The sequence below is a fragment of the Cyclopterus lumpus genome, chromosome 3, assembly GCF_009769545.1.
Source record: "Cyclopterus lumpus isolate fCycLum1 chromosome 3, fCycLum1.pri, whole genome shotgun sequence".
NCBI lineage: Eukaryota > Metazoa > Chordata > Actinopteri > Perciformes > Cyclopteridae > Cyclopterus > Cyclopterus lumpus.
The window spans coordinates 24,317,441-24,389,529 of NC_046968.1; the positions used below are offsets into that span (position 1 = coordinate 24,317,441).

The 72,089-nt window shown below is 42.5% G+C and overlaps 2 protein-coding genes across 6 annotated transcripts in view; one reads left to right on the forward strand and one right to left on the reverse strand.

Moving 5' to 3' along the window:
• Positions 1-3,084: 3,084 nt before the first annotated feature.
• Positions 3,085-46,169, reverse strand: glceb (glucuronic acid epimerase b). Of its 3 annotated transcripts, XM_034529390.1 has the most exons (7): positions 46,068-46,124; positions 45,953-45,971; positions 26,593-26,712; positions 17,974-18,503; positions 13,090-13,335; positions 7,456-7,748; positions 3,085-6,959 (listed from the first exon to the last, which is right to left on the reverse strand). In XM_034529390.1, the coding sequence occupies exons 4-7, from the start codon at positions 18,488-18,490 to the stop codon at positions 6,228-6,230; spliced, it is 1,788 nt and encodes a 595-aa protein (XP_034385281.1). In that variant the 5' UTR covers positions 18,491-18,503; positions 26,593-26,712; positions 45,953-45,971; positions 46,068-46,124; the 3' UTR covers positions 3,085-6,227. The 3 variants fall into 3 exon arrangements, with proteins under 3 accessions (XP_034385281.1, XP_034385279.1, XP_034385280.1); XM_034529388.1 differs by having other exon boundaries at positions 45,953-46,169; XM_034529389.1 differs by lacking the exon at positions 45,953-45,971 and having other exon boundaries at positions 46,068-46,146.
• Positions 46,170-67,225: 21,056 nt separating this feature from the next.
• Positions 67,226-72,089, forward strand: part of anp32a (acidic (leucine-rich) nuclear phosphoprotein 32 family, member A) — a 5,893-nt gene continuing 1,029 nt past the window's right edge. Inside the window, exons 1-7 of one of the 3 annotated variants that reach the window (XM_034529395.1) lie at positions 67,226-67,447; positions 70,400-70,549; positions 70,635-70,757; positions 70,857-71,055; positions 71,179-71,294; positions 71,378-71,444; positions 71,840-72,089. The exon at positions 71,840-72,089 is cut by the window's right edge and continues 1,029 nt beyond it. In XM_034529395.1, the coding sequence (XP_034385286.1) occupies positions 67,394-67,447; positions 70,400-70,549; positions 70,635-70,757; positions 70,857-71,055; positions 71,179-71,294; positions 71,378-71,444; positions 71,840-71,910 (780 nt within the window). In that variant the 5' untranslated portion in view covers positions 67,226-67,393 and the 3' untranslated portion in view covers positions 71,911-72,089. The remainder of the gene's footprint in view (positions 67,448-70,399; positions 70,550-70,634; positions 70,758-70,856; positions 71,056-71,178; positions 71,295-71,377; positions 71,445-71,839) is intronic. The other 2 variants (XM_034529397.1, XM_034529398.1) reach the window with 2 other exon arrangements.

Below are 72,089 nucleotides of genomic sequence, written 5' to 3' on the forward strand. Positions count from 1 at the left end.
CATCCGTCTTCACAGGAAGTTAGGTTTAGGCGTCAAAAACAATTGATTTTTGGTGAGTCACGTGACTACTCACTCACAGAGACTCCAGTGATGACATGCCAAAGTTTACTCCGAATTGCATACTTTATCTTATATACTTTTACTAAATACTGCAGCTGTCCTTTGCATTCATATTGGGACATATATTACTTTGTCATAACATGGCACCTTGACCTTTGACCCTCTTGCTCACATTCATGCTGGCTTTAGTGGGACATGTGTGTATATATATATTGGGAGACACACACTATCATGGTAATATGTTGGAACGCATTGGACATGAACAGTGGTCGCCAGGATTAAGGTCCTGTGCGTGTTCATATATGAAGACACTCAAGTGAAGCAGATGTTCGTCTACTTTGATCATAATTACTATAGTTGAGTAAATGTTCAGAGTTGCATCCCATCACTGTATTTATGTGATGATAAATAAGAAAAAACCCAATAAATGCACAATATAAGACTACCCAAGCATACTAATAACCGTCTTATTCTTGCCCTCTCTCTTTCTTGAGTTACCTCAATAAACTCACTCATTTTCTTCACGCGTGCCATTTTTTTTAAAAATCCCACCCTTCTTTTTGTTATCCAACAAAAGCGATGAGTTACGACGCGCTGACTTAGTGTCGTGATCTGTCGTGGCTGCAGAGGGACAGATGTGCGATAGGCTTCACTGAACCAGGCGGGGCCGCGCTGCAGCTGCTCGGAGCGCCGGTGCCTCCCCGGTGTTTTGGTTGATGAGGTGTCGTTTGTGTCTCCAAATGAGGAGCTCCTGTGTGGCAGACGCCCCCCTGATACATTATTAATAGTTGTTAGACTCCAGGCGCTTTTTTTATTGTTTTTTTTTCCTCTTCTTGTCTCTGTTGAATTTCAGATTTTCAAAGCAGCTTCTCCCTCGCTCCAGCTGGAAACACCCCATCTCTCTCTCTCTCTCTCCTCAGCATCTCTGTACCCTTTTCCTATTTGCTTTACCTCCTCATTGTTCTCAATGTCTGACTCTGGCTGCACCGTTGAACACTTTTATTCTCTCTCTCTTTACCATTTCAAACCAGAAGGAGGCCAGCTGCTCATGAATGAGCAAAATACAGCAATTACCAAGTTTTTTTGGGGAAACCGTGGCAGGGAATTCATTTTCTTTTTAGTGGAATGACAGTTTCTCCACCTCTGGGGTTCATTTAGAGGAGAGGCTGAAGCTGGAGCTGATAACGCCGTCTGCTCGATGGCACGAATGAAACCAGATAAAAGAAGTGACGATTGAAGGCAGAGCTGATTTATAAAAGCGGATTGTTTCGCGGCGGGTAGATGCTAATACAAGAGGGAGGAATTCCAAAGGAGTTCTTCCACCTTTTAGAAAATGTGCTGGTTTAGTTTTCTTGCCGAGAGTTAGATGAGAAGAGGAGAAGGGCCGTAGACATGGGAGGGGAACAGAGAGCCTGGCTAACAAGACCCAGCATCTCCAAACCTCACTAATTGACGACAGGTGAGAATTAAAGATGCTGGTATTTGGATTTTTAAAACTTTCGACAGAGCATAGCATAGCATTCCCCCTGCGTCCAGTAAGCTAAGCTAAGCGGCTTGTATTAGCTGTATGCTCATATCCGCATGGTGCACAGTCATGAGAGTCGTATTGATTTTCACATCTCTAGCTTAGTGTCAGAAAGCATGAACTAACTTGCAGGAAAAACAACAACAACAAAAACCAGCATGCAGTCCTCCCAAAATATTAATTTTTTTACGATACATCGGAAAAAAGTCACTCAATAAGATCCAAAAACCTGCTGGGACGTAAATTGCAGGCGCATTGCTTCCGTTTTTCTTTTCACTGGATGCCTCCACATCCATTTGTTCCCTCCATTCCCACTTCCTCCGAGACCCCCCTTCACCCCCTTCCTCCCAAACAAACAAACAAACAAATCCAATAACGCAGGGTTCAACGGAGTGTTAATTTCATCAAGTGGGTCAATTTATGGACACCGTGAAGCCTTTTGGGCCTCGGGACGGCGCGGCGGCGATGATTCGCGGTAATGTCATCGCGGTGCCATCTCAAAAGGCGCCCGAACGGCAGCAGAAGAGGCTGTGAAGAGACGGGGCTTATCGGGTTTACGGAGGGCTAATTACAGGGCTGGGAGACCGCCTCGCTGTCAGGAGGGACCGTAATATCATTAGCGTCGGGGAGAGGAGAGGAACGAGCCGTGTGTGAGGCGAGGTGTGTGTGTGTGTGTGTGTGTGTGTGTGTGTGAGGGGGAAGTTGTGGCTGCGTACTATAAATGCCAGGAGATAATGAAAAATGCAAGCGGGTGGCAGGAGACACAGTCCTTCTCAGGTGCCTGCCGCTTCTCTCCGGATCAGAATAGCCTAATTAGGATAAATTATTAATCGGGATTGTTTTTCCTTCGGCCCAGTTTCAGAGAAGCTCGTTCAGTGTGAAACAAACTTTTTCTCTCCTGCAGTCAGAGCTGCTGAACCGATGAACTTTATTGTGAGAGAACTCGAGAAGAGATAAATATCTAGAACTAGTTCAAAATCAACCTTCTCTGCAAATGCAAAACACTCATATGAACAATGACAAGAGATTAATAGATATAAGTGTATGGATGTTTAGTTGATGGACTAATACCTTTGTATCATGTTTCTTTTCTTCATTTATATATGTGTGTGTATATATATATATATATATATATATATATATATATATATATGTATACACACACATTTATGCAGAGATGATGAAAGGTAAACTATTTGAAATGATATATATATTATATATCATATATAAATTAAATATATATTACAATATTTAATCAAACAATCATCTATCTGACCAACAGCACCAAAAATCACAAAGATGTTTTAGTTTTAGATTACAAAAGACCATGAAAAGCAGCAAATCTTCCAATTGAGAAGCATATTTGGTGTAAAAAATGACTAAAACCAATAATGGATGATCACAATCGTAAGAGATTAATATTTGTTTTGGGGGTGTTTTCATTAAACTGCTGTGCCTCTGTTAAATATCCAAAAAAAAGATATGCGAGCAGAAGTTTTAAGAAAAATGCTTTTATTTTGTACACCTTTTAAAAAGCACATCTTTAAAGCACAAAGATTTACTCTGTATATAAACACCTCTCTTCTGTGGGACTAAAAAATGGTAGCATTGCACATTGTGCTTGAAGTCTGTACATCCGCTCTGGGTCTCCGGTGGCGTTCACGACCCCCCCAGTAAACATTTTATTGCATAAATCACATTTGACCTCAAGTGGTCATTTGTTGGAGAGACAGCAAAAAAAAACAACTAACAAATCAACTAAAATTAAGAAAAAGAAGCCGTGATACCTAAAAATAACATCAGAGCACATTGTCCTGAAAAAAAATAAATGCAACAAAGAAAAATAAAATAAAAAGCGACTACAAACGTCAGTTGTGCTTTTGTCTATCTAGTAAAACATCGTGCTCCTCCGCAAACAAATGACGAATGATGCAAACAAACAAACAAACGGAAAGAAAAACTTTCAAAGAGAATTTACAGCTAGCGGCTCGCAGCTGACTAAATGCTAATCTCTAGTTGCACACTTCCCCTTTCCCATAAGCAAGTTTTACACGTCTCCTCTGCTATAATTCAACCTACATTTCAATAACTAGCATTTCCCAAAAAGGCAGTGTCTCTGTGTGACGTCTCCACGGAGACTGAACATCTTTAAATGCTGAATGGAAATCGCTTCGCACAAAAATAGACAAATTCAAAACGCACTTGAATCGATGACTTTGGTATAAACAAAATAAAAGACGGTTATTCACTCACAGAAAAGTTCCATTCCTGAATGTTTTTTGAACTACACATTTTCTACCTGTCTACATGGCGAAGAATGGAAGAAATGATCAGAAACCAGAAAAAGAAAAGAAAAGAAAAGGTCAGCAAGCGTACAAAAACTGGAATTATCAAAACGTGCATTCATACTTTTCTTCTCTGGTGATATTTGATCTTTTTAAAACTTTAAAAATAGGACATCAATATAATTTCTTCAACCCACAGAATAAACCTCTAGGAAAAAAAACCATCTCAAAATGTCTTGGGGAGGAAAAAAAGACAAAAAAGAGGCATATTTGAAGAATGAAATCGTAATATTTCAAGACAAAAAAAAGTGGTTAAACTAGGACAAAGTCCTTTTTCCTTTGCAAAATATTTTTTCCATTGTCCTCTTAATATTATTACTTTATTTCTTTTAACTCTAAGTCTTCCCAACGCTCGTCCTTTCATCATTCACTCAGGAGGTCGAGTGACAGGTGAGGAAGATGTGCCCGAAGGATTCAACAGTGGCTTTGAAACAAAAACAATTGTTTTCCTATCCAACGCTACATCAAAATGAATAAATGCTTCTTTTGATTGGAGGCTCATCGGCTCACATTACGACAACACGAAAAAAAACAAAAAAAAACGTTTTCATCTCAAAGTTTACATGAATATGACCAAAGAGAAATCCCCCATCAGCACCTCGAGGAGGACAAACAGACCCATAAATAATCTTTACGGCAGATCGATGAAAGCTTCATTGACGCCGAGGGCTCCGCCTTGTTTCCGTAGCGACTGCTGACTCATCCCCCGACTGGCCACCGCGCCGATTAGCCGGTTGAATTGTTAAGCGTATAAACCGGCGTGTTAGCGCAGCGGTGCCTCTGCTGCCCACATAACATCCATCATCACGACTTTTTTTTTTTTTCGGAGGAAGAGCTTTTCAAAAAGAAAGGTCAAAAGTGGGGGCATGAAAATGTAGCTAAAAAAAAAAAAAAGGTGCTGATGTTCACACCAAAGGGGAATGAAAGGGATGTGAAGAGTCCAATGTTTCACAATGACAGGTCAATGTTCGCAATTAAAACAATTAAAAAATAAATGTTAGTTTTCAATGTTACAGCTCGAGTGTGGCGCTTAATGATGACACTGCTGGGCCGTTATTTAGACTCATCAGGGAAAAGAAAAGTTATCCAAGATGTAGTCATTTACATCTGAAGAGGTCATTGTGCATATTGGTAGTCCCGTCTGCACATTGGGAATTACCCGAGTCCATTTCAAGACGCCACGAGGAAGTTTAAATATATTTAACCCAAACTGTTTTTTGAGGAACAAGCGCGACGGCGACTCTCATAAAGTGAAGCAGCGATAACTATTTGTAGCGTGTGTTCTGCAGCCGAACATAAATAATTAAGTTTGTTTGTGACCAACTGAGGGACCTTGGTGACGTCTGGTTTTAAAACATCACATGTAAAAAAAAAAGAATTAAAAAAAAGAGAATAGGTGTTCCAGTGGCTTCCGCATTGACGGGTCAAATTTAGGACAGATTATGAATCATCTCAGGGAACAGGAGCGCTCACGTTGTGGCGGCGTCATACCTGCAGCCCTCCAGGTGACACAAGCTAAAGACGCAGTGAACTCTGACCACATGTACCAGCTATGCACAGTGGAATTATGGGTAGGAACCAAGAAGGTATCCTGGTAGCAGAGCCACTTTTCCTATCTGAACACAAATATGGTGGTTAGAGGTCCACAGATAACCTAATCTGTGACTCAATATTGATGTTAAAAAAGGAAAACCTATTTAAAAAAAGAGTTACGGTCAATAAAAGAATCAATATAATCCCCTCCCAAAATTATTTTTAACTATTTATCTGGTGTTTTTAATGGAAAAGAGATTCAGAACAGAACTGGAAGCATAACACTTTTCCATAAAGTGATGGTACTGAAATTAATGTGTCTCGCCTCGCAGCTCAAACATTGTGTGTTTAAAGAATACATCTCGATTTTAAAACTTCTGACTCTTGTGGGTTCATCTGATAAAAATAACTTTGCGGTGGAAGAAATAAATCCAAAATCCATATTAATAAGATATGTTTGTGTTTTGGCAACATTCTCCTCTTCATAATATATTCATTTTCGTTTATTGGGTTTAATAAACTTTGCAAATCTGGGATGAAGTGGTACAAAAAAATAAATTTGCCGTCTCTAAACACACACACACACAAAAACTAGGTCTGTGCATAATTACAAACACTAGCTCAAGGAAAAACACAGGAGGGGAGAGCGACAGTCAGTGATGCAGAATGAACCTGCAACACACACACACACACACACACACACACACACACTAAACCTTTCAGTCATCCTCTCAGCTGCTTGCGTTGTGTGAGTTACAGTTGGTTCAGTTGTGCTTGGCACGGATCCCTTTTAAGTAGTTTTTCCAGCGCTTGACCACTTCCTTAAAGACGGGAGCGTTGTCAATGGACGCCAGCAGCTGCAGCTGGTTAATGTGCGTGGTGTGATAGTCCCAGCGTGCCAGGTTGGGCGCCGTGGCCAACATGAAGTGACGGAGGTCGTAGATGCTCCCGGACCCCGTGTCGTAGAGCGGCAGCATGGCCTTCAGCGACTCCATGCCGCGGCCGAACAGCTGCCCCGCCTCCCTGCCGAGCTTCTCTCCGGCGGTCTCAGTCAAGTCGTGGAGACCCAGCAGGGAGTAGATGAAGCCGTTGAGCACAAAGGAGCTGGGTGTGGTGGGGTACTCTTCATACCAGTCGTATTTGTTCATGAACACGGCTTTGACCCCGTGCTGCGCCGAAGGCACCTTGTAGGGTCCGACTGCCTTGAGGGCAGCGTTGAGGTAGGCCTGGTCCTTGGTGAGGAGGTAGGCCCTCACCAGGGTGGACATGGCCTGGCCCTGAGCCATGGCCGAGTACCAGCCGGGCTCCAGAGGCCGGAAGCCTTCGCCCAGCTTGCGGGTGACCATGATGGGCCAGCCGCCTCGTTCGTCCTGGTTGCGCATCAGCCAGTCGCTGGCGGCGAAGAAGGCGGCCATGTGGGCAGTGGTGGAGATGGTGACGTTGTCTACGGAGCCGCGCCCGTGAAGGACTAATCGCACCACCCGTCTGGGCATGATCTGAGGAAGGAATCAAACGCACGGGCAGACCAATGGATTGTTATGGCTGGAGTTAGCATTAGAAATGTATTCAATGTCGTTGCGACAAAGTTCTCACGAGGAAATACACATAAAGCTAAACGTTACAAAAATCTATAATTGCATTTAAACTAAATCTAAGATGAATGCAGCAATATGTACGGTGGTATTAGTTCTGTTCATACCACCGACTGATATGTAGCTTTAAGATGGGAAATTATTGATGATTAATTATATACGGTCCGGTTCAGGGATGCAATTAACTATTATTGATTAATCTGCTGATTATTTTTATTTAATGTTTTTGTCTATCATCATTTCTTAAAACGCAAGGTGTTAAAACATTACTTCTTCTTCTTTTCTTTTTTTTTTGCTTGAAAAATCACTTAAACAATAACTTATTTATCAACAATAAATCCACTGAATGTTTCAGCTCTGTACAGTTGAATAGTTTTTAGGTGCATCAAACGGTACCGACCTTTGTGGCCTTCACAGCCTTGGTGTTGGACAGGCCGACGCCCTTCCGGAGGTCGGTGAGCAGGTCTCGGGTCAGCGTGCTCCAGGCGGTTCGGGGCCCGACGCCGTACGTGATCTCGTGGTCTCTGAAGGCGATGAGCTGCGTGTTGGTCACGTAGTGGATCGTGAACGGCGAGCCCTTCTCCGTGGTTTCGAGGACCACGGACACACTGCCGTTGGAGACGAACTTCACGTCCAAGCTGAGGATGAAGTCTTTGGAGTTACCCAGCGGGAGGGACACGCCCTCTGAGGACTCTGTGTGGGGGGGGGGGGGGGGTGGGGGGGGGGGGGGGGGGTGGGGGGGGGGGGGGGGGGGGGGGGGGGGGGGGGGGGGGGGGGGGGGGGGAAACATGTGTGCAATGAACCAAAAAAACCCAAAAAGGAGCAAATAGGTTTTTGGTATATTTTGTTTGTTTTGCATTTCGTCCGACAAACTTCTGACAATTACTGGATGACATTGGACTATTTTTAGCAGAATGACAGGAAGCCTTCCGTCTCCTTTGATGTTTCCATGGAAGCTCGTCTTTTTTTCCCCTTCACGTTCCCCAGATTCACGATGCAGTCACGTTCGCAAACGATCAAACGATCTTCTGTGGTCAAAACCGTGTTTCATTAATACCTGTGTGAAGTGGCTAGCCGTGTGTGTGTGTGAGAGAGAGAGAGAAAGAGCCTCGAACGCAGACCGAGACAAGCTTCTCATGGGATGTGCAGTACAGATGTGTCACTGCACACAGAGCTTAATTGGGAGGACAGGAAGGAGGGAATAGAGGGAGGAAGAGAACAGAGGGGTTAGAAAAAGAGAGGAAGTTCATGAACTGCAGCAACTCCCCCCCCCCCCCCCCCCCCCCCCCCCCATTTTGCATCCCCACAACTCTTCCCTACATTCAGCCAACCGCTCCTCTTGCATTACAGCATCTCTGTGTCTTTTGCCTAGTTACTCGGGCCTGCACGGCTAATAAACAACAAACAAATCTTTTCAAAAGACAGCTCCTGAAAGGATGAAGAGAAGAAAGAGTGCCGGAATCCGGGGAAAAGAAGGATAATGGCAAGACGAGGCGCCTCAAGTGCCCTCAACGCCAGCCTGACGGAGAGAGTGAAAATGAGCCGAGAGCGATAAGACAATTGAGGATCGGATCTCCCACGAGGCGAGCCGAGGAAGCAGGAGGAGACGAGGCCGCCCGAGACACAAAGACAGTCGATCAGGAGGAGAATGGAGGAGCGAGCCAGTCTGGCAGGGGCCTGTGGATGACTACGGCCCTTTAATGCACTCATAAATCCATTACTTAAGGCAATGCAGAGAGTAAGTGGATTTGTACTCTGGCCTCGTGATTACTCTGGCATCAATAAAGGATGGGCGGAGGGAATATAGACGAGGTGCCTCCTCCTCCTCTGCATCGCTCTCTGGCTGTTTAGCAGACGGAGATGACATGCAGCTACAAATATGTCAGCAGAAATACATGTTCGGGGGCGCGTTGTGCATGCGGATACAAGCGACAGTCGGCCCACTTTGGTTATTCATCCACATCCCCCCGGTGACCACGGCGGGAACAACTATTCACACCCCTCGGGAAGTTTTTATGGGCTCATTATTGATTAATCGGCCAATTATATTTCTCGGTTCAACTTTTTGTCCATTAAATGTTGGGAAATAACAACAATATAATAATAATAAACTGTCAACATTGTATTAAAGTAGATCTTTAAATATAAAACACTAAATATATGCATGTTTGCACAAGATTTAGCACCTTACGCTTCAGAGTCGGCGTACATAAATGGTAAATGGACTTTATGGGGCTTTTCTAGTCTTCCGACCACTCAAAGTGTGTCATCATTCAACCATTCACACCCATTCACACACGGATGACAGGTGACGCCACGCAAGGTCCCAGCTGCCCATCAGGACTCTAACTAACCAATCATATCCGTTCACGCCCCGGAGACGGGAGTTATTTTGGGGTTAAGCCCAAGGACACATCGACGCGGGCAAGCGGAGCCGGGTTTCGAACCCCCCGATCCTCCGTTTTGAAGGACCACTAAGCCACATGGTCGGTCTCCGATCAACTTTACATTATTCTTATCAAAACTGCTTTTTTTACTGGTAGTCTCCCATTCCTCGGCTGGTTTCAGATTGCCCAACGCCTAAACACAAGGTTTCCTACTGCTGCTTCACATTAAAACCACCCAACTGGTGAAAAGGGGGGCTTTTATTGTGAAGGAGTCACAGGAACTGCAACATATTGGTCACTACTGTTAGTGACGTCAGCAGTTATTAATGAAAGAAATGGGAGTCAGTGGGTCAGTTTGAATTGTTTGCAAAGGAGTAATGAAACAGTAATAAATCAGTTGTTAATGACCGACATATTTGTTAAAACAACGGTTTGTTTGGCTAAAAAATTATAAAATACTCCAACGTTTGTTTGTTTGTGACAATGCAGCTGTCAAGAAGTGTTGATGTTACCACGGTAACCATGGGAGTAGTCGCACCAACATGGACTGACATTTTAAAGGATTACAAGTATAACAATAAATAAAAATGCAACTTTAACTCCAATGCCAATGGAGACCGTGAAACAATAGAAACTTCCAGAGCAAGGCACCCTTCGGTGCTGGTGGCAGCTGTCACTGCACCGCATCTCCGTTCACAGATCACCTTTGCTAATTCTGGCAGGCTTGTGAAAACCACCACGAGGGGATTGAGGAAAATAAGGGTCTCGGCGGCGGACAGTGTTCGTGCAGGAATGTGCAGATGGTAGACGGTAGGTTATTATCAGGGGACCGACGATTGATCCACTTGTCAGAGGATTTGAGAGGCTGTTCAACACCAGTGTCCTAGATACAGTAAGGAAGGGGGGGGGGGGGAAGACCCAAATAGGGTGAAGGGAGTAGGAGGAGAAAGTGGAGGGAGGCAGAGACGGAAAGAGAAACCGACAGCGGAGGAAGGAAACAAGGAAAAGTTTGGATGACGGAGCAGAAAATAAGGTGTTAGAACGGAGAGAGAGCATAATGGGATTGCAATGTTTAGGAAGCTGAAGCGGGCGTGGGGCGTGGGGAAGATTAATGGAGAGTGAAGGCTGCCGAGGGAGGGCTGAGGGGTGATGATGAAAACATGATGCTGTTGAGGAAAGAGGGAGCCGACGGCGGCGGGTCGAATCTGTAAGGCGAGGTGAGCGGAGAGAAAGTGTAGAGCGGCGAAATGAAAAGAAATTGTTCGTGATGAGAGGGCGAAAGCGGAGGAATTAGGAGGAGGGGGACATTACAGTGAGGGCAGCAGCTCAACAGAGGACACACAGAGAGGGAGGGAGAGAGAGAGAGAGAGAGAGAGTCCTGGAAATATCATCAGGAGATCAAAGGAGAATTAAGATCCTGACTTTCAAAAACTGTCCTCGTGGCCTCTGTAATTTTACAGTTGTGGCATTAAAATGAATCAGTCTGCCCGTTACTTTAAAGAAAATACCCAATTCCATTTTTTCTGGGCCAATATCGCACTTTAAATTGAAATAATTTGACTATGAATTTAGCTACGTCTGTATTTGTCGTCTACGCAGTATTCAATACATCACCAGTTATATCAACGACCTTCTCGTCAGTCTGAAATTAGCTTGAGACAATCAGCCAGATTAATGAAAGAAAAAAGAAAAGAAAAACTCTCTCTCTTGGACTTTTAAAAACAAAGGCCACTCAAAAATGACACAGAGTGGCACTTCTTCTTTCACTAAACTATCTTCGGCCAAGCATAAATGTATAATAAACACCAGCGTGCACAAACTAACCAGGCTGCAGCCAAGATCTTATATTTTTGTTGTTTCATAGAAGTCAAAGTTATTGACAGCAGCTGAGCAAAGAGACAGTTGTCACAAGATTTTACTTTAAATCCATCTTCTGATCTGAAAACGTGGACTCTTTCAAACTGAGTCTGGATCAGTCTCTCGCGCACATACTGCGGACCTGAACACAATTCAGTTTGGAGCATAACGAAAAAGGACAATAGGAGTGAGACGGTTTATCTTTTTCATATTTATAACTTTATAGTTACATTTTTTAGACGCATAAGGGAGGCGATGCACACATACTGTCTGAGTGTCCTATGCGCCTCATGAGCCTCGATACGAAACGGTGCACCAAGGACAGCGGCATCCTTCAGTCAGTTTCATCACAACGAGCCTTCTGGCTGAGCGATGACGGAGAATCAAATAGACGACTTTAAAGAATGTTTTTAAAAAGGTTCTTGCTGCAATATTCAAATCTCTCGAAAATAAATGAAATGTTTTCAATGCCAGAAACCTTCATACTCATATATATATATATATACATATCTTTTTTTGAAATGTCAAACCAATTATTTTAAAACCAACTGAAAGCAGGTCAAGAATACGCAAAAAATATGACCAAAATAAAAATGTATCTTATAATCTTACTGTGTGGCTTCAGTCTAAAGTTTACAGTCTCTATCTTTAAATTATAATTGGGAGCTGAATGCTGCGTGTAGGTTATTTTGTTTGTTTATTGAACTGCATCCAAAGTGGTCCAAAGGCAAAACTTATGTTTTTAATTCATTCTGGCCATGATCAAATTATGGTTATATCAATAAAATTACAGATAAATTAATTCTGACAATGAGAAAGGTAATAATATCAGACACTGCAGAGCGCTCTTAACTGTTAACCAGAGCTATTAGGCAGATTTAATTAAATATAAAACTGATTAATATGATATGCTTAAAGGAATAGTTAGTGATATACTTGATTATTATTATTATTATTATTATTATTATAAGCCGATGTTATCCTATGTAGCCAAAGCTTGATGAAGCGTACTCCTCTGTGCAAAAGACTTCCATTGTCGTCAATAATCAATGAAAAACAGATCAATGTTGCAATGGGTGACATCCATCTTCCTGACAATGAGCGTGCAGCATGTTTTACAGTCACTCTGACACACACACACACACACACACACACACACTGACCTGCTGCTGTACACTCTCAAGACGACCATTAATCTGCAGCCGAAAATAGTCCCGAACGAATGCACTATTTACTCCGTTGGATTAAATCTGCATCAGCCTGGTCGTGCCAGGAAATGATTTAGCCATTTGGAATAGAGAAATTAAATATTTGTGACACGTTTTAAAAGGTTAATATCTTAAGTACTCGACCACCTGCCTGAAGCGATCAACTGTATTGTTCCACTAAAGAGACTCTCGAAAAGGCACTCGCTAACTACCCTTCCATTAAAGCCCATATGGCTCCAACGAGCACGCTGAGCAGACAAAAGACACTTATTCCGTCCTCTGACTAACAAATTAAGGTTAATTGGCTCCAGCTGACAAACAGTTATCATTTCAACCACTGACACTCTGGATAAAAAGGGATAAAAGTCTGCTGTGAGAATAATGTCGACTAAATGCGTCCGCGGCAATTTCCACAATGTCAATGGCGGATCCACCGCCAACCAACACAGACTGCCAGTATTCTCGCACGGTGGCTGTGACTCACGGCCTTGAGGGTGGAGCTGCGTATCGGCCTCCTCCAGCCACAGTCAACAGGAGATAAGCCCCCCCCCCCTCCCCGAGGCCCACGGAGGGCTCGCATACCTGGAGCACTGAACTGCCGCACGGAGGTAGCTCGGGTCTTGTCGTGGACGCGGCTGAGGCCGCAACCCTTCGGCACACCCCAGGGCGCCGTGCTGGCCCGGCTGTCTCTGTCCTCCGCCGTGTCGTAGACCTCCACGTGGGGGGGGCGCTCCGTCAGGTTCTTGCTGTAGTGGCTCAAGCCGTACTGAGCGATCTGGATGGCGTAGAAGTAGCCCTGAGGGCCCCACTGCGTGGACAGCGGCACGCCTGGGAGGTGGGAGGAGAGGAAGATAATGAGCAATTAGTTATTACACGGCGTCTCGAAATGGCTTTTGCATGAGCATCTCGTTTGTGGAAATGTTTTTCTTTTAGGCTCTTTTGCACTCTTTTGTAATAAATGACCTTTTTAGTAAGCAGTTGTCATAACGGCTTCTTTTTTTTTTTTTTTGGTGCAGTGTCAAATTAAGTTCATAAACACGCTTGTGTGAAGAAAACTAGTCTAAAAATGAATTATTGATATCAAACAACATTTTAAAAAGACGGTAATAGGACACGACTGTGGCAATATCAGAGATTCACATCTCTGACACAGAAGGCAAATAAGAAGCTGAATTATTATTTTATTTTTTTCAAACATCACCAGCTATGTAAATGATTGGATAGAGTGGTAGAATACAAGCTAATCTACTGCATTTTACTGGAGGCGAGCTCGCCTGGTGACCTGCCAGAAATAACTCAGGCAGCAGATTCACTCTGATTAACAGCTCACTTATAGACCTTGTGACCGAGAGAACACACATGCAACCCAAACCCCAGAGGAACATCATCACATACTCATGTATGCTGAAACATGCATACACTTTACTTTCCTTACTGCCATGTGTGCCGTTTTCCAAAATAGGGAGATAAAAAAAAACTGTATATCTTTGTTTTTATGACAGAAAAAAACAACTGATTATGGATTTTCATTCCATCTCATGAGAGTGTAATTTAAAGTGGAGGTGAAGAATCACCTCGGCTTAGAGATCACTCAGCTAGGAGCGGTGTGTCTCGTGTTAGTCAATAATACATTTAAATCTAAAATGCAACCTTTCATACATAAAATGCATCTCCAAAGATTGGCAATTTACATTTAAATGGCTGTGCAGGAATATTGGGCACAAAAGTAACCGTAATAGTCAGTTCTTAACTAGCAATATGTTCATCAATTATACAGTAGCAGTTCAAACGCAATGACTTTACAATATGTCTGCTAATCTGCCACCTTTGGTCTTCCCATTGTTGAAATATGAAGTCGCTATCCACCAAAAAAAAAACTCTGACCACCGCTGATCCCATTATTTTCATGGACTTCATGTGCATTACACTGAAGTCTCAGTTCAGAGGGACCAAATCCATCGCACAAAAACAATCGCAGCGTCTCACCTGGAGTATGGCAGTAAAATATCTCGCCCATTTCCCGACTCTCCCTGCAGGGTTTCCAATGCCGACAGCCTTGACAGCTTATCCACAAAGATTTTTCACGCGTTTGTGATGATTTATTTGCCTTCAAAAGTCAAAGTGACATACAGATGACTATCTAAAAGTTTGTTTTTTTTTCTTAAAAAAGGGAAAAGAATCACGTGACCACGTGACCCCCCCCCCCCCCCCCCCACACACACACACCATGCTTGTGTCGTTACTGCCGTATCCCCTGACAACGTAAGTCAAATGACCCAACACTGGAACGCTGTACTTCTCCCTGAGTAACACAAAGTAATCCATGTGGAATTGACTGTTAAGCCTGCACATATTTTAATGATTCAAGAGGACGGACGTTTTCTACAAATCTGAGAAACTAGGCCTTCGGACAATTACACTTATAGGCTCTAAGCCCGAGAGGTTAATATAGCAGAAAAAAGAGCTCTCATTGGTATGCAAGCTTTTGCTTTTGACCTCCAGTGGGTCAGCGAGACTGGAACACCTGGTTGAAGGTGTTTAATGTTTAATATTAACATTGAACCCAATGACTAACGTGTCACGTGATCGAGAATTAGAGCCCAGCTACGCCTTTGCACCTTTTAGTTTCTTTAAACTGTGTTTGAGCATGTTGCAGCTGACAGCTGGGTTTTAAAAATCAGGGGACCAGGTTTAACTACCAAGAACATCTTTGAGCGGTTACGCATGTTATTTTATAGGTTCATTTACGGTCTATAGATTATTTTTAACATGGGCGCCCATGTTAACTAATCGGGTTATTTAGACAGGGCCTCGTGTGCACCCGTTTTTAAAAATAAAAATAAACCAATTAGTTACTGGTTAATGCCAAGTGAAATTAACCTAACCTGACCTGACGTCCATGATGGGGACCGAAGCAGAGCTACAAGGCCAGCGAATATCGGACTGACATGTCATGCAGTCAGCAACATGATGCAAGTGGGATGTTCATGTTACTCGGTGTACACTTAAGTAAAGTGGGCGACTGTTTTGCCAACACATTAGACATCAACCAATCCGCTTGTGTTTCTGTGAGCTTTTTTGTAGTCCTTCTGCCACCTGGTGGCGTAGATAGCTTAATATAGCTCCAACCTTTGCATTGCAGCTGGATGTTCTGGCTGGTTACATCATGAACCACTTACTAAGTTTATTTAGCTGCATACACAACGACGTGTGTGTGTGTGTGTGTGTGTGTGTGTGTGTGTGTGTGTGTGTGTGTGTGTGTTTGGTGTTGGCGGTCTGCAATAGAACCGGGAGTGAAGATGAACACAAAACGAGACGCAGTGTGATTTAGGAGGGTGTTGTAAGAGGATTAACTACTTCCAGTAATGATGGTGCTCCGGCTGCCGGAGATTCATTATTCTCAACTTTTGTTCTCTGCAACAAGGAAAAGAAAGGACCTCATTTTCAAATCCGCCACGATAAAACCACAAGCCCAGAAGGAGATGCGACAAGTAATGGCACATAAAAGAGCGCTGCGGTTTTTTTTTTTATGTCCGTCTAATAATAAAAAAACCTCGATGGCATGCTTTTGTAGTCAACTTTCAGACTCATTTGAACTGAAACGCTCTCAAATTGAGTTCCCCCTCCTCCCAAATCCCAATGGCATCTCAAAGACGCGAGTAACTGCTTGAGACATCAGAACAATCAGGGCGCATGTCAAATGTTTTGACTCCCAACAGAATACAGCAGAGGCTAGTGTGACGACGCGTGGTGAGCATTGAGGAAGATGCTGTTAAATAACATCTCCGTGGGCAGCGGGGCGTGTTGACCTTGTTTAGCCCGCTGGAACTTGGACCGTGATGGGCTAATTAATGAATTGCTATTTTAACCTATGAAAATATGCTAAATTGGAGAGGTGTGTGTGTGTGGAGTGCTAAATAGCAAGGAGCCTTGGGCTTAATTAATGGACCTTGTTAAATTGAGTGTGTGGATTCCCGCCTGTCCCATTTCCCACTTTATACGTTCCCTCCCATACATGCGTCTTTGTAGTGGGTCCTTAAGTGGGACTGCAACTCACAGTAATGAGAACTATAACAAAAAAATGGCATTTACTGAAAATCAACTAAACCTATTGGAACATATCAATCAAATATGCCATCAGGCTTTCTGACCGGCGTCATAATGCTGTATTCTATTCTCTCTTTGTGTGTGTGTGTGTGTGATGAACAGAAAAGCAGATTTGTGTAACCAGGGAAAAAAAAAAAAGTAAGATGCCAAAGTGGGGAATTTGCACAATCCATCTCAACAAAAATACGTATTTATTGGGGGCAAATTGCTCTTGCAGACATTGGCCATCATTAGTCATCAGGCTGACCTCAGCAACTGCCACTTTGCCAGTGAATATATCACCTTTTTAAAAAAATTACATCTCCCCACTAAAACAAAGGCTTGTTTCTTGGAGTGGAAAAAGGACTTTGGACACGTCTTCTACTTTTTCTTTTTTAATTTACGCTGTTGAAAGTGAACGATACATTTTGAGTTCCTGGCGCGATGTCCGTTCTTTTCTTTTACTCGTCGCTCTGGTTTATTTGACAATAAAAGCAGGACAATAAATATCTATTTTGTAATTTCTGGGGAGTATACACAGGGTCACTTTTTCCAAGCGAGCGAGGAAATTATATTGATGATAATGTGGTTTGAACTAATGGCCTTTTTAAATGAGCTATTGATCCTTCCGGGTAATTATTTTAAAAAGGAACCTCGAAGAGAAAACTACTTTCTGGATGGACTCAAAGTGGGAAGGAACAGGGAGGGACACGCTCACTTCCAGTAAAATATCGATACAAAGACTTGCTGATTGTGTGACGAAAAGATACATTTTTAAATTGAATTTGCACAAATTACTTTAGGCAGTGTTAAAGAAAGGCTAACGGTGTTTGGGAATGGGTGGCAGAGATTGAGCAGGTGCTCTTTGAAGTCTGATGTATCTTGTTAATTAATAGGAGTTACAATGCATCGCTTAGCTGGAACAGACCGTATTAAGTAAATCATATTCAATCATCAATTCACATCGACACAGGGTTTATTAAACACCTAAAAAAAGTAAAGTTAAAAATCAAAAAGCAATAATCCTGTATCTTCTGTTACTATAGGAAAAAATGAATAAATCTAGACTCCTAGAGGGTCTTCAGTTGCAAAAATAATCTTTTTATTGCACGAGCAAAAAAGGTGCCAGATTGTGTAATATAAAAAAAATGTATGTGAAAAATGAAGCTGTACAGAATTGTTCATTTCTTTTTAACATCTTTCGACACCGTCACCTTTTCCACACGTTAATAAATTGATTATTTTTATATCCGAAGAGCCTCTTCTTCTCGTCAGACTGCTATTCAAAAGCACACCGCCTTTCAGATTTGATTCTCTAGTGCAGGGACATCTGACATTGGTGTGTATTCTCAAACATCAATGAACATTTTTTTTTGTTACCTTCCACTCCACTTATACACTTGACTCGGTCGCGGACCTCCACGTTGTAGCCCTCAAAGGACATGAAGACCCCGTCGGGGTGGTACGGCTCCCGCTGCGCGTAAACCTTGGAGTAGCTGTGCTGGAACTCGAAGCGGTCGTAGCCGTCGTACTGCGCCACTTTGCCGTACACCTCGAAGTACTTCTCCATCCAGCTGAAGGGCAGGTATATCTCTCCGCCCTCCCGGCGGCCTTTGATTGTAGATTCATCGTTGATCAGGCAGTCGATATCTTCGTACTTGATCCCCGCGACGACCCCGACAACGGGCGGGGGCTCCGGAGGTTGTGGAGGGTGCTGCTGGCTGCTGATGCTGGAGTCCCCCACCCTGGGACTGGGAGCCACCAAGGCGGCGCGGGGCAGGAAGCGCAGGGAGGCGTCGCTGGAGCAGCGGTTCCACAGCAACACCGTGATGAGTGTGAAGAGGGCGCAGATGACGATGAGGGTCTTGTAGTTCACCCGAGCAGCCAGGCAGCGCATGGTCACGGCTCGCCTGCAAGACACAGACACAAGGGATCCGTGAGAAGAACCCAAGGTTGATCATTTGTTGAGGAACGGCGATCCGTGATGCGTGCGTGTGTGTGTGTGTGTGTGTGTACAGTTTGTCCTTTCAGCAACAAATATTCAAACGTTTAGCAGTGGAAACAAACTTCTCCAGACTTCGAGAAGGCACTTACTGTCAGTTTCTGTTTCAGTCAGACTATGAATGAACTCATTTTGAAAACAAGGATGCGATACGCGTTATGATATTCGCTTTCATCCTGTAGTATTTCTGTTAAAGCTGGCCACACACACACACACACACACACACACACACACACACACACACACACACACACACACACACACACACACACACACACACACACACACACACACACACACACACACACACACACACACACACACACACACACACACACACACACACACACACACACACACACACACACACACACACACACACACACACACAGAAAACCTTTACACATGAACAAGTCGGCTTTCCTCTGGAAAAATATACCAGGGGGAATCCATAATCCCCCTCCCTCCATCACTGAAACCAAGTTTCTGGTTGACACTACGACAAAAAAAATAAAGAATAAAGATTCAGCTCGCTAGAGAAAGCTGCCTGTAACCTGGTTCAGTGCATATTAGTGCAATGTGCCCCATAACGGCAGCATTAATAGTGGGTAAACCAAATGGATCAATTAAATGAGGTCAGTAGTAAAGAAATAGAGAATTCGTAACGGTAAGTGCAGTCGACACTACGAGTGTTATCCAGCGATCATCTCACGAGGCTCTACATGAACCCACGAGAATGCTGCTGCCAACAACATTCCCCAAATACATGACATGAAGTTGTAATTTGTGTCAAACACCCTTTTTTTGCTCACTTTTGGTTTAGGTGAGGATCGTCTCGCTGTCGATGAGTCAGACGCACACGAGGAAAGATGGTAAATGTAGAGCGTGTTGTAATTAAGGCTCCAGTTGCACATGCAAAATGGCAGTTTTGTGACCAATAAGGAGCTCTGGCTCGTGCTCTGAATGCCAGCCTGAGCATGTGTGCGTCTCATTTACCACCCAACAGAAAACCATTGTCTGAAATTGGTTTTTCGGTCTCCTCGTCCATCATTTTTACTCCTCGTTTTGGGACGTTTTCAAGTCAATTCTGCGCCTCGTGGCAACTCACAAACTCTTCTATCTGGCTCACTTGCAATTAAAAAGGAATCGTTCAACATTTTGGGACATATGCTCATGTGCTTTCTTGCCGATTGAGAACATGGATATTGTACATATGTAGCTGGAGCTAGTAGCTGGTTAGCTTAGCCTAAAGACTGGAAACGAACGGTTAGCCTGGCTTTGTCCAATGGTAAAAAAAATGTTGTTTTATACTTACAAAAAAGAAAGTGTAAAAGCAATTTGCAAATAGTCTATTTTAGGGTTCTTTTGTTTCCTTTTAGAGCATTGCAGCTGTTTTTATCTCTGCTCAGCCCGTGTTACATCTACAGGGCTCTTACATCCTTTGCCCAATTACCCTTTGGAAAGGTTCACACCATCACTCACAACTAGTTTCCAAATCAAGTCTTTTCCTCTTTCGGTCACTTCCTGATCGTTTGTATTCCGTCTGCGTCAGATTCGATGCATTTCCGACACATTCATCTACTTTCACTGTAATTATCGGAATGCATTTAAATTGTTGGTCAACATCCGTTATCATCGTGACTTTTCCTGCTCACGGCAAATCAATAGCAGTTCGACAACACTTGACATCGCACAGATTCTATTTTAGTTATAGCTTCGCCGACGTCCTAATTGTATATGAATGAAGACCTGAAACAACGCCACGAGACACACTATTGGATGAATCAGTGTGGATACATGTTTTCATGTCCTCTGCGTTTCTCTGGCATTTTTTTCACACAGCCAGTGGGAAATCAATACATCCTGAGGTCTCCTCCTCCACACTAATTGCAGCTCACCGCTCAAAGAATTCACTATTACAGTGACGAAGGAGTCAGGTCCTCCTCCGATGACGGAGGAAGGAAGAGGAAAATCATTATTCCCCAAGTTCATTTTAATATCCCACCTTAAAACGAGACGCTAGCAAAGGTCGGCTCAATTAATGTGCGTTAATTGGACGATAGCAATGTCCTACAGCATTGCAGAGTCAGATTATAGTGCAAGCGCCCTCTGGAACCAAGTTAATGGCTAAGACCACTCTTGCTAAAAAGGAAAGTGGGCTTTAACAAGCAAATGTTGAGGGATAGCACATTGTAGAAGATGAACAATGGCCTCCTTTTACTTTAAGACTTAGGAGTCCAAACACTGAATTTAGGCTGTTGAGATGAGTCCGCCCACAGAACATCTCCTCTGATAAACAACTAAACTATTTTCTTTACACAAGAAAAAGTAAGAGGCAAGAAGTATTGTTATATTTCTTGTTTACGTGCTAGTTTTAAACTTGTTGCGGTTGTGTTCTAGTCAGGGGTGAAATTTAATTTTTTTAATAATTACCAGCAATGAAAGCCGACAGGAGCTGTGACGATGCAAAAAAAATGCGATGCAGAGGGCCTGGGGGACTGCACCCTGAAAGATAAGTAGGACCGGCCCTGTCAGGGAGTCGGCTATAAATAATTGCTTCTTTTTATAGTGATTCCTTGCCGGTGTTGAGCTCAGGCTCAAGGTGGATAGACATGGGCTTAAGCACTGCAGCATGGAGAGTATCCTTCTGCCTCGACGCCGACTATGAGGCCATCCGTCAAAAAGCCATGTCCCATTTCCTGACTGTGATTTACACGCAACGGTAAGCACACTGGAAGAGGAGTTAATGTCACGGACGAGCAAATTACATGATGCAGTTTTTGTTTGCGGATCAAAAACCATGAGTGTTTTTGATTCGGGCGATACCGCTCTCGGTTTATTTCTCATCCACAACCGACACACAAATCGGCGCTTGATCATTTACCACCTGGTTGAAATCAGCTCCAGGGAGGTCGAGCGATCCACTAGTAACTATCTAGAGTGATGGAAATGTCATCTGTGGTGACGCAACGCATCAGGAACAACAATGCGGGGTCGTCATCGAACAGCGTTGACCAATCGAACGCGTGCAAAACGCACACTTTTGGAGGAGCCCTCTGCACACGTGAACAGTATCGTTTACCTCGTGATGAAGATAAAACAGTTGCTGCCATTGTAACTTCTTAAAATCTTGTCCTCAACGTGAAGTGTTTCCCTTTTGAACACGTGCATCTTAAAACGAGACGACCCCACCACCATTGTGTTGTTTTAATGCAGGGCCGTTTTCGGGTCCAAATCCCAGACAATGAACTCCTCAACTCTTTCTAGATTCAAATGAACATGTTTATTTGAATACACAGAAAAAGAGGAACAACTGTTAACCAGGTTGACAAAAAAGAAAAAAACAATTCAGTCTAGTTAAACGCCGTTGTTAATGTCCTGTGATTCCACAAATGAGGACGTTTGTAAATCACATCTTCTGCTTGACTTAATTACAAGGCAAGAAAACAACATTGAGCTCGCCGCTCAGACAGTAGCTGCATCGTCTCTGGTGCATTTGGACCTAAATTCGCTTTCATCTATTAGGAATCTGTTCGCACCGGGACAGCGGCGTCGGTTGTTTATTCAAAATGCTCAACACGACTCGTGTTCAGCAAACCTCTGCAGTCGTTTGAATGCTGACTGCCTTCACTCGGGAGCAAAGACCGGATCTGTGCGGCGTGTCACACGACCACAGAAGCTGTGATGGAGAGAGTCAGAGGGAATAGATGCGTGCGCAAAGTTACTGGAGACAGTTTGTGTCCCTTTTTCCTGCCGTTAATTTTTTTCCTATTAAAAAAAAAAAGGCAATCCGCCCCTAAACTTAACCACGACCACAATCTGTAGCTTTAGAAAAGGCTTTAGGACAGTCGCATGCATCATTTTGATTTCATCCTCCGGTGTGAGGACTTGCTGAGGAGATATGGATGGACCTTTGTGTAATCCACTTGTTATCAGCTCAACTCAGGAAGTGTTGCATCGATATAATCCCTCCGGTAATAACTCTGGTTTGAGTCAAGACTACGCTGAAATAAAAAAATATATATATATATACTGTATATAAAAAGAAAAGACAGATGCAACTTGACAGGAGGTGAAAGACAAAACTGTTTTGAGTATAAGAGTCCTCCGTGCCTGACGGATTAAGAAAAAACAAAAAACAAAAGCAGCTTTTCAGTTAACGTGCTCCCAGAGTCCCGCCTCAGGAAATTGAGAAGTGCCTTAAATAGCAGCCAGTGCCTGTTACGGCCTTTGTGCCTGAATGATACCCAAATAATAAAAGCATGCCGGTCAGAAAAGGAACGACGGAAAGCTCTGGCATATTAAATCTGGGAAGTGATTTTATCCTCACAGGAGCAGGAAGTTGGGGCCACTTGATTATGTAATCTCTGTATTAACAAGGAATCAATTTACAATTAGCACAAGATTAACAGCCTGACTGCCACTGAGCTGCTATTTAGAGGGAAATGTGTTATGTGTATACAAAACGCAACGGTTGCATTATGTTTATTGTTCCTCTCTTTGCATAGTTACAGGCCTGTCACACGTTTACAAGCGTTGCGCGGTGCTTTTGTTTATTTTAATACAAAGCCAGGAGGCAAAGGACAACACTTTGGAAGCAACCTCAGTTCATCAATAGAACGTGGCCCAGTTTCGCTGCATGCTGACGCTATTTGGAAACATGTTACATCAGCTTCTCCAATATAACAGTGTGCTACTTTGTTTGTTTTTTTTTTTTGGGGGGGGGGGGGGGGGGGGGGGGGGTTATTAGATAGTAAGCTAAATATAGGTTTTGTTTGTTGGTCCAACAAAGTGAGACACCTGGCGATACGAAAAACGAAGAAAACAACCGTCAGATTAATATACAATTAAAATATTAACACGTTTTAGCCCGGGATGTACGATTTCAATTACTCATTATAACTTTTGGAAAATAACAGTCAGGTCCCTAAAGAAAATTGGCTATTATATATTAACTACACGCTAAAAGTGGGGTAACAATTACAAACCGCTGGCGAATCCCATCTGACTTCATCGGAGCTTAATGATATCTGGCTGACGAGTCCGACATGATATTGCCGACAGCTCCACACTCCAGCTGCTTGGGAGAACATCGGCTTCACAGACTAACAGGGCGAGCGACTTCACAGACTTGAAATTCCTGAGGTCTCGGGGGCGCTCGCATGCCCGGCTTTCTTGCTGCTTCTGCACATCGGGCTGCAGACTTTGACTGTGAGCGCTCACCTCTCTGCTGTGATGGACTGTATACGAGGGATCTCTGGGCGCTTGTGGATGTCTTTATCCCACAAATCCACAGTAGCAAGGCTGGGAAAATTCTAGCAGGCACATATTGCTACCATTGTTATTTCTTTTTAATGATGAGAAAAGGCTTTGGCCTTTGGTGTCAAAAAGACATCGTGACCTTGTTAAACGCACTTCAAGTCGAGCCAACATCTAATCTCCGTCCTGATCCCCGGTGCAGAATCAACAGCATTTACAACGTGTGGAAACGGCTGCGGCGGCGAGCATAAGGATGGGTGAATGGAGTTGTAAAAAAAAGAAAAAAAAATCACCAGCAGTCATCGCAGCAATAAAAGCTGAGTGCTCGTGAGCCACCCTCGGGGAGCTATTGGAGCAGAGGCCCGGTGCACGCGTGAGATGCAGGTGTTGTAGCCCTAACTAAACTCCTGACATTTTCACTGCTCTCCTCCACGGGTGAAGTGAGGTACGGGTTTGAGACCGCCTGTAAATTATCTGCTTATGCTGAAGCTGTGAGGCATGCTGGCTCCTGTGAAGAGGGGTGGTGGTGTGTGTGTGTGTGTGTGTGTGTGTGTGTGTGTGTGTGTGTGTAAGGCAACAACTGACGGGGGGGGGGAAAAACTTGTATCTTTTACCCCACGGCCGTTTAGTATGCAAGTTACTATAAATCTCTATTTCGAGGCTCACATTCTATTATAAGCGACATTTTCTTTTGGAAAGAAGCGCTCGTACGTGAGCAGATCTGTCTGTCACCTCTCCAGGCACGATTTGCTAAATTTCTAGAGCAGACGGGTCACAGGAATTAAAAAAAATCATTATAACTCGTCTCGAAAAAAAGGTTGCTAAGCTACAAGGTTGAGTCATGCTCATGAACGCAAGCACTTATCTGAGGGTCAGTTATCAAGGTCTTTTACACTCAAGATGCAGGACAACCTTTAAAAAAAAAAAGAGGTGCAGCTACACGTCACTTGTGTCAAGGTTGAAAAAATTAAAAAATTAAAATGAGAACCAGAAAACGCTCAAAATTGAAATTGGAGCCAGAGAACATTTGTTTAAAAAAAAAATACAAAAAATAGCTTTGAGTCACAAATTCAGCTACAAATCTAGTGAGGGTGGTGTGTGTGATCCAGCGAGTCCCCAGAAATCTATAAAACATACACTGGAGAAACCTTGATGTTACTCCAGGCCCGCGAATGAAGTATTGGCTACCTCTCTTAAAAAAGAGTGGCACAGACGCTCAGCTAACAAATCAACACAAACGGAACAACGAGTAAACCCGCATCACCGCTCAATAGTAAAGCTTTGTGTAGAGGCAGCCCAGAAGTGAGTAAACCGCTTTGAAGTTAATGCGCCTGTGCGTTTTATCTCTAGTAGAAGGATTAAACCGGTCATTACCAACAAGCTTAGAACTGAGGCCTACTGAGGGATTACGCAAACTCCTAATCAAATGGAGAGGAGACAAGAGAAGATAAATAAATAAGACCATCTGCATCGTTTTAGATGCTTGTCCGACATCATAGAAACCGATCCGGATCGAAGACACATAAAGCATGCTATGGTGTGATTTAGTTCACGTGGTATGTATATGTATATATATATATATGTATATATATATATATATATATATATATATATATATATATATATATATATATATACCCTTTGCATGGCAACCATTTGGTCTCCTGCATTCTAATTACTTTTTTTTATTTTCAGTTAGAAGCACCCAAAAATTAGAAAACTGTATTTTAGCAAGTACACAACAATTGGACTAATGAAGTGCACTCAATCAGCTGAGCTAAGCAAATGACTGACCCAACGACAAATTTTAAAAGGAGAATGTTGCTCATATATATATATATATATATATATATATATATATATATATATATATATATATATATATATATATATATATAATAGTTTTTAGCCTTGGGCACCATGATATCTCTGATTTCTAATGACGCTGCATCTCTGTCAGATCATAAAGTAGACATGAAGCCTGCAGCTCAACCCCATGAAGTACAAAATGACTCAAATGTCTTCCAATTAGAGGCAATTAAACATTTCTATTACTTTTTATAAAACTCGTCGAGAAAACTTCAAAACTAAACCAAAAAACAAAAGTCCCAGCCTATGTTACCAAGAAAACAACAAGTTCAATAGTGTGTTCCCTGTGGTTGTTATTAAAGAAATACACAAATGATTAGAACACACTTACCACCAGAATATCAGATGTGGTATGAAGTGGTGCGTCATTACCCAGAGAGTATAACACTGCTGTGTGTGCGTCTGTGTGTGTGTGTGTGTGTGTGCCTTCATGCAGACACACACTAACCTGTGGCATAAAACCTAATGAACCCAGAGTTCCTTATGCTTTCAAAGACGATTCAGTGACGACAAGAGAAGGAATTTCAGGGCTCCGTGCGTCTCGTAACAGCTTTGCTTATTCTTTTCATCACACAGGCAAGACTGGGACTTTTCTTTCTTTCACAGTGGATATAAGAGCATGGAGAAGATGTAAGATGTGTCCATGAGGACAAGAGAGGTTGTCCTGCCTTCAGTATGTTATTTAATTTTACATACTGTGTATTTATTTCATAAAAAAGGTACATTTAACTAAAGTGAGGTCATCAAAAATACCTACGCCGAATGCTATTTCAACCTGTGTAAATAAACATTCTGTGCACACCTCTACTGGGAAATGACGTCCTTGATCAAAGTCCTGGATCGAGGACCGAAATGATGTCGCTACTGACCTCTAATCCATTCACAAAGAAACGGCCAACTGGCTGGACATCCCGTCAACATTCACCACCGAGTCCGTCCACGGCTTTGTTGCTCTTCAGGTGTTTTCTGCTCGCGGTTTTCCTCAGCACCTATAAAAGCATGACAGAGGAGACAGTGGAATTCCATTAAAGTGACTTAAAGTTACGCGTAAAAGTAAAAAAGAAGTTATTAAAAAAAAGTTACGCGTGTCGGTATTCGATGTAAAGACAATGCCTATTTCCCTGAATATGAACCGACACACGTGAACACATAGCTATTATATAGATTGTAATTTTGTTCATGATATTAAAACAATTTTAGTTTGCATTTTCTAGTTGTAATCATGTTTAAAAGAGACTTTTTTACTTTGATTCAAATTGATGGGATTATTCAAGTCCTACTAAGAAGTCATTAAAGAAGTCTAAAGGTCTAACGACCCGTTGAACATCGCTTCCCTTCTTTGCTTGTGATCCTTAATTCAAAGCCAGATCTACTTGGTCACATGACCAGCTTTACCTCAGTGCAACAGTGGACAGGTTGTGGGTTCATCACGTGTTAAATATACACAAAAACAATTAGATAATCACGAGGAGGAACATCAGTAATCTGAGCACCTTAATCTAAGAACCATATTCTCCGCAAGAAATCTTTGGACCAAATGTTTCCGGAGGTCAATTCAGATTAAATGCTCATTTTAAAGCAGCTTTCCAATACAAACCTTTCTGAAGGAAACAACAAATGATCAACTGTTCTTTTTCCCACTGTGGCTAATCACAACCTGAAATCAATGCTCCATAGACTTGTACACTAATGCGCTATAAATTAAGACCAGGAAACGCATACATAATTGTAATTGGAGCCGTGATGAATTTATAGGCTTTTTTCGACAGCAGGGTCATTAATGTACAACCAGTCTATCAGAGCAAATGCTTTCAGAGTGACATGGACACTTGGCTCTGCAATTAATCGCACCAATGTATTTCTAGCCCCCGTTGAAACAGGCTATTAAACATAAGAAAGTGCTAAATTGCCTCATCAAGGGAGGAAATCGATCTTTTTATGAAATGCGCTTATTGACAAAGCACTTAAATTAGATACTGTAAAAATAAAAATAGCTGGGCTGCCTCGGCCGTTGAGTGCCCCCTTCAGTTTTACAAAGCTTGGGGAGTAAATAGACAAAGAGATGGTCAAGAATAAGACACGGTGAACTGGACAAATCATCTTAAAAAGTGATTTAGTCACTCAGCCATTGTAATTAATCCCAATTCAATATATGACATTTCATTTTGATCCACATTTCTGCCTTTATTCTTCTTTCTGAATTACAGGTTAACACCATGCCTTAAGATTGCTGGTTCTTTGTTGTCTATCCAGCATTAACACAGCAGTCTGCTACAAAATATGCAGAGAAATAAGCTTTCCAGCATTTGTCTGTTATCAGATTAGCAACGAAAGAAGCAAATTATTTCATGTAATTCATGTGGGAAAAAAACCCGTAGCTACAATCGGCATATACGATCTATACTGTAAAGGGTCTGAGAAACCAAATTATTGAAATACTTCTGACATAATTCTGTTCTGGTGGCACATCAGGCGCGTGTGTGTGTGTGTGCGCGTGTGTGTGTGTGTGTGTGTGTGTGTGTGTAACCTGCCTTCATCTGAAAGACGGCACATGTTGTACCCAGACAGAGTGAAAAGGAAGTAGAAATGTCAGCAGTCTTAATCAATATTCTCTGGCTACTGTACCGGCGTACTGATGCTTATTCTTTTTTAGGCAGGTGTGTGCGCTGCAGGCAGCTGGTGAGAAGACGAAGATGAGAGTAAACATCAGCCTAGAGCAGCTCATTATTCCTGGAGCTTATCCTGCACCACTCTATGCATTTTCTAGGCAGCATTTCAGATTTCTCCTCTTTCTCTGAACATCCGTCTCCAGTGTTGCTTAAAGAAGCATCTACGTTGAGGAACCGCGCAGGCATCCATTTATACAGTCGGGAATAACAGGCAAGAGTCTCCAAATCCAAGATTACATTTTTAAAAAAGGTCACTATTATACCGACAGGTGTTCATATTATTTTGTCCATCCCATTCATATCAACGAGGATAGACTAAATCCTAGAAACACTAGTTTGAGCTGTACCTGATGTGTGATATTATTAAGTGTTTCACACAGAGGCCAGGTATTTAATGAGCGAGGTGACTGTTTAGACATCTTGTAACTACATTAATAATGAGATGCAACACATCTGGATCCTTCGGATTTTAGCTCAGCCGGGGTTACATTTGCAATTCTGATCACCAATGTCCCGGAAAAAAATCTGAATATAGTTAGATATATAAGTTGAAATACCTTTTGAACACGTGTGATTAAAAAACGGTACACAGGTCCTGACATATTCCATCAGAAATAAATGACGTTCTGTAAGCCGTGGTATAAACTATAGCTCATAACAGCAGGACACAAAGCCTGTTTGCGTTTATAATAAACTGTAATTATGTATAAAATATCTTCTTTTTTTTTTTTTATTGAAGAAGCTTAAATTGGCAACACTTAAGTTGACCTAAAAGCGAAGGATGAGTTATAGAAATAACCTCTTTAAAAAGATGCGTTATCAGGGGCAGGGGGGGAACTCGAGAGGCACTCCAGCTCCTCTTCAAGGTGGCTTATACGTGGCTCTCGAAGCTTAGCGCCGAGCAGACACCATTTTCATAGCCTTTACATATTGTCCCTCATTCATTCGACCTTTCTTAACGGGTTGACACCTCGCATATGAATCAGGAACATCAACTTTATGGCTCTCTCCCGTTAATACATTCTGAACATTAGGCCGAGGATATTTCTTTTTACGGCGGCTTGACTGAGAATAATATTAGCCCATTAATTATTCTAGTCGCGCCTCATTCGCCGCCACGAGCAGCCATCTATCAAGACTCGTCGCCCCCCCCCTCCCCCCCCATCTGTTGAGCCGTCGCAATGCATCCATTCCCGCTGGGGAGTCAATGGCCGGCCAAACGCTGAATGATCGCACAACCGATGGCGCCGACGGTGCCAATCGTTGACCATCTGATGCCCGAAAGCAGTTTCCAAGATTTCTCCTTCTGCAAAAAGCCAAGCAGGCAATTAATATTGAGATGTCTGAAGCGAACTTTTAGCGGATTTCATCAACTTTACACACACACACACACAAAATAATTAACTTTCTCTTCTTCAACCTATCAACCCATTTCTGCAGTTCTTTTGGATTTCAGTGCCAAAGCAGCTGCACAATAGAGAGACCGCTTCTCTTCCAAGGTCTATCTTGCAGTGTGCGGTCCACTCTGTTTTGTGTGTGCGTGTGTGTTTCTTTTGTGTGGTCGTGTGTGTGTGTGTGTGTGTGTAGAGATAGACAACAACAAAAAAGACGCTATATATAAAAGTTTCAATCTGTCATTCAAAAGATGACCAAATCCTTTTCAGGCTATTTTTTTAAAAAAATATATATATATATATATATATATATATATATATATATATATATATATATATATATATATATATATATATCATGCGTGTTCCTCTACCAAAAGGTTCAATTGAAGATGGAAATTAAACTTTTGCTCATTAAGTATTCATAATGATTTGTCAAAAGCAGAACAAATGATCCTCTCTGCAATGAAAGAATACGATGCTTCTATATTAATACTAGTCCATCAAAGAAATACGCATGGACCAAAAATAAAAAGTTCTTTAATTCACCCTGCAAAGTTTGCCACAAAAGTGTGTGTGTGTGTGTGTGTGTGTGTGTTTCCTTTCCCTTTTAAGAAATAAACATCAACTTGTTGGGAGGGGGGTTGCTATTCCCCCAATGCTCGGCATATTCTCTAAAAGCCCTGGCACCGCGCCAACCTCTCCCAACTCTCAAAACATTGGGGTCATTTTCACACTGGATTCGGCGAACAATGAGGGTTTCAATGGGCCTGCATCACATGCCGGGAGATGCGTTGTGGTTGTCACAAGTGTTCAGGGACACGGACAGTACATTCTGATGTTATTTAGTGGCGCTTTGCATATATTTTGGGGGCTCTGTCGCTACCTTTTTTGTGCCCAGAATTGTGTGCAGCTGTTCACCCACTGTTCGCTCTCTTCTTTCCCATGAACACACCGTTTTCCATTTGGGACTCCCCCCACCACCAAAAAAAGAAAGAAAACTACATACTTCCACACTTCACCTGTAGCATCAGAAGTTATTTTCCCTTTACGTAAACACACAGTTACTTTTTCTTTGCACCAACAGGCTCTGGGGAGGGAGCCGGTGGAGTCAAAGCACAAACGCAGGAGGAAAAAAAATAAGAAACTTGAGAACTGAAGTATCTCTTACAGCCACTCCTGCTTTTGCACTCCAACTCTAGAGTGAAGAAACGGGATGAAAGGATAATACTTGGAGTGGGAGGCGGCAAAGGCAAGCTTGCAAGAGGAAGCCAAGATGAAAGTAAATAGGAGTTTGGAAGTTTTTGGAAGCAGAGTAAATACCCTCGGTGCCCGTCAAGACTCTGTGGTGCTTCTCTGCTTTCATGCTTGTAGGCGAACGCTGCCGGTGGAGAGACTTTACCATCGGATGCCAGCGATAAGTCAGACGTAGCAAATAAATGAAAGCACATAGACGGCAACCTTTAGCAACAGCGGTACACCAGTAAAGGATTATTATTATTCTTTTATCTCATTAAGGATAAGGCAAAAAATAGAAATTGGAAACTTAGGACCCGTGTCCTAGCATCTTTTTTTTATGCTCAGAAATGCACCGGCGGGCTGCTGGAGAGCGCTTAGCACAACGTGTCGTTGAAAAAGCACTTTGAGCACTAAAAAGCACTTTGAGCACTTAAAAAAACAACCGCTGTATCATAGACTAGCAACTTTGATTTTTTTGGGGGATGGGGGGGTTGAAACTCTCGGCGTGGTCGCACCAAAAAGCTCCGAAACAGTAGCATCCACCAAAGTAGTGTTCACATACGTCTTCATTTACCATAGATATTACATTTTGCATCTAGCCTGGAGTTGAGTTCATTGTGCACTCGGTTAAACAGAGAAGGTCTACAGATTAATCTGCAGATTATTTTCTTGCATAATCGATTAATTGTCCTGGCGAAAGAATGATAATCACAATCTTCCACAAAGCCTGAGATAACATCTTGCTTGCTTAGTTTTTACTCAGTTCACAGAAGTATGGAATGGAGGAAAAAAAAAAGCAGCAAATCTTGCAACTTTTAGCATCTGGAACCAGTGAATGCGAGAACACTTTAGCTTGAATGAATAAACTCCCACATCCCCCCCCCTAAAAAATGTACATGGTCAAATCTGGAGAGCACGAATACACATATATTTGTCTTTGGAAAGGACAGCGGATGGTCACACTTGCAGAAAAAGTACAGAAAGTCAACCGTCACGAGAACTTGTCCCGCCGGCCGCTACGAACAGCTCTGAACTTGTCGGTAACACAGACACCTCGGTGTGAGCTTGGAAAAAAAAATAAAAAAACCCAGAGGGCTGCACCCCAGCTGCCTTTCACACGAAGACAAGACTTGCATCTTCAGAACCTTGTTAGTTCTCTGAAAAGGCCAACGACTAGTTTGGAATATTAAGCAGCCCGTGCTGTCGGAAAATCAAAAGGATTTTGGAAGAGGAGTGGGAAGCTTCGGGTGAAAAAAAAAAGCTTTGATGGTATATATCGCTCAATCTCCCGCAGATATGACGGAATGAGGAAATAAAAGACAGGGGAACAAAAGGCTTCTGAGAGAGGAGGGTGGCCGAGGTTACTCCTCTGCTCCAAGGATTCTGCATATGCGTATATCATTATGCCTCAATCAGGGAGACTTGCTCTTAAAATGTCTGAGAGACAAGAATGCACGTGAGAGACAGAAATAGAAAGGGAGGAAAGTGGGCCACCATAATGTTTCAGGTCATTTACCTAAACAGGCACACTCAAGGAAGGCCATTGTCTCACTTCCAGTAAAGTCCAAATGCAGACCCCATTCACGGCATTAATAAGTGATGTCAGCGCTGCGACGCCCCGGCACCGCTGCTTCTTTACTCTGTGACCAACGGGAAGCATCCGTAGATAAAAGAAAAAAAAGCAAATGGACAGGCATTTTTGGATGACTCCTAATTCACTTTCTATTTCCGGTCTGGGAGAGGGGAAACCGTAATTAGGGTGCGGAGAAGGAAAGGAGAAAGAAAAAGGCGACCGTGGAGGGAAGCAGAGCAGAAATTGTTTTTTTAGGAAGCGTTTCAACCAATTCTCTTTATCCGGATCTGAGAAATGATTTGATCACCAGCGGGCCGGCCTTTGCAGGAATAATTGCTAAAAACAGCAGGTTCCTGCTGAAAGACTTAAAAACACATAAAAGACATGATGTGGTTTCTTGGTGTGACTCAAAAGACGAACATGTTCGTTTAATAACGAGAAAATTAAACGCTTTACAGAGAGATTACATTTTTGCTTGATGCGCGATACGACCTTCCTTGCCATCACTGAACAAAATAGGTTGTTGCCCTTGAAGCTTTAATCTAAAACTTATCAGACTTCCATATTCAAGACGAGAAAGAAAGAAAAAAAGACCATAAGAGTCACAATGGAGATAATCAAGAGATTAAATATGTAAATGCTCACAGAAAATTCAACCAAAATCCAGCTACAAGGATGATCTGACAATGGGAGAGGTTCACGTCTCTTTCTGCAGGGTTACCGAAAACTAGTTTGACAGATTGTACAAGGCCGTGCCAATTCTTTGACACCATTCACAAGTCCGACAGCTTGTTAGTCGGTTTGTAACCCAGAACGTCCATGTGGCTTGGCTGCAACACGCCTGCCATGGTCCAAATGTCCACTGGAAGCATTTCAGAAGTGGAGTATCTGAAGTAGAAACTCTCTCTCTCTCACTCTCTGTATGTAAACACCATAATCAGTTAGCTTTAATGTAAGTATACACATGAAATCGAGATGCGAGCCAAACGGGTACAAATAGAAAAAAAAAGACAAATAAACATTCCCATTTCTTCAGCGCTTATGCAGCTCATGTTTCTGGTTCAAAGAGGTGTACCGATACACCTTTTTCAGATTTGCCGATGCCGCATACCAATATTTGAGTGCTTAATAATACCGTCCAACAATAACTTTGAAAAACACGATTTCGTATTTCCTCACTTTCTCAGCATGACGCTGTTGCTGACATTGTAACACACAAACGGAGCATAGTTCTTTGCAACAGGGATGTTAATAATGAACCGCGCTATTAGTTATACAGTCAAAAGAAATATAAAAAACGATTTAAAAAAAAAAAAGCTGAGCAAAGTAGAGGCTTGGGAATACCTTGTGCACTTTAAAAGGTCAGCCCACTTTGAGTGTGCCTTCCGCAGGTGGAGCTGTGGCATTTATTCACTGTACACACTGTGTATCATGCACTATGTTTAATCTCAGCCATTTTATTTGAGTGGCCAAATTCCAAGTGTGATATTTATGCTTACGATATTTAATATAGTGCCCCAATGGCATGCACACTACCATCTATTAACAATCCCGCAATGCATTGTATTTTATAGACCTGTCGGTAATTAGGAAAAATTAATTCATGGTGAAATCTCAGATTACCGTTGTAAAATAGAGTGTATATTACATATGGAGTAGCGAGTGACCTACAGAGTTGTCCTATTTACTGCAGGTGGAAACATGAATAACCTCATTTATTACCTTGAGATAGGAACCTGTCTCCGTACGAGAGAATGGTGCTTAATCACATAAATAAGTCCAAAGGTCCATTAAGCAAAACACTGAAAGAGGCAACTTGGTTTTCTCCCTCTATAGGTCCCTTTATCTACGACAACTCATCTCTATGTGCAGTATCCCCTCCCGTTTTTGTGTGCAACACAAACACGGCTCTTTCCTTGGTTGTGTAATCACAGTGTCTGTTTTACATTAGATGGATAAAGCGGGTTCAAGATATGACTGAGATATCTATGGCAAATCAAATCCGTCGTGGCCAACAGGGCTGTCAGAGCCGAGCCGAATGGCTAATCCGCTTCTCGGGCATACGGGGAGGTTCGGGCGGTGGAGAAGCAGAGGAGAGGAGACATGCCAGAGCTTTGACGGTACAGCAAAGACTATTTGTTCAGCTGCACTTCGTCATATGTGGAGCGCTACAGAGACAGCGAATGCACTCCCTTCTCTGCAGTCAGCATTCCCGGGGCTTATGGACTTCAGCGGCATTTATAATGAGAAGGCTGATGTAAAAAGAAATGTGAAAGAAAAAAAGATGAATCATTAAACTCTCGTTACAAAAAGAAGAGATCATGAACAGCTCATACAGTCTGCTCGCTCGACACTTGCATTAACTAACACGGGGGATCAGTGGTGTGAGAGGGCAAGGCATGCGCTCTGAATGAAGTGAATACTTGTGGATTGGCCAAAACATTACGAGTGACTGAGTATTGGGTTTATTATTCTTAACGGGCAGAAATCTGAAGGAAACTGAATTCAAATCAGCCTTTAAAACCTCGTTTGAAGCCGATCTCTTTGCGTTTGCCCCATCGACTAAAGCCTGTTCAGAGCTTTGAGAACAAAAAGGCACTTTTACATCTTTTCCACCCGGCACAAGCCAGCACAGATTTACATTCTTCTGACACTCCGCTGAGACCAACAAGTAGAATTACACTGTAATAACTCATTGAATGCAAAGCGTTGACTCCTGCGAAAGGCATCTATGGCCATGTTAGTGCTCCACCTGCCCAACATGTCTTTTGACTGTTGGGAGGAAGCAGGAGCACCCAGGAGAGACCCACTCATTGGGGAGAACAAGCTTCCTCCAGACAGACAGGCCAGCAGGTTTATGGCCGTCTTGCTGTGAGGCAACGGTGCTTAACCAATGAGCCATTGTGCTGCCCTTTTGTGGCGTAAATGGCATTCGAATGCCGTGGTAATATTTGAACAAAGTTGCTCAGTCGGCTCCAAATTATAAACCCCTTTTGACCTGCCAGCAGCTCCTCAGTAGAGGAGGTGAGCGCTGCTGAAATGACACAAAAAAAACTGTTATTTTTGCATGAGGAGAGCAACAGAGGACAAGAGTACAGTTAATTTAATATTGAAGAAATATAAGTCAATAAACTCCGGACATTTTACAGACACCAGATAAAATATCTCCTTACCCCTTTGTTGATTTAAGAACATGTCAAAAACTAAAACCTAATTTCCTACACTGACTAATAAACACATTTCTAACAGATTACGCATTTGTTCTGCTCAGATGCATCAAGAGGAGCATGAATGTGTGCTGCGTTTGTTTTTGTGCCAATAGAAGCACAGGAAGTGATTTTAGCTAAACAAATCATAATTAACTAGGCATGATGTAAATACATCCTTATAGTGGCACAACAACAAACGAGTATCAAATCATGAAAAACATCCTAAGAAGTTACAGTATTGCCTATCAATATGCAAATTCACATTAAAGACTCTACTGGAAATGTTGGATAATCCCGAGAGCAATCAGTAGCAACGTTTTTGAAAGCCCTTTCTCAGTGTGAGCATTTAGCACCAGCACAGGTGTAATTAATAACTTTAATGGTAGCTATTAGTTCATCTTCATCACAAGTTATTGGACGCGTCCAAGAGTCCAGACGCCAGGCTACGAAAAAGAGACGCAGAGAGAAGCCGAAACAAGAGTGCTGATGAAGCAGGTGCGTTTGGCTGGCGTGAAAAACACTGCTGGGACACCCTTTCCAGTTTAATAAGTCCAGCCAATCCAATAAAGACTTAACAGGTCTCTGGGGCCAAGGTCGCGCCTCCTACCTCAAAAAGAAGGAAAACTTCATTTGCAAGCCTCATCAAGTGTGAATGTCACGGAGGCAGAGCATCGGAGGGTTGTGGAAGACTCACCAAAGATGAGAGAGCTTCCCGTTTTGCAATTTCGGAGGGTGTCGAGTTGTAAAGATGGCTATTAAAACAATTAACTAAGACATCATTTAGCTGCACTGGATAGCTCGAAGTAATATGGCAGCCCAGAGACATTTCACTATGCAAGTTTCATGCACTAAGCGCTTCAATTATCAAACTGGATGGATAAGAACTGCTTCATATAAAACCATGTATTATGATTTGTAGGCTTAAATTATTCGTCTGGCCACTCACTTTGCTTCCTTGACAAAGAACCAAAAAGACATTTATTTATTAATTTTTTTTAAAGGGCAGTGCAGTGCTGCACCACACCCTTTAGCATGTGAGCAAGCCGGGTCGAAGCATGAGTGAGCTTTACCCAAGTTATCGCGGTCGACTGCTCAAATGTGCAGTAATTTCGTAGCTCCTACATAATGAAGGAGTCACTGTCCTTCGGAGACTTTTATTTCTATTTTAATTCATGCGACAGACAAAAGGTACTTACTTTGTCTCACGAACAGTCAAGAGCATAAAAGGTATTCTGTTTTCTGTCATAGAAAATCTTTACATATGAGAGAGGGTTTGGCATTGGTGCTTGAAAAATAGCTCAAACAATTAATTGAAGATCACAATTGTCAGTTTAATTTCCTGCTGATCGATTATCAGAGGAGTTTGAGCTATATGATGAATTATCTCAAAACTAATCAAATATCAATGCAAACTCAACACTTCCTACAGCTGTTTCTTTATTAACAAGCCTTATAGATGAGCGCCCCGGAAGCTCACCTGGTTTAGTGTATGACCCCCTTATATTAAGACTACGTCCTTTATGCAGCGACCCAGGTTCGATTCCCGGGCCGGTTGCAGCATGTTATTCTCCCTCTCCAAGCCATCCATCTATCCAATGAAGCAGAAATGCTGAACATAAAAAGCCTTCTAGGTATACCCCTTGCTAAATTGTCCTTGAAGTAGATTGCTGTGCAGTTACTTAAATGAGCTCATCTGGGGGAAACTTTCCGTGCTTACTTTCAAACGGACCACAGATGAGTATTGAGTGATACAACTGAAGCTGCCTGCCCAGATCCAAAATCTCGACAGCAAAGGTGGCGAGTCCACAGTAAGTGAGTCACAATGGCTACGATTTTGAGTAGACACAAACTCTGATAATGCACAATTAATAGAAAGTACCACCAAATTTGCACAAACACCAAAGACAGAATAGTACCTCAATTCCGTTATTGACTAAAATTGTTTGAACAAGCTAGTGACACAGGAAGTCTGCAGTGAGTAACAAATGAAGAGGGAAGCATTCAGCTTGTCAGCATAACACGAGGAGTGTTATTAACTTTTGGTTGCACAGAACACAAGCTGGTGGCGTCTCTATTTACTGCCATTGAATAGACACTTCCATTACAGCAAGACTTCTGCAAGAGACCGTTGTGGCTGGGAATAACAGCACTACCTTACCGGCTTCAATGTGTGGCTAGCCCATGTGTATGAAGGGGCAGGGCAGAGGGGTTCTTGGGTTTGGGTACCGACACCGACAGACGGCAAAGGCACAAGCAGTCCACACATTATCATGAGCCAGCCAACCGGAGGATCTCGCTCCCTGTGGAGTGTTACAACTCCTTGCACCGACCAGCTCTTAATCCCTGCTACATCCCAAAATCTCTTTTGGGCACTTCTTTTCTTTTTCTTTCAGAAAGTCTTGCTCACTAAAAGCCAAAAAGTATGGTGAATAATGAGACTGGAGCATAGGTCCATTATATCTGTCTGCGTGCTTGGGGGCAACTGGGGCCATTCTTTTGTTGTAGGGGGGTGGTTGGTATTTAGTATAGAGGAGGGGTGCAGAGGAACGTGCCCGGGGGAGGGTTATGAGTTCAGGGTATGCCGACATAAGCTGTCTGCGTGTTGCCTTTGAAGCAGGCCATGGTTGGCTGTTCTACGAGGGTCACAGGGCAAGGGTTTACAACAGCAGTGTCCCACAGCGAGCCCGGACTCATCCAACCTCCTCAACCCACTGCCAAAAATTAACACAGAATGAAGGCTACAAAACAAAAGCAGCCATTGTGAAGCGCTTGTTGGGTTGTGAGCTTTCGAGCCCCCTCGAGAAATTTAACGTAGGAATAACTTTCCAACCGTGAAGGTCTACTGAGGCCAAGTAGACCTTCCGGCAACGTAAGAAGGCAGGTCAGTTTATAAAATGGGTTAAGTCAATTGTCAAATGTAGATTGCAATCATGGAGCAAATATACAGTAGATAGAGGCTGTATGACAGTGTCTCTAAACCATCATCAAGCTGTGGCTTACAAGAGGAAAAAAATATCCATCTTCAAAAACCGACATTAATTCAGAGGTCGACACTATATTATGGACATCTGCAATCCAATGCCGAGCCCAGGCTATGGGAAATCTGAGAGATAATGACCTGCCCTGACAGATGTGGGGAATTTTTTTAATTGCTCATGATCATCTCCAAAAAAGTGAAAACACAAGTCTGGTCCCTGCATAATACAATCCAAATGTCACCTGATCTTTCCTTAAGATTATAATGTTGAGTTCTTCATGAAGTTTATAGAGCGGTTTGGGAAGTGTAATGCATGCAGCCAAGACAGAGCACTTTGTTCATTAGTCCATTATTTAGCATATGGACAACCTGGCTTTTCACTGCATTAGAGACAAAGGTCTCGGCATGAGCAAGCTCAAGCAGCTACAGCAGTGGGGCAGAAAATTACATCCTGTAAGTAGACGACACATCAATGACAGGTAGCCATGCAAGCCGAAAGAAGTTGGTGTAACAGCTTGGCGCCAGCAACTTAAAGCGCTTAGCTGTTCTGATGGAAAATGTTTTCAATGGAAGGGGGGGGGGGGGGAAAGGGGAAGTTGACACAGTTAGGAGGGGTTTCGTGCCCAATGAGAGAGAAAAAATTGGGCCCTTTGTATTTTAAACAGTATGGAAAGAGTGTAAAACAATTTTTTACTTTGGAATTTAATTTAAAAGATTTACGTTTGCATTTTACCCCTTCATTTATGGTGATTCTGAACTTTTAAGATTCAGATTTTATAGATGAAAGAGTGATACAATCTTTAGTATTTGGTATAAAAATTTTTTTTTAAATGATATCACTTGCAGAATATTGCTGCAAACACATTATATATTTGCCACCTAGCCATCTGACTGGCTACTCAAATAAATTGTGAAACTTCCTTCACAGGTCATAAAGAGGACAAAAGAGTCTCATATGGTTCAGCTCCCTGCTTAGAAAAAAGACAATCAAAAAAAATTCCTCGGTGTAAAGTGGAGATAAAGCCTAGCCTGTTTTATCAATATCCTACAGACACTCAGCAGGATATTCAAGTGGATCACAACAATAAAGAGACTCAAAGGACCAACATACACTAGATAGCAGGTTTGACTGCTTCCATGCGAGAAGGTGGGCGGTGAGCAGCGCGAAAGAAACGGCCAATTTAAAAAGAGATTTTCTGGTCAGCTTCAGCAAGAAAAAGGAGCATCAAAAGTGGAGCCGTCAGCTGCCAGCGTGGTCACAAACGATTGATGCTCTTTCTTCTGCCACTAGGAGTGGGCAATATGGATCTAGCCTTATGTTGAAAATAATTAGAATAGTATTGATTAATATCATAAAGCAATATATCAGGAAATGTAGTCCAAAGGCCATTTTCGGGCCATTTTGAGAAAACGATGTAATAGCCAGATGGGAATATCGGTTTTGTGGCTCATCCTGTGAATGAGGTATCTGAAAAATCTAGATACTACATCACACTGACATTAAAAGGAACGGCTACTTCAGTAGAAACATGATAATAAAAATCTGTACTGGCTGAGAAATCTCCCATTGTCTCGTGACTTCATGTTTTGGCCAACCCCATATGTAAACACATAATTATAAACCTGGAACAAAGAAAAAGGCTGAGGCACTACAGAACAAGAAAAAGTATATTGATAGATATTCCAATGTCTTAGAATTTGGCAGCATTAGCTCTTTGTGGGCTGCTGGTAGAAAACAGATGGGGAAAGCTTTAAGAGTGTGAGAAAAGACTCACAGGCCTTTCCTTTAAAACTTAAGTAAGATGATAAACACACCAAAATGACCTCTCATAAACACAGATGGAAATAAATGTTACATTAGCGTTGCATGTTCAGATGAGATCTTTTTTTAATCCATCATTACAAATATATAATTGGTTGATAATAATATAAAAGTAAGAAAAGTATATATCGAAATATATACAGAATCTGACACAAAGCACAAAGAAAAGTCCTATATTATAATTAGGTTGACTACATTGGAACCATCAGCTGGCTGAAGCAGGGGACGACTCCTACAGCTTTATGCTGTTGGTTCTTGTTGAGACAGACATGTTAAGACTTGGCAAAAAAAAAGCTAAAATAACGATATTATTTCACAAGCAACAGCTTGATTCAGAGAGCAGGGCTCAGGTACAAGTTTGACGGTTTCTACTTTGCTCCCACGCTGCAGTAAGAGTACTTCAGAAAAAAAAGGGGACTAAATGAGTAGAGGTCAATATAAAAACACCATTTGAGAGCTTTCTGTCCACCTCAATTTCTTAAACCGACCACGCAGTCGAAACCGAGACGAGGGAACTTCAGCCACGAGGACACTTGACGGTCTCATGCCGTCTGGTGAAATGTGCCGATTAAGGGCACTCAGAGACAACAGATTGAAATGGCTTTGGAAGGACTCACACCAACAATATAAAACACAGCGACGCAGAGCTGCAGTCTGCCAAACTGCAGCAGACAGCACTGGATATTTAATATCTATTGGAGATGAAAAACTGATGGGGGTCAGATATGGGTTTAAAAACTACAACTGCGACATGTGTACATCACAGAATGATGAGGATTTTGGTGAAACTGTGCAAATAAGACGCCGCCATGAAAATGAATGAATGAATGCACACATAATTGACATGTATGTGCATTATGATTTCAACAAAGCACATGAGTATGATGAAATGATGAAAAAGGGCACAGTCGTCTAAAAAAACTGAAATAACACATACAAACATAAGATTGTATGAAAATAGACGGTGAAATCATCATTTATAAACATCATGCTGCGTTTGGCGTTTTCTGCTGGAGGAGTAACTTTTTGTAAAAAAGGTACATTTTGCACCACAGCAGGAAAAAGCCTTAATGGATCCAAGAGGGGTGTGTAGAGTTGTTGATCAATACCAGTGACTAAAGGATTACTCTGCCAGGTGCTGAGATTTATGGATTTCAAAGCGCTTTGTTTGGGTCTAAATGTGTTCTTGGTATTTTCAGAGTCCCATTCAGAATCTCCTCACTTCCTATTCAAGGATTTACTTGTATTATCTATTCAATAGTGTTCACATGTACATATTTTGCAGAGTGATAAAAAGGCCTTCGGAATTCAGCCTTTCTTTATCAACTCAGTGCTCCGATTAGCCAACTGCCTCATTAGCAAGCTGCCAACTTGTGCCAGTGCTGCTGCAATCTGCCACCCCTCCAAAAGAGTACACACACTCCGTGAAACAGGGTTTTGTTTGTTCACAAGACTTTGTTTGCACATTTCTGGAAGCCCTGCCCGACTATAAAAAAAACATATACCAAACCACACACGCACAAGTTCTCAATCTTCTTTCCATTAATTCTGTTTTCTGCATTACATGCATGTTGTATTTTCACCTTTTCCCAACAGCCAGCTGGTTCCAACCGGTGCACCAGTTGGTTTTAAGCAGCTTTAGTCAGTAAGTAGACGAAATCTATAATTCTACAAAACCAAGCTTTAAAAAAGATGCAAACCATGAAATAAGCAAAGTTTAAATCAGTTGAAACAAGTTAGTTTTACACATTTACTACTTAAAACTAGCATCATATTCTTATTTGATAAATCTAATAACATTAAAGTCCAATTATATACTGTAGAAAAGAAGAAAAAAACAATAAGCATGATATGACCAGTGACAGACAATGGAAATGTCACAAACTGTATATGTATAATATATTTATCCGCATGGATATACAAACAAACCTATCAACACAAGTGCATGAAGGAGAAAATGTTTAATTTAAGTGTGAATATTTGCAGAATGTGTGTTCGGGTATGTATTTTTATGCATCGCTCCAAGTGTGTAATAAAGTGTGAGTAGTTAAGTTAATCAAATTAAAAGATATGTATGCAAAGATTCTCATTACTACACACACACTGTTACTAGAGTGTACAATGTGAATAACTACATCCAGATACAAACTAATTACTTGGATTGTTTGCACAGATCTCAGTGACAGAATTCATCAATGATTTGAATTAATTTGACAATTCCGACTCGACGGATGTGAAGCAGCGAGCAGAAAACATATCGGTGGCACAACGGCATATGAACAGCAATATTAAACAAAAATACATACCCGGAAACGCATTTCTTATTCATACCATGAATAACTACTGAGCTTCTCTTCCGCCTTTAAAATGTGAGTGTCTTCCACTTCAAAACATAAAAAAAAAGAACTACTTTGCATCTGCTTCACTGCTTTCTGATCCACGTGTGAAGTCAGAGAATCAAATGAAACCAGAAATCACACAACAGCAACTTTTAGAAATGGTCGCCTCGTCCTTGGCTGCCAGGGACCAATGTTGGTTGCCAAAGTTGACAGAATGGCTGCCATAAAGTTGTAGATTGTAACCGGAGCAATAATGTCTCAAGGGTTACAATCTATTTCAGTTTAAAGTCAATCGCACTAAAAAAAAATAACGTACTGGCTAGTTTCAACCGCACCTCTCTCCTTTCTTTGTGGGTATTTCCAAAGGTTCGGAAAGAAAAAGTTCATGGGTAACTTTCAGTACGAGAAATATTTTGTTTTTGTTGTGGATGCGGTACACAAAGAAAGTGTTACCAAACAAAAGGTTTTTTTTTTTTTTCAAAATGTAGTAAATTTGTAAACTCTGCCATGTTCATACGCTCACGTGTGTTGCTCACTGTCCATTCAGCTTCTGATTCGTGAGCTCTGCTTCTCAAGTTTTGTTGCCTTCTTGTTCATTTGGGTGGAAATGCCTCGAGCTCTGACACCACTCCGACGACTGCTGACCCCTTACATACTTTGAGATTCAGTATATCTGACAGTTTTAACACACAAAAGTGGTCGTCAACAGCATCGATGATAATAAATCGTTGGTCTTGACCCCTGACAAGACACTTGCATGCTGAAATACTCTGACTAAGCAAATAATCCAGACGTGTTAATGGGGTCGTGCATGCACACAGCTCAGCTATGTGACCAGTCAATGGCTTGCACATAATAATGTCCATATTCAGTGTATTATCTCATCTCAACTAGACACATTATTAATGTTTTGAGGAACGAAGTAGGCGTGTGATTAGTGAAACATTGAAACATGTTTCAGCTGGCTCGAGCGAGATGTGAAGCATTTAAGGTATTTCATAGTCAGTCACCGTTATAAAAAACTACTCCGTATAGCATGTGGTGTAGTCTGACATGACATCCAAATCATAGCAGTAGGCAGAAAGAACTTAAGTAGAACATCCATCATTACAATTTTAATCTTGATCTCCCTAAACCAGCCATTAAAAGTGAAGCTGTTCTCCTTTCATTGGCTATTTGTGAGGTTATTTGTTGTGTTCAGGACACACGAGCAGCCAGAACCTTCACAAAAATCAATGTCACACAACTGCCTGTCATATACTAGGTTTAATTCCACCAAATGTTCTCAGCTACCGAACCTTTATTATATTTATTTTTAAAAAAGGGAATAAACATGAGGACTGTGTTATGGGGCCTGTGAACACTGCAGTGCAGACATGCCAAAGTAGATTTGAGCTCATTTAAAACAATGCCACAATAAATGAATAAATGTAAATGAAGGGTTTTAGAACGCAGTGGTGCCGTTAAGCGATCAGTATCACAATACAAAAAATGAATATCCGTCGACATATATTATTACCTGAGCTTTTAAACTCCCAAATTCACACATCACAGACACATCCATGACAAACTGTTCATAACCCAGTCGTAGCTTCTTTCCCTCTCATCCCCTTTCTGCCTTTCTGGATGAACAGGAGCAGCTTCGGCACTCGACTGACACAACCGCGGTGCATCACCGAACGCCACAACAGATCCTTCCTCCCACTGGCTTTAAGCAATGACAAGGGATTATTATCACATATAACAAAGATATACCACGGCCCCTCTCTCTGCAGTTAATTCATTGCTGGGGATTTGGAACACTGTAACCCCACAAATTCATGAATCCCTCACTCGCACATTGCACTGTGTTTATTTCTTTATTTTTCTACTTTAAATTTTACTCGGTTTCATTTTAGTATGCAAGCACATTTTAGTTCACAGTGTACATACATAGTACATTTGAACTTCTATCTGTATGAATGCAGCCCCCCATTTTAACCTTGGTTGTATATTTAGGAGCACATGGCCACTTGCACATGTCAGTACCCTGAAAATAGCCTCATGCCATCTACATCATATCCTTAACAATGCACACTGTTAACAGCTGTGTAGTGACCAAACATAAAGGGATCAGGCTGCAAAGGGCTGGTATGAAAAGACTATTTAAAATGTACATTCAAGGACCACTAAACAGTACATATAGTGCCACCGGGTCTCTGATTGCTGTATTACCAGAAGCACAATTACACAAAGTGGTCTTTTGCCTCCAGTGTCTAATAACAGGACAGCTGGAGTAATGCGTGGCGCTTCAAGGTGGAACTATCGTGGATGTGGTGGGGGAGACTTTGAGGATGAAGAAGTTACTGCACATTAGAAAGAGACACTGACGCCAGTTCGACGAGTATCTGGGGTGAACTTGAAATGAAATGGTAGATATTTCATGGCAACGAGTTGCTGGTGAAGACTTCAAACTTAGAATGGAAAACAACTGCCGTTTAAAACCAAAGACGACTTGGACGTTAGCTAACTAAACAAGTTAAGTTTGTCAGTTTCTGGTCTGGTCCATTCGCACCCCTCAAAAAAAAAAAGAAGCCTGTCATCACTTCGTCGCGAAGCCACATCATCAACAGGACAATAACGAAAAACGCTGATATGTTTGGGCAGTAAGACCCAGCCAAGCTAGCTAGTAAACCCACTGCTACTTTAGACTAACCTAAGCAGACGTATCGTTAGCATACAAGCTAACAGGGGTACTGCATTCCGGAGAGTCAACGATGAGCTTTGAAGTTCCTGTACCCCCCCTCCCGGTTCCGTAAACACGCGCCGAGCAGCTGAAGGTTGCATTAAACGACTTCTGACGGTTAATTGATGCGCGGAGACAACATTGTGACAGACGAGGAGACGAAGATCTGCAATGTTACCTCGCTGATGTGGAACTGAACTGGGGGGGAAATATATCAGCTAGCACTGCATGCGAGTAGTGTGGACGAGGGGAGCCGACAAGACGTCACGTTAGCAACCTTACCTGCGGGATTAAAGGTGTCCTAAAAAAAAAAAGCCGGTGTTTGTTTACGGGGCCAGCAGAAGTTGTTGTTGTTGTTTCCGGTCGGTTAGTTAGTTTAAAAGAGTCCTGTTTTTACCTCAGGCTGAGTCAAGGTTCAACCGAAGAGACTTGGCTGACTGTGCTGCCTCCCAGCCACAACAGCGACTGACTACAGCTCGCTCAGGATCTGATTCTCACTGGGCAGGCTCTGCAGTCTCGCGAGATAGAACGAGAGCGCGGAGATGTCCCCGAACCAATCAGATTAGCCGAAATGGAGAAAGCGTTTGTTGTGTTGGTGTTCCGCATGGTGCTGTGTGTAAATAAAATAAAAATAAAATAAAATAAATATAAAAAAATTAAAAAATGTAGCTATGTTTCTAAACACAACATTGTCATATTATGTGACATAATGGAGCCATTGTCCCTGACACTGCATCAGCTCAACTTCTGGTAGTAGATTGGTTGAGTGAATTTGCCTTTTCCCCATGGTTTCAAATTCCATAGTATAGAAAAAAAGTATAACCTATCTACTGAAATTATTAAACATAGAATAGAATCGCAGCCTTATTTTACAAGTGTGCAGAAAAAAAACTAAGCAACTTTTTTTAAAAAAGGTTGCAAACGGCTATAAAAAATATCATTGAAATATGAAATAATATAGGCATGAACATAATCGTAATTGTAAAGAATAAAAACATCGGTAGTACAAATTAATCAAAAGCATCAGTCAAGAGCATAATCATAAAACCTGTACAGGAGAACATTCCTGCCAACTGCTAGACTTTATAATAAATCACCTCTGGCCAGATCCTCCTCAAATTGAACAACATCAATACACCTTGCACCACTTTCACTTTATATACACTTATATACACTGTATATACCTTTCATTTTCTTTTTCTTAAATGTAATATGCCCTGCTCTGCTATTGTATTGTATTGTGTATACTGTGCATTTATTCCGTAACCTTGCTTGCTGCTTCTATAACCAAATTTCCCCCTGGGGATGAATATCTATCTATCTATCTATCTATCTATCTATCTATCTATCTATCTATCTATCTATCTATCTATCTATCTATCTATCTATCTATCTATCTATCTATCTATCTATCTATCTATCTATCCATCCATCCATCCATCCATCCATCCATCCATCCATCCATCTATCTATCTATCTATCTGCAGAATGTGGTGATACATTATAAATGTTGAGGTGAGAAATAAGGATTATATGAGATAATATGAGAACTATATCAGTTTAGGTGCAAGACAAGTAATTTCTATTTACTGAAACCCCTTGTATCTCATATTAAAAAAAAGACACTTTTACAGACACAAAACAAAAATGTATGTTTGTACTTGTGCTTGGATTCTTTGATGAATCATAATGAAACATGTTGTATACACCGGACCATGGGATTGTATGAACAGACTGTAAAAGCAAAAACACTTAATACAGCCTTGGGCGGCATATATAGAGATTAACCAGGATGTTAAATGATGCTTTAATTTCATGACATTAAAGAAAGATAAATTAATAAAAAAACGACATTTAATTAATTCATCAAAACAATTATGAACCATTGGCTTCCTATGGCATTCTGCTGTCATCTGCTATTATTTAAATGCTGCCTTCCATCTCACGTCTGTCTCTCTGCATAATGCATTATTCACTGTGCTCAAGCCTTACTCATTGTAACTCTCCAGTTAAAAAGAGCGACACTTGATTCCAGTGTGGCGAGGACGTGTCAATCGTTGGTGATAAACCAAGGGTGTTAATGACACTGTGCTGCATAATTGTAAATCTTTCAGTTGCAGAACTTGTTCAAGATCCTCACAAGTTGCATTTTTCCTTTCAGTGTACTCCCCATCACAGGGACTTTTCTCTTTACAAATGACTATAATTACAAAAGTAGTGGCAGTATAAAGTGGATTAATCTTCCAACACCCCCCCATATCCCCTCCCTTCCTGTTCATCCCTTTAATTCATCATCCTGCCTTTGGTGTGGAGTTTCCATGTTTTCCACATGTTTGTGTGGGTTTCCTCAAAGTGTTTTGTTTTCTCTCCCACGGACTAAATTATTATGCTTTGTTCAGCTTTGTTGTCTTTGTTTTAACTGTGTGCCTGTGTGCATCAATTGATCTCGGCACTGTGTGTAAGAACACAGAGAATCAATGGACACTGGAGTCAAACACACTGTCCTTGGTCAATAAGACTGGTTCTGCTTCTTATTAGGATTTCAAAGAGTAGCCTGCAGTATAATTCATCTTTGTGAATGATTTTAAATGTGTAAACAGCCCTGTGACAGACTGGTGACCGGCCCAGAATCTGCTTAGTTTTCTCTTCAATCAAACCCACGCCTCCCTGCAACCCTAAAGAAGAATACAGGAAAGAAAAGCCCTATTGTCAATGATTAAGGCAGAGTGTGCTGCAGTATTTTTTACGGGACTGAGGAAACTGCTGGAATGTCTTACAAAAAGTGCAATTTTAAGTTTTTCTTTGAGCTCTAATGCCTTTTTCATGAGGCTGCATGATGATATTTCAGCAAAGACTCAAATGATTGAGATAATACCCTCTCTTCAGTGTATGCTGATGCCTAATCTTATGAAATACACGATGAGAAAGAATAAAAGAAGATGATATCATCACAGGCAAAGATGCATGATGCAAGACAGCAACATCTCCCCTTTGGAATAAAAAAAAAAAAACAGTGTGTGTGCTCTCCCACATTCACTTTGAGTGTCTTGTATGCCCCGAGGGTTGACTGGTAATCCTTTTGTCATGGAAGCTGAGGATGCCCATTAAACCCAGTTGGTGTAGATTCACCACAGTCTAGTGGTTTTCTTGATAGTTTGAGGTCAAAGCTGCATGCACTGTATACTTGGAGACAATTCAAGCTTTTTCATATGTATATTTTATATTTGCTATATTTTATAAATGTCTCGTTCACAATTAAATATAACAACTGCAGAGCTATATGAGGATTTCATATCAGAGGTGTTATTGAGGCTCTAAGTAAGATATTGTATGTTGATGAGTTTTAGCCATACAGTATGGTGGTGTGGCTCTAGGGATGGCAACATCCGTCCGTCTGTCTGTCTGTCTGTCTGTCTGTCTGTCTGTCTGTCTGTCTGTCTGTCTGTCTGTCTGTCTGTCTGCCTGTCTGTCTGTCTGTCTGTCGGTCTAATATTTGATGAATTTCGTGCAGACTTTCATGCTGCCCAGAGAGTGTTTTCTAGTGACTTTTTTGATCCCTCCCCTGACCTCAACATCTTTTGTACGGCATTCATGATCCCCAGAGGTTGAAGCTTAATGACTTTGGTGAACCCCTGACTTTCCATCTAGTCCCACCATGAGGTTTCGGGTGAAACTATTGAATGGACTCCCTCGGCTATTGGTACAGACATTTGTGTCCCCCTCATGATGAACTGTAACGACTTTGGTGATTACTTTACTTCATTAAGCGCCATCATTAATGACTAATGACACTCCCACCAGCCTCAATTCACTTTGTGTTTAGCACTAATTAGCAAATGTTAGCATGCTAACACAACACAAGATAGGGAACAGGGTAAACAATGACAACATTGCATTGTCATTGTGAACATGTTAGCATGCTCCCACTGCTCTTTAAAGTCAGATATGAACCCGAAAATGTGATGAGGCGAGGAATAATATTGTATTCACTGAGGTGTTCATGTGTTAATTCAAGCAGAATGATTCTTTAAGATAGATTCCCCATTGTTTTTAATATGTTGCCCCTCCATACGTCTTCTAATGTTCCTCTTTTATAAAAACGAGGATACTCCTGGTGATATTATTTTCCCAAAAGCATTGTGTGAAACTGGCTGACAGTGTTAGCCAGACAATGTGCAGCTTTTCAGTGTGAAATAGTGTGCACTGATTATGTTCAGCTTGCCTTGGATCTCTTTATTGCAGCTTTTCTATCTCTTTATTAATATTTTTTAAATTCTTCAAGAAACCAAAGCCACTAGGCTTAATGAGAGATTAGGTTTTATTTATGTAGAAAACCTTAGGCAGGTTCATTAATTTGAACAGAAAAGAGGAGCTGCAGAAGGTAACTTTATGTTTGTATGTTGATCTAAAACCAGAAACGTCTTAGAGATAAAGAGAAGCATTAAAAAAATTAACTGCGTGAACTCGATAATATAATCAGGTGTGAGGGTAATGAGACTGATAACTGATAACAGATTGAAATATAAAGGAAATGTGGCTCATTTCTCTACTCAACATGTATGCAGCATGAAATCAGTCATTCACTTTGTGCAGTCGAGTAATATTACGCACTATCACTGCTGAAGAGGAAGATGTACTGCCAGCAAAAATACAGATTTGGGATTATATAAAGGCAATTCAAAGCAGATCATTTCCGCTTTTCATTCCTTCCACTGAATCCTGACGAGAATCTGTGAGTCGCTTTTGGTGAAGACTCAACAAGAGTTCTTCAATCAGCAGGGAATATTTCGGAGCGCAATCATATTTCTGGTTGACAAGCACCCTTCTCGCACTTTCTGTCGCTGAGGAATAACTCAGGAATTTCATGTAAATCACCAGGCTCCCTTTTTTGGTGCAAATTCCACTCAAAGGCTGATTAAACACATCACAGCTGAAGAGATTTCCGGGGTGTTATTTGTGTCTCAAACTCTTAAAATCGATGCTTACCTCCAAGTTCAAAATGTGGACTCACTGAAGCTGTTTAAAAAGAACTTCAAACACCGCTCCCACTTTTAATACCCCTCAGAAATCATTCCAGAGCGACAGCGGCAGAAAATAGGGATTAGCAGGCTTAATGCTCTGTCTTAAAAAATCAAATTCGCTCCTTAAAAATGCTGCAAAAACTGGATGTTGGATGAATCTTACTGGAGAAATGTCTCTGAGTAGAGAGGGTAGGCAAAATACAGCGTCAGTAGAAAATAGAAGAATTATATAAAAAAATAGAATAAAATATTGGATGCAAAATGGTGTGTGTGTGTGTGTGTCTACAGATGTACCTGTCTCCCCTGCAGCCAGAGGGATAGCTGGGAGGATCTCTGAGCTCATAGTCCTCTCCCTCGCTCTTTGTAGCGGCCGCCAACTCCAAACTGACTGACTGAGCGAGATAAGGCGCTCAGAATCCCGACCATTCATTTGATCTCTGGCTATTGGTATTCTAAGTCTGTTTCTCATTTCAACTTTTGGAAAAGGGGAGGAGGTACGGCCCTTTAATGTGGCGCTCTCCGTATCTGACATCAACCTCAGGCACAAGAAAGAGAAATTAACTGAGTGACAGCGCTATGTGGGGGGGATGGGATGGGGAGGGGATGGGGAGTTTGGGTCTCGCTGTGGATGGAGACTTTCAACATAAACTTCTCCATTCTACAGCTTCATCAGTGTGACAGCATCTAACCATTTCCTGGCCATGACCCCGAAATGCCACTCTGTGATTTGTTAATACCGAGGACGTGTTTGTGTCACATTATGGACCCCAGGAAGAGCCGTTGGGGATCCAAACAAACTCGAGAGAACCAAAAAAGATTGCACGAACAAAGGGTTTCATCGTCTGGTAAAAAAATATACAAAAAAATCTCTACGGAGACCATTCAGTTTCAAAACTGCTTGTTTGTTACATCGCTAATTTACATTCGCAGACCTCGAGTTCAATAAAGTTGTGTTGCTCATGGTAGAAGAAGGAGATAATAATTTTCACACAAGGCACCGAGGGACATAGCTGATACAGCAGGCCTGGATGCATTTGGCGTTAGAAATAAATTCCCTTCAAGCTGCATGGGTATGTGATGTTTTTAAGTGGAGAAATGTTGGAAAAGTGTGTTTGACAGGGTACAAACACTCAAGTTAGACTCAGCCAGAAGTGATGAACAGTATCCATGTGACCATATAGTTACTTATTTATTCATTATAGCATGCACATATACAAGTGCACAGCCCACACATGCTTATAAGACACTACATATATTGTTCCAGTGGTGAAACATTCATCAGACATGAAACAAAGATCTCTTCTGTCCCATGTTCAACGAATAAAATCCACCCCCCCAAAACAAAAAGAAACTCCCCTTGAGACGTAGCTCAACTTTTTCATATACATCGTCGATCCAGGAGAACTCATCGCGAAGGACATTTTGTTTAAAAGTGCGTCCCCTTAAATGATCACATAACAACGGGAGACCAGTGTGCAGAAATATACGTGATGTCCTTTTTCGTGGAACAACATGTTTGTCATTTTGGTTTTGTACCAAACACCAAGAGACCGTCTTTCCTTGTTCACCGGGAACACTCCGTACTGAGCTTTGTAAATATTACAATGGCATTCCTAAAAATAATAATAAATGAATCATCAGATTTTCCCACAGGCATTCCCAGTAGTCACGTTGAGAACTCTGTTCCAGAGTCAAACCATGTCACACATGCACATGTTTGTCTTCTGCTGACATGTAATTCATGCTGACATTATTGTACAATTGTCAATATCTCTACATTTCTGGTGATCAGCCAGAGCAAAGTTATTAGTCGGCATGTGACGACAGCCGACGCTCTCCTCAAAAGGCACCGAATGAGTCACACAGACGCTCCGATTAGGATTCCTCACAGAGAAGAGTCCGTCTGCTCGCCGGTTTGATTGATCTCATCGTCCGGAGTCTTCCGTCTTTCACTCTATCGGGTCATAAAAGATTCATGCGCTGTGGCCTCCAGTGTTTTTTCAAAGCACTTTAAGTAGAGCATCGCAGAATGACACCAAAGAGAAGAAGAACAGCGGCGTGTTGATTTTTAGAAATATGTTCTAAGCGCGTTGAAAAAAAAAGGTTCTGTCGAAAAAAAAACAGAGAACAAAGTGAAAGAAAGCTGGCTGGTGAGTAAAGAAGACGAGTTCTTTAAACCAAAGTGTCCAAGAAGCAATCTCGGTTATTTGTAAATGCAAATCTACTCCCGAGCCTTCTGCTCCGACTTTATCCATCCATCCATCCATCCATCCATTATCACCCGCTTATCCGGGGTCGGGTCGCGGTGGCAGCAGGTTCAGCAGGCCGACCCAGGCTTCCCTCTCACCCGCAGCACTTTCCAGCTCATTCTGGGGGATCCCGAGGCGTTCCAAGGCCAGCCGGGAGATATAATCCCTCCAGCGTGTCCTCGGTCTTCCCCGGGGCCTCCTACCAGTTGGACGTGCCCGGAAAACCTCTAATGGGAGGCGTCCAGGAGGCATCCTAACTAGATGCCCGAACCACCTCAGCTGACTCCTTTCGACACGAAGGAGCAGCGACTCGACTCCAAGCTCCCCCCTGATGTCCGAGCTCCTTACCCTATCTCTAAGGCTGAGCCCGGCCACCCTACGGAGGAAGCTCATTTCGGCCGCTTGTATCCGAGATCTCGTTCTTTCGGTCACGACCCAGAGTTCGTGACCATAGGTGAGGGTTGGAACGTAGACCGACCAGTAAATGGAGAGCTTTGCCTTCCGGCTCAGCTCCCTCTTCACTAAGACGGACCGGTACAGCGCCTGTTTTACTGCTGCAGCCGCACCGATCCGCCTATCGATCTCCCGCTCCACCTTACCCTCACTCGTGAACAAGACCCCGAGATACTTGAACTCCTTCGCTTGGGGTAGGCAGTTTGCCCCCACCTGGAGGGAGCAATCCGCCGGTTTCCGGCAGAGCACCATGGCCTCAGATTTGGAGGTGCTAACTCTCATCCCTGCCGCTTCGCACTCGGCTGCAAAACGCCCCAGTGAATGCTGGAGGTCACGGTCCGAGGAGGCAAACAGGACCACATCATCCGCAAACAGCAGAGAGGCGATCCCGAGACTCCCGAACCGGATCCTCTCCGCCCCCTGGCTGCGCCTAGATATCCTGTCCATGAAGGTCACGAACAGGACCGGTGATAAAGGGCAGCCCTGGCGGAGGCCAACACCCACCGGGAACGTGTCTGACTTACTACCGAGGAGACGAACACAGCTCCTACTGCAGGCATACAGAGACTGGATGGCCCGTGCCAACGGGTCCGGCACCCCATACTCCCGCAGCACCCCCCACAAAACCCCCCGAGGGACCCGGTCGAAAGCCTTCTCCAGGTCTACAAAGCACATGTAAACTGGTTGGGCAAACTCCCAGGACCCCTCCAGTAATCTTGCGAGGGTAAAGAGCTGGTCCACTGTTCCACGACCGGGACGGAATCCGCACTGTTCGTCCTGAATCTGAGGTTCGACAAGCGGTCGGAGCCTCCTCTCCAGCACCCTGGCATAAGCTTTTCCCGGGAGGCTGAGCAGTGTGATACCACGATAGTTCGAGCACACTCTCCGGTCCCCCTTCTTGAAGATGGGAACCACCACCCCGGTCTGCCAGTCCATGGGCACTGTTCCCGACCCCCATGCGACACTGAAAAGGCGTGTCAACCAAGACAGCCCAACAATGTCCAGCGCTTTCAGCATCTCAGGGCGGATCTCATCCACCCCTGGCGCCTTGCCACCAAGGAGCTTTTTGACTACCTTAGCGACCTCTGCCAGGGATATGGGTGAATCCACCCCAAAGTCTTCCGGCGCTGCCCCCTCTCCGGGGGACATGTTGGCCGGGTTTAGGAGTTCCTCAAAGTGCTCTTTCCACCGCCCGACGATGTCCCCAGTCCGGGTCAGCAGTTCCCCCCCCCTGCTGAGAACAGCCTGGGGTAGACCCTGCTTTCCCTTCCTGAGCCGTCGGATGGTTTGCCAGAACTTCCTTGAGGCCAACCGAAAGTCCTTCTCCATGGCCTCCCCGAACTCCTCCCATGCCCGAGTTTTAGCCTCCGCGACCATCGTCGCTGCAGCCCTTTTGGCCCGCCGGTACCCGTCAGCTGCTTCAGGAGACCCCTGGGCCAGCCAGGCCCGAAAGGCCTCCTTCTTCAGTTTGACGGCTACCCTCACCCCCGGTGTCCACCACCGGGTTCTAGGGTTGCCGCCACGACAGGCACCGATGACCTTCCGGCCACAGCCCCGAGCAGCCGCGTCCACAATAGAGGCTTTGAACAAGGTCCACTCGGATTCCATGTCCCCAGCCTCCCTCGGGATTTGTGAGAAGTTCTTCCGGAGGTGGGAGTTGAAGACCTCCCGGACAGGATCCTCTGCCAGACGTTCCCAGTTCACCCTCACTACACGTTTGGGCTTGCCAGGTCTCTCTAGCCGAGTCCCCCGCCATCTGATCCAACTCACCACCAGGTGGTGATCAGTTGACAGCTCTGCTCCTCTCTTCACCCGAGTGTCCAAGACATACGGCCGCAGATCAGATGATACGATTACAAAGTCGATCATTGATCTCCGGCCTAAGGTGTTCTGGTACCAGGTACACTTATGAGCCACCTTATGTTCGAACATGGTGTTCGTTATGGACAAACTGTGGCTAGCACAGAAGTCCAACAACAAAACACCATTCGGGTTCAGATCGGGCAAGCCGTTCCTCCCAATCACGCCCCGCCAGGTTTCTCTGTCATTGCCCACGTGAGCGTTGAAGTCTCCCAGGAGAACTATGGAGTCGGCAGGCGGCGCCCTTTCCAGGACCCCTCCCACCGACTCCAAGAAGGCCGGATACTCCGAAATGCTGTTCGGTGCATAAGCACAAACAACAGTCAGAGCCTTACTCCCCGCAACCCGTAGGCGCAGGGAGGCGACCCTCTCGTTCCCCGGGGAAAACTCCAACACAGCGGCGCTCAGCCGGGGGCTCGTGAGTATCCCCACTCCCGCCCGGCGCCTCTCACCCTGGGCAACTCCAGAAAAGGACAAAGCCAACCCTTCTCCAGGAGCTTGGTTCCAGAGCCCATGCTGTGCGTGGAGGTGAGCCCAACTATATCTAGCTGGTACCGCTCCACCTCCTGCACCAGCTCCGGCTCTTTCCCCGCTAGTGAGGTGACGTTCCACGTCCCTAGAGCTAGTCTATGCTGCCGGCGATCGGCCCGCCCAGGTCTCCCGCCTGGCCCGCCGCCCGGTCTACATAGCACCCGACCCCGATAATTCACCCTGCGGGTGGTGGGTCCACAGGGTGACAGCTGCTCCATGTTGTTCTTTCGGGCTGAGCCCGACCGGGCCCCATGGGCGAAAGCCCGGCCACCAGACGCTCGCCGACGAGCTCCCCTCCTGGGTCTGGCTCCGGGAGGGTGCCCCGGTTTCCCTTGTCCGGGCAAGGTGGCTACAATCCGTGGGCTGCTATTCATCAGGGTTTATTGAACCGCTCTTAGTCTGGGCTCTCCCCCGAGACCTGTTTGCCTTGGGAGACCCTACCAGGGGCTGACGCCCCGGACAACATAGCTCCCAGGATCACTGAGCCACTCAAACTCCTCCACCACGTTAAGGTGGCGATTCATAGGAGGAGCTATGACTTTAAATGAACAAAAATAAAAGTCACTGTTTGTGTTGAACTCCTCAGCATCACCAGTGCAGCTCATAGTACATTAGATTATAGATGTGTAATCTCACATATAAATCTGACATTTAATGTGACGACATATTTTGTGATATTCAACCCAACTTTCATAAATATGTGTAAACTCGCCCGCAACAAAAAAAAACTTTAATACTTCTGAGGCAATTACCATAAAGCTGCTCATTTTGGAGGTTATAGAACCGCTGAAGCAGGCAGCTCCTCCTGACAGCCAAATGAAAGCTCAGCTTTTTCAGTTGCAATCCATCATTGAGCCGAAGCGCGCTTTGACAAATTTGAGTCTGTGCACTTTTAGATTCGTGCATATGTTGTATCATCCACACAGTTTCATCAAAAAGGGAACCTGTCGTGATTTGTTTTGAGGATCGGACTCAGCGGAGACCGCTCGTGTCGTTTTTACCTCAGCACGAAATCCAAATGTATAATAATCTGAGAAACAGTGAGCCGAGTGGGGGTTCTGCACATTAAAACAGCGACAGTTCTGCTGATAATCTCAAGGTAATTGAGGTCGCTGGTGCAGACCATGGCTCATTGTCACCAGGCCCCACCCTCCATCACACACCAGTCGATACACACACACGGTGAACCTGGACGATTAACCGCACTTTCATGGTTTTCGAGAGCCAAAGGCACACGCGGCTACTTGAATCGGTCGTGTGTGTATGTAACTTCCTCCTCTACTTGCTTTTTTGTTTTGCAGCAGCAGTGGATTGGTAGCTGTTTAAAGGGGATCTCCACCAATTTCACACCGGGTGGGTGGAGAGACAAGTTATATGGAGCCCTTTGTGGCTCCAGAGTTAGCTGCGCTGAATCTGAAGGCTACAAATGCTACTAGCGTAGCACACTTAAATCAGACTAAACTATTTGGGTTTGTGTTGAGTTGTGGGTAATGTAGACGCCAGGAAGGACAATTTATGCTGCATCTATCTTCATCCTTTTTTTTTAAATTGTCCATTTTGAGTGACAATGGTACAGCGGTGCAATGCTAAATCGTCTGAGTGCTCATTTAATACTGATGTTAAAGGAATCATTTGACATTTTGGCGAAACATAATTATTTGTCTTCTTGCCAAGAGTATGATAAGAAACTCAATACCACGGTTATAATTTGCCCAACGTCTTTATTTTATGATACAACCAGCAGCTAGCTAGCTTAGCTTAGCATAGAGAATGGAAGCAGGGGGAAACGGATAGCCTAGCTCTGTATAAAGATAACATAAACCGGCTCACAATTTGGTGTTATCTGGTTTCGTTTTATCTGGTTTCGTTTTTTAATGCTAAGCTAAGCACATGGGATACATCTAATGAACACAACGGGAGTGGTATTGATTTTTATCATCAGCAAACTGATATTGAGTCAATATCTGTTAATGGCTCAAATCTGTTTGTTCAAGACCAAAACAACGAAGACTGTTGATTAATTTTTAAGTTTTATTCTGGCCAGTGCTCATATATTTCTGCGTGTGTGAGAGAAGAGGAGAGTATGAAGTGCAGCGCTGCCATACGCTGACATTAAATTAAACTTTTATATTAAATCATTTAAATCTAATTTATTTCAGGACAGAATAAGCTTTTCAGATGAAAATGAATAAAATGAAATTGTGTGTTCTTCGATAGTACATTGTTAATATATATTTATATTGTTTACTGTTGAATTCTGGAAATGGGATTCAAGAAAGGATTAAGATTGCCACAGAGAATTACTTTGGAGACCCATGAAACTGCTTGTTTATAACAAAGCACTGCCTGCTAAGAGGAAAGCAAACACATCATTCATTGTAGTATTTACCCATGAAAAGGTTTAAGAGGCGCGTAAAATAACAAAAACACAATGTAGGATAGACAACAATTTTGCTCTGGGAATCCAAACTGGACCAATATGGATTTCTTTCTCTCCATAATCGATGCCTTTCTTCTTCAAACTAAGTGAGCAGCAGGAGGAGAGCCGCTTTATGAAGCTTCTGATGGGATAATATAAATTATGCAAATCAGGCAAGTAGAAGTCGTGAAATTACCCAAAAATTATTAAGACCAGATGAATTATAGTTTAATTTATCCCAACAGAGTCTCTCTTTTACTGCCGTGATTTCTAGGAGGAGAGCAACTCTAAAAATACTTTAAATAAATGTATCAGGAGACTAAAGACATGGTGCTTCTTTCTGAGAGGAACAAGTTGGAGCCTTCATAGTGTTGCGATGGCTGCTGCTGCTGCTGCTGCTTTAGTAAGAAATAATAGTTAGCAAAGGCCATTACACAGTGAAGGAGAACGGCTTCACATGCAGCAAATGCTAGTGTAACATTAAATGTGTTTTAGTAGATCTTCATTGAGATGGTTTGCATTAATGTGACGTATTTCACATTTATGGTCAGAGTTCTGTTGTCCCACAGTTTGAAGTGGACATTAAAGTGGACCACACACGAGTAGCTGTCGTCGTGCTCTTACTTGACCCAAAAGTATTTTTAATTTAGTCACAATCTAGTTTGCTGTTAACGTTGAGAGTAAGCAGCGTTACACCGGGAGGCAACATGCTAGAATTAGTTCATTAGCACCGAACACAAAGTACAGCTGAGGCTTTTGGGAATAAAATGAGTTTCGCAGGGTCAAACCCCCAAGGGACCTGACGGTGACGGTCGAGTTAATTTATTCTGAGTTGAGTGTCTGTACCAAATATCAAGGCAATCCGTCGGATAGTTGTCGAGACCGGTGGTCGAAAAGGGTCAGAAGAGTCAGTCGGTGCATCCTCCGAGAACCATGAACGTCCCAGTCCGATCCATTTTGAGACGTCCTGGTGGAACTAAATGCCAGAGGAAAAGTCAGAGGGTCGCCAAGGTCATTAATTCATCCTCTCAGCTCCATGGATACCAAATTAGATGACATTTCACTTAAAAGCAAAACATCTTCGTCTTCACGGTGGCACTGAAGGAAAAGGAAAGACGTCTTTTCCGTCCAATATTTCACGCCAATCCTCTTTGCCTAATTCCGGCACACTGTACAGATTGTCGGCTCTGCGTTCAGTGCTCCTCCACCTCATTACAAACATGGCGAGACCGCTGCAGATTATAACTAGGCAAATATGTAATTATGCATCATCCACCGTGCTGAAATATGATTAGGCAGACGCAGGGATGTTTTGTGTGAATGTGTGTGTGTGTGTGTGTGAGATAGAAATAGACCGAGAGATGGATGGATGGATGTAGTGACAGTGTGTTCCGTCTGTATTAACTGCATGATCGTATGTGCACAACAACACTGTCGACTGATTGAATCCCAGGAAGGTGAACAAAGGCAAACAGTGGAAAGATGAGAGGGGAGAGAGTTGAAAAGAACGAGGCAGAACTAGGCGTGTGCATATCCAAATGGTTCAATAGCAGAAATGGTGTTCTCTCTCTGATTAATACTCATAATGTTCCCGTATGTCTCTCAGCTATGGTAAACCAAGGACATTGATACTCTTAAGAAATGTCATCCCACCGCAGATGAAACTCGAGCACCGTCTCCAAAGATCAAGATGAATATGGGCTTTTTAAAGAAGCGAGAATATTCATTTTCATGCGGTTTGTTTTGAAATAGCATGCTAGTGGGGGGGCGGGGGGTAGCAGGTGACGGGAAGGAAGAGGCTGAAGTGCAGAGAGTCTGCACAGTAACTGACTGCAGAATGGAGAGGGCTCATTAAATTTTAATTGCAGCGCGATGCTGAGTGCATCGCCATCTACATCAAGATGCATGTGACCTTCTTTTTATTTCTTTTTCTACTTCCATCAAATGTGAGCGCGTACGATCGCGTTTGTCTTCTCGTGAGCTTATCATTAGCCTTGTTGATTGAATGAAAACAGGATGTCGGGGGAAGAACACAGGCACGGTTCATTTTCACCATTTGCATTTCTTTAAATGATTCACGGGGAAAAAGAAACTCCGTGCGCCACGAGAATGATCTTCATTTGGGGATATGGGTCGTGGTAAATGTTCCACGTGTGGCGTGAGACATTCTGCAAATAGCACGAGTGCTTGAGATATGAAGAAAGAAAAAGCAGCTAGATGAATATGGGAAACACATATGCTCAAAATCCTCAGACCATATGAACAAGACAAACACCGTGAGGCTCTAACAACACTACGCATGCCGGGGGAGATTAGTGTGTGTTTATCGTCTTCCTGTCCTGGATGGGGTGTTGCATTACAAGGTATTGTTTTCAAACTGCCAGAATCAATTAATATGAATAATGAATGCCGAGTGACGCCGACGCTCCCGTTGTTCTGGCAACATGCAGGGAGCGCTTTCATTTTTTTCAAGAGGAAAGAAGCCAATTATTTTATGGACAGAAGTCAAATTATTCTTTATCGAGTTAAAAAGGCACCACATGTGCAACAACGAGCCTCGCGCCACAAAACCTAAACACGATCTATCCTGAAGGAGAAGGACGGCGATCAGCTCGTCTCACGTGTGGACCGAACATCGATGGCGTTACTCACACGACTGAGATCGCTTTACGCACTCCTTCATCCACAGCTGGAGGAGTCGCACACATCGGCCGGGCCAACAGGCCCTAACCGGTGTTCACCGAGCACCAGCGGACACGTGGCTCCTTTACAGCTTGCCTTTTTAAAAAATGCTCATCTTCTGCTCAGTGATCTCACAAATGTAAAACATGCTATCCACTAATATCATTAACAAGGTGTGCGAGTGTCGTAAGTAAAGTAGGTAAACAGAACTAGTTTGAAGACGTCTGATTGTATAGAAGTCTATGAGAAAATGACCCTCATTCTCCCTTGATTTTATTACCTGTATTAACGTTGTAAAGATGAGTTTATGGGATCAGTTGTCTGGCAATCGGCCCCTTTTCACAGCATTTTGACATGTCGTAGCTGGGTTAAGACAGGTGTAAATGATCAAATTAATTATAGTCCCATTCTATTTAGCGTGTCATTCCTTCCAGTCAGCCAGCATTCACAATACCAGGACCCTGGCCCACCTGAATGGAACGGGGACACAATGAATGCTCCTGCTATTTACAATCATCATAAGCTCCGCTGGCTTGACACCCTTCCTTGTGTTGCTCTGGAGATCATCCAAGTGACATGGATGCATTCATTCACACTCCTGAAGGAGGGAAAGAGGTTATAAATAATCTATCAGATATTAGCATTTTGTTACTGGATTTGGTTAGGAAATTATTTAAAACAGCAATTGACAGCAATTATTCATATTAAAAGGTTTCTTCATATTCAAAAGAAAAAGTGCGCAACATTCAGACTTTCAGATGCAGACAAATGGAGAACTTGTTTTTTTCCGGCCTTTGACTTAAAGGGTCGATAGAACGTTTTTCTTTTTACCAGTAGCGTGTTTAAACATGTGACATGCACTAATTTTAATTCATCAGTTGGGGATTTGATGTTGCAGCTCTGCAGGTTATGGCTACATTGATTTTTTTTTTTTTTAGCAATTCCATTATTGACTGTTATCTCAATGGGCAATTAACAAATTGATCAATTGTACCCAACAGCAGCAGGCTAAACCGGGAGTTGCATGTATTATGAGGTGCATTGTCTTCGAGATAAACCCGAGATTAAAAGCTGCAACATACATGATTCTGTGTCCAGCGTCACAGCGCAAGAGTTGAAACTAGTCTTCTCTTATCTCAAGAAAACGTATTAACACACATTATTACTGGGAAACACATTACCTTAATATATGACATTGATGCATTATTTTCCTATATGTTCTGATGCAGTGAACTATTTATCGTGCTTCATATAGTATGAGTCTGTCTTGGTAGATTCATATACCTGCTGTTTTAATTCTACACAGAATATGAGAACACCTGCTTGAATTCTGCATCTAAAAACCAGGTTGCAGCTCAGGAAAGCTGCCAAATTGCTCAAAAACAACAGAAGAAAACCCTTCACTCCATCCACGTCTCTTCACTATTTATTTTTTATTTTTTATTTTTATTTTTTATGTTCAGGCAGCTGCCGGTGGGAGATGAGTTAATTAGAGCTGACAACTAAGTAACGTTATGAGAAAGATTTAATGCAAAATCTTGCCGTGTGTGAGCACTTACGTCGGGGGTTACCGCCGGGCATAAAGTGCTGCCATGTGGAGAAAAGTGGAGGAGCTGGGTTGTTTCTGCAGCAGCGAGTCCTCCTCCACATCAGTGTGCCATTAAAAACAACGTGTTCACCTTAAACCTGCCTTGTTAAAGCATTGATTAAATAAAGACGTGGTGGCGTGATCATCTATAACAAAGGACAAAGTGGTTGGAATTACTGTACGTGTTAATCACGTGCTTTAGTTTTTTCCAATGTGGCTTTTTGCCAGCGGATTCTAGTCCACAACATATCAACTATATGATCTATTTCCGATATTTCCAAAAGATGCTCAGAGGCGGTGCTGTTGATGCCATTCTCTTTTGAACAAAGATCCCCCTCTTGTGGTACATTTACTCTCTCACAAGTCCTATTTAAACAAAGCGTGTTTTCTTTGCACCGGTCTTCATTTTTGCCACATATGATATGCATGTATGTTACATTTACACATGTGGCCCTTATTGTATTTTTGTGTAAAACAAAGCCTGTATAATACAAGCTTGTTAGATACTCAGGCACTGAAAAAATTGACTGAAAAGGATTTGAAATTGATTGACAGGTTGAAGAAAAGGTTTTAATCTTAAACTAGGAGGTTAAAGACTCATGCACAGGTGTTTCCAATTATTCTGTCTGATTAGACTTGTGCTCATACAATTAAAAACAAACAAACAAACAAACAAACAAACAAACATAGTCTGATACACAAAGGCCATTATATCTCAGAGACAATTACAGACATCACTGAAGAGATGAAGTCATCACAGCACCAGGGCCCTACCAAAACATTTGCCATGATGCATTTGATCATTTAAACCTGTGTTTTTCATATTGTGACATTAGTTAGCTAAAGCTGTTGTGGAATTACATAACTTTATACCAATATGAATACAAAAGTGTGCTGCCGGAGGGAGATGTCAATCAAACTGTACACGATGAAGCTGCTGCTCGAGTGTACCAACAGCAGGTGAAAACAATCAAAAAAAGAAGGTATGCACACATCTGTAATCTTTTCAGGATAATTAGTTTTACATTCTAAAGGCCCTCATATTGCATTCATGTTTGTGCTGTAGCTGATGCTTCTTTTTCTATTATTTTGGGCGATGCGTACCTGGCTGGTAGGTCTCACCAGACATTTTTGTCTGTGAAGGCTTCTGATTATGTCACACCTTTCCACCGGAATCAAAAACATGAACAACTTTGAAAGCTTTCAGCGTGAAAATGAAAAAGTGGTTTTGATTTTACGCTGAAAAACTGAATGACTTTTGAACGGAATCAGTTGTACACTTATATTCATATTCACTTCATACACACACACACACTCCTATGTGTTAATATATAATACATACACAAATGCACACTCTGTTGCCGGTTCTGTTTCTATCCTGAGTCTGTTTTATCCACTTATTTATGAAGTTGTTTTAACCTAAAGCCGTGTTCATAACATCTGCTATAACTTATATATATATATATATATATATATATATATATATATATATATATATATATATATATATATATATATATACATATATCTGCATTGTCCTTGTTTGATAACCCAACCCCTAAAAGTGAACATTAGCTGCACCATCCACCCAGGAGACACACGCACGATCTAAACACGACAGCATCAAACACCGACCCTTATTCTTAATGTAATTATTCGTCGAAGTCACTTATCTATTTCCAATACTGTGAATATTATTGTTCCAGTGGGCACCGTCACAAATCAGAGAGCAGCCGTATCACATTAATAAACACATGATTTGATAAAGAAGTGGCCAATGCTTTAATAGAATTAGCCTCAAAAGATCTAAGAACAAATGTTTTCCATGTCTACATTTCCTGAAAATACAAGTTCCATCTTTAACAAGTTGTTTTGGTGGATGAAGATCTTTAAATTCAAAGATAGACGAGAATCTCCAGCAGAGAACGCCCTGCATAAAACATCAGAAGATCTTTTTCATGTCTGCATAAAGACTGCAATACACAGACGCTACTTTTTCTCCAGCGGCATTCGACTTGTGAGCTAAACACATTTGGGAATATTTGGATTTAGGGATGAGAGACATATTTCTGCAAACAATCTAAAAGAAGAAAGGACTCTCTTGTGACAATGAACAGCTCGAGGCATATTAAACCATTTAAAAAAAAAGAGTGACTTCACAGATGCAATTTCTGCCACAATAAGACACCAGTGGTAGTGGTGAGTCAACTGATATTACAAACTAAGATTATTATTAAATGTATGTCATGTGTCCATGGAGTAATAAAGTTAAAGCAGCAGTTAGTGTTCCAGTATTCCAGATAAGTGACTTAATTCAAGCCAGACCTCCCTAATATGAGTCCTGACATCCAGACATGCATGTCTGGAGTATGTATACACATAAACATGTCTCATCTCATGTGTATGTGAGCGGCCATTAGTCTTAGTGTTTCTCCATCAACATTTATTTCTGGGGGTGTGTAAGGCTAAAAATAAATCATGCATCTGCACTGTCATGCCTCATTGAATATGAACACCAATAGTTTGAATAGTTATTCATGAGACTCAGGATATTTCGACAGGCACAGTCTCAATTGGGAGCCTTCCAGATTGAACTCTTCATGGCGGAGTCGCCCTCTGGTGGTCGTGTTCCTGAACTTCTTCATCCCCGACCCTCCGGTATAAAACTCGTGCTGTGCAGCCAAACTTTGTTCAAACCCAGAGATGTATTGCATTTATTAAATTGTAGTGCAGAGCCCACAGTTTGCAAACCCCCCCAAATGAGCTTGTTTAAAATGATGCACAAGAAAAACACAGTATTCTCCTCAGAATGAGATCAGAATGAAGATGCTGATGCACAATTGATATTGATATTTACATGTAATAAAAGAAACTGGATTTTAAAAGGTAAAAACAGCTTGAATTGTAAATGTCGGCGTGTGTTCATTGTGTTCTTCATCTTTATATAGTTGTATTATCTCGAGCAGACAAAGCCACATTAAGCAGCTATACTTTGCATTTGCATTCATTGTCTTCTATATCAACAATGTTTTACACCGGATTAATAATACATGGGACGGTTCGCCTCATTAACCGTGACGCAAGTGTGCCGCTTTTCTAATGTGGCTTGTTTGACACTAATGGAGTAAAGCAGGGAGTTAATGTGTAGAAGAAGGGCTGCTGTGTGAAGCGGAGGGGAGAGAGGCGGCTGTCTGGCAGATTGCCTCGGAGGCTGGCGATGGAGACGGAGGCCGCAATAACGCCGTTATTGGCACTTCCTCACATGCCTCCTCATCGTGAGCATGCGTGTTATTTGTCACACTAATAAAGTTACATGGACAGGGAGCGAGACGCTCCTCCCGTTGGATAACCATTGGCCTGTCTTTCTATCTGGCAGACAAATGCTCCATTCAGGCTATTTCATCGTTTTCTCTTCACATTCATTTTTTTTTTTTTAATTTGCCTGAGGCTTCACGAGACCAGCTACTGTGTTGTGTGTTAGGACTCCTCTTCAACCTTTATTCGTATTTTTTATTTGTACATTTGTATCAAAGAGTTCATGTGGAAAAATGAAAATGTAAACACAGTATCGATGGCCACTTGCTCTCTGCCGCCCCCTTGTGGACGAACTCAGCCTGAGCTCTGAGGAATGCTGACAAAGTGCATCTGTGGTGAAAGACACTGGAGGTCGGACTGCCCAAATGAATGGTTAAAAAGTTAATTTACCGAGTGTTGAATTGTATATAATATAGAAACTTGAGACGCTCTTTGTATAACATATTCAAAGAAAACAAAAACAAATTCTCATTTATGATTTAGACAACTAGGAATATGGTTTTATTGTTATTTTACTTAATTGTAATAGATACTTACTTTATTGTATGTCAACAGATTATTTTGGTGGCGACCCATCCAGTGTATTATAAATAAATAACGATTTTATGTTTGTTGTAATGTTCTGATGTCTAGGGGATTTTCATTATGGGACAGTGAAGTATATATGTATGCGTGAATTTGTATAGGCTAATATGTAATACCTTGAATAATTAAATATTCCATTTAAGTATGTAATGAAGATGTGGTTCAGCTGCTGTTATCAAGACTTTGGGGCGAGCCAGAACCATTGTGGAAATAAGTTGTACAGCACTAAATTAAATTGAACTGAGGAAGCAAATTAAATGTACAGATGCCTTTTTTTAATTTATTTTTTTAGCTAAAACAATAATACAACGGTTCCATTCTATAATGTTAAGTGCCCCGGCAGTTATCAGCACTTTATTAGAAACCAAATAAACGGGGGAAAAGGGTGAATTTGTGTAGGCTCATGTTTGAGTTTTGAACATTTAATTTGTACAATTACATTTTCTTATTATTTTGCATGTCCATGCACCATGTGTGGGATTTAATTGTATTGTCTGACGTTAGGGACATACATGGGGAAATGGTATGTATTTTATTCTGACAGAATATTTAAAAATAAATAAATAATCTCTGCATAATTACCAGCTTTAAAACAAGACCTCGCGCGTGGTGGATGTTTAATAGTGATTATTATGATGCACCGACAGACATGTGGCATCCCTCTCCCACGGCGTGTATTCAGTGCACATCATCGAAGAGTCACACCAGCCGTGTAAACTTAAGTTGACAAACAACCAAACTTCGACAACAAAAACCCCACCCAGTTGGATCGGGGCGTCTCCATTGGCCCGCGTGTCTGTAAGTCCGTTCCCTCTCGAATGCGCTCGTGCCATTGGTCGACGGTGACGACAATCCCGCGCCGTGCTCCCGCCCACCGAGCGGATCAAGTTTGAATGAACAACAGCAGTCTGTTCCGGAGGTGCTAGTTGCTTTTATTTGCAGTAATTATTATTTTTTTTTAAAAAGAAGGAAAAAAAAAAAGAAAGTGTGCATCGCACCCGTGGGCTGCGCCGACCGAGGATGGACATGAAGAAGAGGATTCACCTGGAGTTGCGGAACCGCACTCCGTCAGATGTAAGTTGGCTGCACGTCCTCGGTCTCAGCTAATGGAGAATCTTTCGTGTGATGTCTTGGCGTGTGGTGGTCGTGTGTGTGTGTGTGTGTGTGTGTGTGTGTGTGGTAAGTGGGGGGGGAGATGCAAAGTTTCTTTGCAAGTGAAAAAAGAAAAGAAAAAGGATGGAGACGTCGGGTCACATTGTTGCTCTGGCCAACATGTTTACGGTCGGCGGCGGCTCGCAGGAACGCGGGTGGAACTTTTTGTGCACGTCTTTTGATGTGCGGTTGTGGAAATGCACCACCGCTCTTTTCATGCCGGCGGTATAAACAAGGAAAAGCGGCACGAGGAGCCATATTTTTTGTAACTTTTGATCCACGCACGAGCCTCCTTTTTGCCTTTTCTGTTTTTAAACCCCCTCCTCCTCCTCCTCCTCCTCCTCCTCCTCCTCCTCCTCTCTCCCCATCCATCCCGTGTTCTTGTAACGTACTCGCCGTTTGATGTGCGTGCTTTGGGGGAAACGCATTCACTTTAAAAAACATCTTACGCCGTTGCACTTGGCACGTTTTTAAGGATGCGGACACTCAAAGTCAAGACATTATCAACGGCGCAGACAGATCACAGCCTCGAATTTCGTCGCCTTACAACTGCGCCCCCCCTCCTCCTCCTCCTCCACCACTACTACTACCCCCAACAAACGCACCTAAATTGGGGGGGGCTCGACCGGTCCGGTGTGGAGTGTTTTTTAAAAAAATCTGCAGGAAGTGCATTGACACGTTGAGCATCTCTCTCCGGTGAGCCCGCAGCCGCCTCCACCGCGGGGACTCCAACCGGGACCCACAGTGCGCACAGATGGCCGACAGAGAGCGGCGTCAGCGTGGTCCGTTGTCGGCCACCAAGGCCGGGCGAAGACACGCACAACACGCCCGCGTCGTTTATTTAACTGCTGGGTGTTTTTTTTTTATTAAACACACGTTTCGTCGACTTATTTTTGTGTTCATTTTTTTAAATTTTTTAAATTTTTTTACGACGACGGAATCCAGCAGCCATAACGAAAACAAACACCGTCAGAGCCGCGTTGTTGCTCTTAGTTTCCCCCAGAACTAGGGACACGAAGCCGCCATTTTACCCCGAAACAAAAGGCAATCCGAAACGACACCGGAACATCCCGCTTCATTCGACCCGCAGCGACGAGCGAGTCACCATTAAGTCACCTTTACCTTCTTATTAACAGAAGTCTACACGCGCCTTCACTCCCAATCGAGCAACTGTGTGTGTGTGTGTTTTTTAGCGCGAGCAACAATGTAACGTTTTGCCAGGCAGCGACCTTGATCTGCCTCCGCTGCCCCTCCTACTCACAAATGACCCTGTGCACGACTCGTAGGTGTGTTTCTGGACTAATCTCTCTGAACCAGTCGCACACGTCTCAGTATGACGATTTAAAAAAAAAAAAAAAAACGCATACAAACTGTCGCGCGGTGTGTTGAAAGAAAAATATATATTTTTTTTTAAATATTTACGTAATTGGCGGAGAGCCATGCATCGCGATAATTAAATGTTTTCGATGGATTATTGATGGACTCTTTTTTAAAATGTGTTTATTTATGGTAATAGTTCCGGTTCTCAGCGCTGATTGGCTCAGTCGCGTATCAACATATCCGATAACAGCACACCTGTGACCGCGTATCTGTCTAATTAAATATCAATGCGCCCGATCAAATTCATTTATGGGCATAGAGCCGACTGTAGTGTGTGCGTGTGTGCGTGTGCGTGTGTGTGTGTGCGTGTGTGTGTGTGTGTGAGAGGTATCTTATCGGGGTATGTCGATGGAAGAACTGTTCTCCTGTTTAACAGCAGGCTGCCCAACATTTATTTAAAGTAGGGTCTAGTTTTATGAATTCACCAGTACCCCATGAGTCATTGGGGCATTCAGATCTTTTTACTGATGTAAAAGTAGACACTCCAGTGTAGGAAGACTCTTTTATAAGTGTTGCATTGAAAATGGTACCTACATAAAAGTGCAAAAGTATTAGAATTGAAATCTACTTGACTGTACCAGTATTATGCAGGAAAGGCCATTTTCTAATATGGCTGTGATTGGACTATAATTATTAATGTGTGCAATACTTTGATGTTGCAGGTGGTAATGAAACTAACCGAAAGCAAATTCAAACAATGTTGGTTGTGTGGTCATTAATAAATAACTTTAGTAATGTACAAGTGCCTCAACATTGTATTTTAGTACAGTACTTGGGGTAAATGTTGCCTACTTAATTACTTTGAACCACTGGTAGAAATATAGATCTTTAGCAATATGCAACGCACTAGAAATAATCCTTTACAATTGTAAAGTCCTGCTTTGAAAGTTCATGTATGATCAGCTAACTTTACTTTAACTATCATTAATAAAAGTATAGTATTAATAATCACCGATCAGAATGTTATATTATGATGTATACTATACTACTGAAGAGTTGGCTCATATCTCCCTCTGAGTGGAGTATAAGTTTAAAGTGACAACACATGGTAATACTTAAGTGAAGTATAAGTACTAAATAGTGTCTCCTGTCAATAAGCCACTTTGACTGAAGACACGGTTGACTGGTTGTAGATCCTCCCGTCATGGCTTTCTTCTTAAATGAACATTTTATTCAACTATTTTTAAATTAAGAGGTCTAATCTGGAAATGTGTTTCCCAAAAGCTGAAACGCAATCAATTTAAAGTGCCAAATACTACATTTTTACAGTGTGTTTATTTCAGTCGTTATCATCCAAAGCGACTCACAAGGAAAGTCACATGAAACTTCAGAAAGGAATAAGAGCTACAGGTCACCCAAATGCAATAAAACAAAACGTATCAAAAGAGTTTTAACCTCGAAAACGGCTTGAACCTGATGCTCTGTATTTGTCCGTCTGTGTTTTTGGAAAATGTAACACAAATGCTGAGCGGATGCATTTGTTTGTCCTTGCAGGTCAAAGAACTTGTTCTAGACAACTGTCGCTCAAACGATGGAAAGATCGAGGGCCTCACGGACGAGTTTGAGGAGCTGGAGTTCCTCAGCACAATCAATGTCGGACTCACGACGGTGGCCCACCTGCCCAAGCTAAATAAACTAAAAAAGGTGGGTGTTCTGCACACAAAAGAACAGTCTGTGACTTACAGCTTTATGGTTTTGCATATTTTTTGACTGTTTAATTGACCAACAGCTTGAACTCAGCGATAACAGGATCTCGGGGGGGCTGGAAGTTCTGGCAGCGAAATGCCCCAAACTCACACATCTCAACCTCAGTGGCAACAAGATTAAAGACCTCAGCACGATAGAACCATTGGTAGGTGGGACCCAAAAAGTACTTTGCGGGCACACGCTATAAATCAATTGGCTGTTAATATTCATTCATCTTTAATTTTTGTTCTTCTTCTTTTGACAGAAAGAATTGGCGACCCTGAAAAGTCTAGATCTGTTCAACTGCGAGGTGACGAACCTGAACGAGTACAGAGACAACGTCTTCAACCTTCTCCCCCAGCTCACGTACCTGGACGGCTACGACAAGGACGACAAAGAGGCGCCGGACTCTGACGCCGAGGTCTACGCGGAGGGCTTGGACGATGACGAGGACGATGAAGACGGTGAGTTTGAGGCGTCGCGTGTTCTTCCGAGTGTCTCTTTGAAGCTGCCGTTGGCGTTTGGACGTTGGGCTACTTTCTTTTCTTTTTTTTTTTAAACGACCGACTGGTTTCAACAATATGTAGATGAGGAGGAGGACGATGAAGATGCAGCACCAGGAGATGAGGAGGAAGAGGAGGAAGAAGAGGGAGAGGATGACGACGAAGAGGAGAATGAAGTAGAGGAAGACCTCAGTGGAGAGGTGAGAACAAATGAGATTTGCACTTTAAAATGTTCAGGCTGAAATAATGATATTAACTTTGTCTTTTTAAAACAATTTTAAAGGAGGAAGAGGAGGAAGATCTGAATGACAAGGAGGTTGATGATGAGGATGATGATGAGGATGACGAAGGTGAGTAAAATGGTGGCTGAAATTTGGACTCGGAAGCGGTCTCCCAATTACTATATGCTCAGTGTATATAACATTAATGATGTACTTATTGTACTGGTGTACAGTTTTTTTGGTAAACAAAACGTATTGTGTGAATTCTTGAGGCCCAACACAAATGGGAGATTAATGTTTTTCTTTGCGCATTGCATTGTGGGTAGAGATTAGAGAATAGAACGATTTTAAAGATTCATTAAATTTGTCTCAGACTCGGCGGATTCAGAAAACCTTTATTGTCCATCACAAAGAAACGTAAATTTGACTTGTAATGTGAAAAATTGCGTACAGTTTACGCGAGAAGTTGAACCGGAAACATTTATTTGGCATTTGTGTCTTTTTAAAAAAAAAAAAATTCGCAGCAGAAGAAGAGCGAGGTCAGAAGAGAAAACGGGAGCTGGATGAAGAAGGGGAGGAGGATGAAGACGATTGAGAGTCCTCTGGAAGCTAAGTTGTGACCTGTTTTTAAAACTCCCCGTCACTTCCCAACAACCCCATGTATTTTACCCCCAGTTTCATATTGCAGTAGGAGTGGTTTTTACTATTGGCCAGTCAGGTAGACGGGGTTGTCTGGGGAAACGAGTTAAATGTATTTACCTTTTTTGATGCTCC

Coding starts and splice junctions, on each gene's coding strand:
- glceb (XM_034529388.1), bottom strand. CDS start 18,490: ATGCGCTGCCTGGCTGCTCGGGTGAACTACAAGACCCTCATCGTCATC. Junction 13,336..17,973: donor GTGTATAAGTGGAGTGGAAG/GTAACAAAAAAA, acceptor CCCACCTCCCAG/GCGTGCCGCTGTCCACGCAG. Junction 7,749..13,089: donor GCGGCAGTTCAGTGCTCCAG/GTATGCGAGCCC, acceptor CCCCCCACACAG/AGTCCTCAGAGGGCGTGTCC.